This window comes from Equus quagga, chromosome 4 (genome assembly GCF_021613505.1).
Source record: "Equus quagga isolate Etosha38 chromosome 4, UCLA_HA_Equagga_1.0, whole genome shotgun sequence".
Lineage (NCBI taxonomy): Eukaryota > Metazoa > Chordata > Mammalia > Perissodactyla > Equidae > Equus > Equus quagga.
In genome coordinates, this window is record NC_060270.1 from 3,265,194 (window position 1) to 3,329,197 (window position 64,004).

General features: G+C 37.1%; 4 protein-coding genes and 1 pseudogene across 4 annotated transcripts; all 5 read left to right on the plus strand.

Annotated features, from left to right (window-relative positions):
* Positions 1-1,579: 1,579 nt before the first annotated feature.
* LOC124238120 (olfactory receptor 5K4-like) lies at positions 1,580-2,520 on the plus strand. Its single transcript, XM_046658706.1, is given in 2 exon segments — positions 1,580-2,288; positions 2,291-2,520. Coding segments are annotated over 2 exon segments (939 nt in total).
* A 2,078-nt stretch (positions 2,521-4,598) lies between these two features.
* LOC124238121 (olfactory receptor 5AC2-like) lies at positions 4,599-5,101 on the plus strand (annotated as a pseudogene).
* A 9,830-nt stretch (positions 5,102-14,931) lies between these two features.
* On the plus strand, positions 14,932-15,852 carry LOC124238462 (olfactory receptor 5AC1-like). The gene has a single exon (XM_046659435.1). It carries the CDS (start codon positions 14,932-14,934, stop codon positions 15,850-15,852), a length of 921 nt encoding a protein of 306 aa, XP_046515391.1.
* Positions 15,853-37,719: 21,867 nt separating this feature from the next.
* LOC124238478 (olfactory receptor 5H2-like) lies at positions 37,720-38,667 on the plus strand. The gene has a single exon (XM_046659465.1). It carries the CDS (start codon positions 37,738-37,740, stop codon positions 38,665-38,667), a length of 930 nt encoding a protein of 309 aa, XP_046515421.1. The 5' UTR covers positions 37,720-37,737.
* Positions 38,668-49,097: 10,430 nt separating this feature from the next.
* On the plus strand, positions 49,098-50,033 carry LOC124238460 (olfactory receptor 5H2-like). Its single transcript, XM_046659434.1, has one exon. The coding sequence runs from the start codon at positions 49,104-49,106 to the stop codon at positions 50,031-50,033; it is 930 nt and encodes a 309-aa protein (XP_046515390.1). The 5' UTR covers positions 49,098-49,103.
* The last annotated feature ends 13,971 nt before the right edge of the window (positions 50,034-64,004 follow it).

The window sequence follows — 64,004 nt, forward strand, 5'->3', positions numbered from 1 at the left end:
GTGAGGTAAAGGAAATTGATTTCTAATTCAGTTGAATAATTTATATTTCAAATTCAGGGAGAGAAAAATGAGTCTTCATTCATTCTTCCTCTGATCCAGTGTCTTTTGTATAAAATAGTGATTATTTTTAACTAAACCAGAGTCCACATAAGTATTTTCAGTTGATTTACCATTAGGTGTTACTAAAATAATGATAAAAAGCTATCTTTGAATAATTTGAGTAAGTTTTTCCAAAATACTATTATTCTGAAAGATTTTTCAAAAGTGTTATAGACTAAAATATAAAGGGCAAACTTATTTTATTCATTTGACTACAACCCTCTAGTGACAAAACTCCAGAAAACCTTACCATGCTATGTGAGAAAACAGGAAAAGAGCATATTAAATTAAGTGTAGACAAAGATAAGAAGCAGAAAAAAACTAACCAAAATATGTTTTTAAAACAATGTATGTGAAGAATCAATAGGCACTTCTCCAAACTAGTCTATGTGAAAAATGCTGAGGCCAAAGACCTTTAGCAATTTCCACAAGAGAAGAAAAGGCATTTTAGCAATATTTAAAACCTATGTTTCTTGTAACATTACTCTTGGTAAACTATAGTAAATACATAATAAATTTGAGTGATCATTGAATTCCAATAAATATATAGTGGATTAAGAGTAAATAGTGAGTTTATAAACATAAATAATCACATAATAACTGTAAATCCTCCACGGGATTCACTGAAAGTAAGGGCATTAGTTTCTGTAGAAGAAGTATGAAAGAGTGCAACATAGGTATTTATGAGGAGTATACACTGTGAATGGAGACTTAGTAACGAAATCTCATGTTAGGCATGCATGTAGACACTTGAAACTAGAGACAAAAAGTATTAGGATAAATGGATAACTAAGAATAATAACTTCTTTGGGGAAAGTGTCACACCAGCATAGGAGTAGAAGCCAGAATGTGTTGGATTAAATATAAAATGGTATCAAAATTAACTTATTAAGAAAATTTAAAGATGTTCTATATTCTTATCCTGTCTTAAAGGATGAATAGGTCTTTCTTTAAAATATCTCTTGGTGATCTTATCTGTAAAGGAATGCTAAGCCAGAGAAACCATTTTTAAAACCCACTGTGATTCAGTGGAGTTGTTAAAGTTAGACATTTAAAATGTCTAAAGTAATTTATTTTAAAAAAACACATCAATCCCATATTATAGTATTTAAAACTTGTTTATTTTCTTCCTGGAGAAAAAGACACCATAAGAAAATGTCTTCTAATTTTGGAAAAGCCAAATTGTACATACTGACTAGGAATTTGCACATCAGCATTAGATAATTTATGAAGAAAAAGCTTTTCTGTCCTGGGAATTCACACAGGCAGTTCTAGACAACCTTGTGTACGCAATTTGTGATACTTCTATTCTCACAGACTTGACCTACTGTGTGTGTGCTACTTTTCAGGAGACAGCATAGGATCATTGAAGAAGAGCTTCTTTCTTTTTGTCCATGGGGAAATTCGAGGGGAGAATTAGATACGTTCTAATTTAAATCTCATTTTCTCTACAATTTCTATCTCAACAGACAAAGTGGACATGATTGAGGATAACCATTCCTTGACAACTGAGTTTATCCTCACAGGATTTACAGATCACCCAGTGCTGAAGACCCTTCTGTTTGTGGTGTTCTTGGCCATCTATCTGATCACCATGGTGGGGAATCTTGGTTTGGTGGCACTGATTTTTAAGGAGCGGCATCTTCACACACCAATGTACGTCTTTCTGGGCAACCTGGCTCTGATGGATTCCTGTTGTTCCTGTGCCATTACCCCCAGGATGTTAGAGAACTTCTTTTCTGAGAACACAGTGATTTCCCTCAATGAATGCATGGCACAATTTTACTTTCTCTGCCTTGCAGAAACTGCAGCCTGCTTTCTCCTGGCGGCAATGGCTTATGATCGCTATGTGGCCATATGCAGCCCACTGCAGTACCACACCATGATGTCAAAGAAACTCTGCATTCAGATGACCACAGGGGCCTTCATAGCTGGAAACCTGCATTCCCTGATCCATGTAGGGTTTCTATTAAGGTTAACTTTCTGCAGGTCTAATCAAATTGACCACTTTTTCTGTGATATACTTCCACTCTATCGACTCTCCTGTACTGACCCTTTTATAAATGAACCAATGATATATATATTTTCAATGCCAATTCAAATCTTCACCATTGCCACTGTCTTAATCTCTTATATTTGCATATTTCTCACTGTTTTCAAAATGAAATCCAAAGAGGGGAGAGGCAAAGCGTTTCTACCTGTGCATCGCACTTTCTCTCTGTCTCAATGTTCTACATTTGTCTCCTCATGTATTTTCGACCATTTGAAGAAGGGAATAAAGACACAGCGGTGGCGATTTTTTATACAATAGTAATTCCCTTATTGAACCCTTTTATTTATAGCCTGAGAAATAAAGAGGTGATAAGTGTTCTGAAAAAAATTATGTGGAATCATAATATTCTTAAACATCATCCTCTATGAAAACCTGATTTTAATTTATTAAAATGTTTTTAGATAAGTGATATAAGAAACAAAAAATACTTTTTACATAAAATATCAATCTGTAAATTATTAGACTGTGCTTGTTAAAAGAGACATGAATAGAATCTCAAAATTGTCTGGCAAATCTTAATCCAAACTCCACCTTTATCAGAGTAAATCAGTGATAACTGATCAGTAAATCAATGATAATTTTCCTTATCAACTCTCATTACTCTCATGGAGTTGTGTCAGACTGTCGTTCCAAACCTCAGTAAATCAAGATGGCATCAAAATTAAATGTTTAAATGTGTAGAAGAGTCAGCCTTGATTAACCTTGTCTAGCTAATGTAAGACATTATATCTGATCCTATGCAGAGTGTTCGAAACATTTAAAATTTCCTGGTAGGAGATTGAAATGACCATTTTCGTTCCGAAAACTGACATGACAGACACACGTGGGTTAGTTTGTGAAGAGACAGACTAGAAGCAAACTAACTGCAATCATCTATATTTAAAGTAATGAAGTTTGATACGTACAAGACTCCAAGAAGGTGGAAAAAATGGAATGGGAAGGAATACACACACACACACACACACACATACACACACACAGAGTCACATGTACATTTTGTAGAATAATTAACAATGAATTATAACAAGTTGGCTACATTAGATTGAGATCTCCTTTAACCTGAAGTATGATGAACGTCCTTTACCTTTTGAAGGCATCCATCATGTTATGTATTATGGAATATAGAATGGTACCTTACATAGTGAACAATAAGCATTTAAACACATATTAATGAAGACATTTTATTTAGTATATTTTTGAGTAATAGTGAAATTAATATTTTGTGTGTTTATTGGCCATTTTACTTCTATGAATTGTCTGTTCATTTTTCCTTTGTCTTACTGTTATTTCCTAATTTATTTGTATCACTTTACAGAGAAAAGATATTAAAATGTTGCAACTATTTGTGGCAAATACTTCATCTGTGTCTTGATAGTATTTTAATATTTGTTTGTGTTATTTATAACTGGTAAACATTTTAATTTGATATGCTCATATTTATTAACCTTGTCTTATGTGATCTTTTATGCTTTTGTGTTTAAAATTTCTTTTCTTAATCTGAGGTCTATGATTAATGAACATTTCTTTTTCTCTTTTTCTTGTGTCTCCTCCTCCTCAGTTCCCCCCTCCTGTTTCTTTCTTTCCTGACTTTCTTTTCCTCCCTCCCTCCCTCCCTCCCTCCCTCCCTTCCTTCCTTTCTTTCTTTCTTTCATCAGTTTAAATTCCTGCACTTCACTCTTGATTCTGCCTGGAATTTATTTAGTATGTGGCATAAATTGAAGATGTAACTTTATTTGGCTTGTTCTCTAAAAACAATCAACAGGTTGTTTTAACTCAAATCAATATCCAAGGAAGATTTCCTTGGGAACCTGGCTAAATAATCCTAAAATTTTTCTAGGAAAAGGACAATCAATAAAACTAATGGACAATGTATTATATTTTAAAATATATGATGAAGTTTCAATAACTAAAACAATTTGGTTTAAAATCAAGAATCAGTAGATAGATTAATGGAAAAAAATCATCTTATCCAAAGTAAACTGCCATTTAAAATAGGAAGAAGATCACAAATCAATGAGGAAAAAAAGGATTGATTCGTGAATGCCCCAGATAAACTGGCTTACTGTTTATCTCGTCCACTTATGTTAAAATTCTTCAGTTACCTCTCATTCAGAGATATTTTATAAACATAATTTATATTTTTTCTTTTTTCATCACTTAAATTTATATACATAGCACTTTTACTTAACTGGGATTCATTTTAGAGTGTTGTGAAATGAGAAAATTTGCCTCTGTATTTCTTAGTATTAATTGTAGACATATTAATCAACTTCCAGTTATAGTAAATGAATATTTATTTATGCGTTTATTTAACACCTCCCCATTTCTCTCATCCTAGCTGGTATCTCACAATTTCCAATAATTCAATAATCAGTTTTTATTAGGGATGTGCAAATACTTTCCATTGCTGAGACAACTAGTGTAACATGATTATATTTCCTTTCTCTGTACTTGGTTGATAAGTATGTCATATGTAATTGGTTCTCTGCATCCCATACTTCATGTAGGATTATTATTTAGATTAACTTTCTGCAGGTCCAATGTAATACATTATTTCTACTGTGAAATCTTGCCACTATATTCTATTTCTTCCACGGACCCATTTGTTAATGAATTGGTGGTTTTAATTTTCACTGCTTTTATACAAATATCCACTTTAATGACCATCATAATCTCTTATACTAGTGTGTTCTTTGACATTCTAAATAAAGTCTGAAAAGGTCAGGAGCAAAGCCTTCTCCACGTGCAGTGCCCATCTGCTCTCTGTCTCATTGTACTATGACAGTCTCGTCTTCATGTGTGTATGTCCTGCACCTGGCCTAGCTGAAGACCAGGACAAAAATGTATACCCTATTTTATGCAATTATAATTCCTCTTCTAAACCCATTTATTTACTGCTTGAGAAATAAAGAGGTTATAGGTGCACTGAGAAAAGTTGCAAAGAAGTAAACAGTTCCCAAAGGAAATTTCAAATTGTTTCTCTTTTTACCTTTTGCATAAACAAGTGCCCAAGTCTTGCAGTTAAGCCTTGGCTCTACCCATTCCCAAGAAGCTAGTGGTCAGGGTGGTCAGTGAGCACTGGGTGAGGGAACCCAGCTTGACACAATGTTTACTTGGATGCGGGTCCAGTTGAAGTTACTACTTCAGTTGAAATGACTCACGTCATCCACAGTTGATTTACTTAACAATATTGTAATTACTTTATATATGAACATTTAGTCTTTGAAAATTTGCTCTCTGCAAGGGACTCCTCCCCCAAATTTCATTTAATAATTGATAGTAACTGAGGCTGGTGTGTAAGCGTGGAGTCGTTTATTTAGTTCATGACTGATCCTAACTCACTGTGCTAGGCCTGCATGTTTACAAGGCTTTGTGATACCCTACCACACCATGATAAAATGATAAAAACTTTGATTCTTGGCAGAAAAATGTTTCTGAAATAAAAGTGAGGAAAATTAAGAAAAATTAAAAGGTTTAAAAAACTGGTACATCTTAACAACAATTAAAAAAAGTGGTTGGCTTGAATTAAACAATACAACATCAAAATTTAAAACTTCCTTATCTAGAAGTCCACACACTATCCTTCATAAGGACATTATACAGCGGTATTCAGGAATTTGTACATGTGGAAATATCGCAAGATACAGCCTTCTCAAATATTACAGATCTCCTATACTCTATTTACATGAGTATTTTGTTTACAATAGTAAGCCTGGTCAAACATTTGCATAGAGAGTGCATTGCTATTTTATTTTATTACATCTAACTGCATTTGCTATTATGTAATCCATTGATTTCTCCTATTTTGAAATTTTTTTCCATCTGCTTCGTTTTCCTGTAATATTTTGTCGTTCTTCTAGTTTTTATACTTAAAGTTGAATTTTTTGTTTCTTCAATAATAAGTTAACTTTAGCTTACTGTAACTTATTTTACTTTATAAACTTTTAATTCTTTAAAACTTGTTGATTCTTTTGTAATAACAGCTTAAAACACAAATATATTGTACAGCTGTATAAAAATATTTTATTTCTTTATATCCTTATTCTATAAGCTTTTTTCTATTTTTAAAATTTTTTATTTTTTCTACTTTTTAAACTTTTTTATTAAAAATCAAGGCACAAACACACATTAGTGTAGGCCTGCACAGAGTCAGGATCATCAGTATCACTGTCTTCCACCTCCACATCTTGTCCCACTGGGACAATCACGTGCATGTTCATGCATAACAGGGGCAATAACATGCATGTTGCTATCGTCTCCTATGATAACAATGCCTTCTTCTGGAATACCTCCTGAAGGACCTGCCTGAGGCTCTTCTTGAGGTGGTGTCATTCTTTTCAGAAATATATCCATGATGGTTCCTTTTTCTCATCACAGATTTGCTTGTAAGCAGTTAATGCACCATTAACGTTCCTCTCTATTAATGAAAGCATTTTGGTGTTGGGGTTCATGTATTTAAACTTTTCAAGGAGATTGTTGAGGTCTGAAAAGCTTCTTCTACACCCTTCACTGTGATTTTTTGGGGGATTCTTCTTTTTTTTCTCCTACAGTTTCCTTTTCTCTTGCCACTTCTTCCACTATGTGTTCTTGATCCAGTTCCAACAACTCCTCATTAGTCAATTCCCCAGGAACCACCTCTATCAACTCCTCAACATCAGGCTCATCCATACCCAGGTTAAAGTTGTTTGCCATCTCAACCACAGCCTTCTTGGGTTTTGCAACCTCCTTATCCTTGGAAAATCCTTTGACGTCATGGATGAACCTCTTGAGTGTCTTTTTCCAGATGCCATTCATACACTCCCTGATGACATCACACCAAGCACACGTTAGATTCTTGATGCAGTCATAGATCTTGTAGTCCTTCCAGAATGGCATCAGTTTCTTCTTAGCATCTTCTTCAGTTGCAACAATAGCCTGGGAAAAGGTCCTCCTCAGGTAGTAGGCCTTAAAAGCTGCTATAACTCCTTGATCTATTTGTTGGATCAAAGAGGTGATGTTTGGAGGGGAAACACTGCTTTGATATTGGGAAGAAGATCACCAATAAAAGGAGGATGTCCAAGAACATTATCAAAAATAAGCGAAATCTTGAAAGATATGTTATTCTCCAAAGAGTACTTCTCCATCTCGCCAGCATAGCAATTCATGAGGGTGTCTTGGAAGAGGAGTTGTGGCTTCATGTTGCTTCTATAGTACACTGGCAGTGTGTGCTATTTCTACACTTGAAGGCCCTGGGGTCCTCACTGTGCCAGATCACAAATGGTTTCAATATGTAGCCTGCAACAGTCACCCTTAGCAAGACTATTATCCTGGCCTTAAAAGCCTTGAAACCAGGCATTGACTTGGCTTCCTTGTGGATGAAAGTCCTTTCAGGCATCTGTTTCCAGAACAGGGAGGTTTCATCCATATTGAGTATTTGCTCTGGCAAGAAATTTTTCTCCGCATTTGGAAAGTTTACCTAGAGTTTCCAAAAATTCTCCAGCTGCCTTCACATCAGCACTTGCAGACTCACCACTTGCTTTCACATAATGCAATGAATAACAATTCTTGAGTTGTTTAAACCTCAGAGCTAGCAGTAAGTTCAGCATTGTAGTTGGGTCCCATGTCTCTTTCGACATCAAAAACAAATTTTGCTCTGGCTGTGATCTGGCTGTGGTGCTGATAGTGATACACTTCTGTGCCTGGTCTTCAATCCAGATCATTAGAAGTTTCTCTGTGTCTCATATAGGCCTTTTTTTAATTTTTGTTAGTCTCATTGCCTTCAATGAAGCAGATCCCTTAACCGCTTCCATAACTTTTTCTTGTTCTTCAAGATTGTCTCTATGGTGGAATGGGACATGCCTGACTGGTGAGCATAACCATCACTGATTTTCCACCTTCGTAGTTGTTAATAACTTTTAATTTTGTTTCCAGGTCAATCAGTTTACATGGCCTCTTACTGGCAACCTTAGCAGTGGATTTTATATGCTTATGGGCCATGATGAACAAAACAACATGAGATTAAATCAAGCACAAGAGAAAATTATCCAATCAAGAGACACAGTAAACATGAGATTATATGAGGCTGCTGCCAGTGTAAATGGCATACTATTTTACAGTCAAGTTTTTGTATATAAGTGGAAAGAGTTTTCTATAAAATTACAGTCAAAAGTATAGTATAGTAAACAAATAAACCAGTAACATTGTTATTTCTTATTTATTTCTTACGTTATTTCATGTATATTTATTTCATGTTATTTCTTATCATTATCAAGTATATGTGCTATACATGACTGGCAGTGCAGTGGGTTTGTTTACACCAGCTTCACCACAAACACATGAGTAATGTGTTGCATTTTGACATTACGATGGCACCAGGTGATAGGAATTTTTCAGCTCCATTATAATCTTATGGGACCACCATGATGCATGTGGTTCATTGTGACCAAAACATCATTGTGTGGGGCATGACTACATGTTAAATATTAATTAATTAGCATTCTAGTTGATAGAACAAAAATCTTTAAGTTGCTGTTGTGTCACTGTCTTTCTCACTGATCCAAGATCTGAAGAAAAGCATTAAAATCTCTGAATACTAAACACTAGTGGGACATTCAGGAGGATAATTTCTTTCCTTTAGTACTTGGGAATAGGGCTGCTTCTTATATGGGAAAATGTGTCCCATAATTTCCACCTCCCTACACTCAGTGATATGATAAGAAAGGGAGCCTGAGTTGCAACCAAATCAAGAGAAGGAAAGGATATTTCCTTCCCCTCCCTGCATCTCTATTTCCGTGATCCTCCCAAATGCTCCTGTATCCCAACAAGCAAAAATTGTTTAGAATTCCAGGCCCAGTGGAGAGTAGATGTGTAAAGGATTAGGATCGTCCAGTCAAACATCTTCATTCTTTACAAGTGGGTGTTAATGTTACACCAGGCAGATTCAACAGAGGCAGTTCCTGATGACTCCAGTGCTCATTTTGACGTCTCTATTCAACAAGCTGCCACCTGGGAGGAAGAGACACATCAGGTACCAGAGTTCAAGTGTCTGTTGTAGTCATCAAGCTCAGGATTTGTGTTGTGAGAAGTGGTGAAACAAGTCAACTGCAGCAAAAGTCAGAAGGTGGAGTGAAGTCACCGAGTGCCAGTTGAGCCAGAGAGTATTAGGAGGGGGCCAGGCTGCTCTGAGGGAGTGTGGGGTGATGAAGCTTCCAGCAGGACTGGACAAGAAAGCCTCTATGCCCAAGAGTAAAACAATGCAATGTTTAAAAGTTAGTGCTCTGATAATGAAGCATGAGGCCTTTGGTATTGAATTTGCACAAACTACGGAGCTACCCACAGACAGCATATTTTCCCTTTTCACTGAGTGAATCTCACCCACAGTTCCTAGACCAAAAGTGTTTCTCAGAGGAAACCTTTGTAGCTCAAGAGAGTTGAGTCATAAATTGTCATATTTGTCAAAAATTTGGAGATTTACTATCTTGTACCTTGATCGATTTTTTTGTGTGTTCTACTATGTCCAAGGCAGTAAAAAGGACAGTTCATAATTCTTGTCATTTTGAGACTTGGAAACTTTTACAGCCTGCTTACGTTACAGAAGAAAACGTGTGCCTACGAGCTGGCACTTTCAGGACTTCTACTTGGTTCATGAGCTCTGTCAGCCTCACTCATAAATTGTTTCTGTTCCTCCTCTTACAAGGGCATGAGGTCAGGCAGAAATCTAATGAGTGGAGAGATACTGGGTAGCTAGGCCACTTTTCATTCTTGCAATAAGATTCTTATTAAGATTAGATTTTTATAATAAGATTAGAAAAACTAAGTGATAAACTAATTTTTTTCTCAGCAGCAATACACACATACATCACAAACGAAAATTGGATTTCTAATTTCAATCGTTAGATCAATTTTATTGTCAAAGAAATATCAGAATCATTCACCTGAAAAATCTATTAACTACATTGGACAAAAACTTTATATAGAGGATTATTGTATATGTTTTAGGATGGGAGAAGGGGTATTTAGCTTTAAGGATTTCAGTCCTCTTCTAAGAGCCTTTGGAGGTTATGTAAGGGTGAAAGTGGAGTTGCAGCCATGAGTGTGAGAGCAGTGGTGATGTTGGAAGTTTGGCTTTCTATACAGACAACATTGGCCCAAACATAGAGAATGGTAGGAGAAAATATTAGAAAATGTGTATAGCTTGTTAAAAGGCTATGTCAGTATTCCAGGCAGAAGACAGAGTTTTCTTGAATTTGGAGAGAAGTGGATGGTTTCAACAGACATTGAAGAGAGACAATTTGTGGGTTTGATAATGGTTTTGACATGGGTTTGAGGAGGAATTCAGTGCAAAGGAGGATTCTCAGGTTTGTTTCTTTAAAAACGGAGTAGATGGTGATGCCATTACTGAGAATGGGAAGACAGGATGAGGCCCATGTTTAATGATAGGGTGTGCAAAGACTCCAAATTTGGGTTTGGACGTGTTGAGCTTGATGAGTCTTTGAGATGTCTGAAGAAACTATTAGGTAGATGGAATGTGGCAACATCAAGATTAAAAAAATAAAGGAAATTAATATGTCCTAAAAACTGATCAGAAGCAGTTTGTCAAGTTGCCCTCACGGTGAACCCTGATGGTGCAGAGAGTGGTTCTAATTGTCACACTCGTGTGTGTCTGGGGTGATTGGCTGATTAGCTCACAATGCCCAGTAGAACAACTTTGCCTTCATCCTACAGGGAATCCATTGTTAACTTTCACTGCAGGAATCCCAAGGCTCTTTCTACTTTTTCATGAAATCATTTGAAAAAGTGCAAATAAATGTCCCTGCAGTTGAGGTTTCTAAGAAGACTTTGCACAATCAAACACTTGTTCATTCTGCACCTTCTTCTTTTCTTCATTTAGGGGCTTTAAGAGGAGATGCAGCCATGGATGTGAGAGCAGTGGCAGCCTCATCAGTTTGGAAATTTACAAAGATGACTCTGGCCCTAATGTAGAGTATGTTGTGGGGAAATATATATGTAATATAATATATACATTTCTTTGGAAACCCACCATATTTCCTCAAGAAAGTCACCACTTTGTCAATTTCCCAAAGACTTACAAGAACTGAGGACACAGAGATCTGTCTAGTTTTCATTATTTGTAGTTTTTCAATTTACCTATTTGATAATGAAATATCCAGGTAAGAGATGAAAATCCTGGCAGCTCTATGAGATTTTCTGTTTCCCTTCAAGACAGAAAATTCTAGATGTCTATCATAAATACTAGATATTCTCCTGTTGAGGAGACATGCATAATAAGATTTCTTTTTAATAGTAAACTTGGAATAATAGGAGAATGAGAGAAATGGAAAAAATAATGATAACGGTAAGTGTTGCAGAGATTATTTCATACTACAGAAAATTTTCTTTTTCAGAGTATGGACAACTAAACTATACTGTTCAAATTTCTTTAATTTATTTATGAAATCATGAGGAGATGAGATAAAGTCACCAATAATAACTTTATTAGGCAGCTTAATTCCAAATGGATGGGGAGATACATATGTATGTCTTTAAGGGAAAAGATCCCAGCACTTAACAGCTCTTGACTTAATTATGAAAATCGGGAACAATAATTATGGGCATAGAGTTGGCAGGAAAGCTAGGTAGACCCACTCAGGACAAACCTCCACTTTGGAAATGAAATGATCTGTCCCCAGTGTCCAGAAGGCCAATTTTCAGTGGAGATGTATGAGTCAGTCTTTCACTGCTATGTTGTGTTTCCAGGGCTCCTTGTAGGTATACACGTTAAAAAGTAAATTTTTAAAGCTATTTTTTTCTTGTTCTATACTCAGTGAAAATGGGAGATAACAACTCACCATTTTCCTAATGTTGAACCATTAAGAAAAATATTGCCTTGGACCTATTTTAAGGTTAAACAAACCAATTCTGGTTAATAGGTAAATTTTTCATGTATTTTAATCAACAAGAAGCATGCATATAAAATTGTTATTCATTTATCTTGAGAAACAACTGAACTTACACACCATATTATAGGTGGATTTTCTCCTTCTAGGTAATCTAAGAGTCTCTGCCTTCACCTCCGAATTCCTTGGGATCTCTCCTTTTGGGTTAACTTTTAGATAAAATTTACAAGTTATAGAGCAAAGGCAAATAAATTATTTAAAGATCATACCAACTATCCCATCTGTAATATTGACAAAATTATAAAATATTTAGCAATATATCAAAAGAAAGGTAGTTGGATACAAAGAAAACTGTAAGAAAAACTTGTACTTGTACACCTAACTTTATTCATTTACAAGATGCCTTTTGATTATCCACCACACAAAGAAAGATAGATAAAGGAAGAAATCACTCTAATGGTTGAAGTCAGATACTGAAAATATTCAAAAGCATACATTACATAATCCAAAACAATTTATGAACTTAAGATAGATTTTTACAAAGCAATTACTTATGATTAATGCCTATTTTTCATTAAATTTTTATTGCCATCTATTAAATGCAATAATATCATTGTTATTCTTGTTCATCTCTTTTTCTCTTTCTCACTATCAACACACTTATTACTAGCCTTAAACATTTGTCTTTTTACATATAGAAATATCTATAATTGTATAAAAGGATGATAACATATTGTGTTTTTATCACAAAAATTTTTAAATTCTGTTTATGCTGTTTACCTCTCTTCTCCTCTCCTTTATTCTCTCCTCTCACCTACACAAAGACAGTAAATATTAGCAACCTGGGGTCTATCATTTCATACAATCTTTATGTTCATATGGCTATTTGCAAATATATATGTGTGCATGTGTTCACAGATAGACATACAGTAAGAATTGTAAGACTTTATTGCTTGTTTGTTTAATGTGATCATCTCATATACATTTCTCTGCATCTCACTTTTCTCACTTTTCTGACATTTGTGGAAATTTCCTTGAGTCAACTGGTAGATCAATAATTCACTCTTAAATGACTGCCATAATACTCACTATTATGATTACACCAGGATTTGTTTGACCATTGCTTCATCTCGACTGGTTTTCATATTATTTACAGTCTTTTGCCACCATGAACAGTGCTGCAGGAGACTTCTCTCCCTATGGAGTACAAATCTGAGGAGTGAAAAGTGATGTCTTATTGTTATTTTATTTGCACATCTTGAGTACTGGAGAAGGTGAGCATCTTCTCCCACATTTGTTGAATGTGTTGACATGTTTTTCTGTGACTTACTTATTCAATTCCATTTTTCTATTGAATTCTTTGACTTTTCTTACCAACTAGAAAGATTTCTTTGTATGTGATAAGCACTAATATTTTACTATCTTATTATACATATCTCTTTCAAAGTTTTATTCGTCTTTAGTCTTGTTATAGATTTTGATACACACTCCATTTTCATACAATTAAAATTATTAATTAAATATTCCGTATCTTTCTTCATAATTTATGAGTTTCTTACATTAGTCAAATGTTTTTGTAATATATTTAAATTATATTTGTTTCATGAAATTTTTTTAGAATGTTTTAATTTCTTTTTGTCTTTTTACTTTTAAGTCCTTGATCTGGCAGCAGTTTTAAAATAGGAAATCATTCTTACTTTTTGCCAGGTATATTGGTAAATATAGCCATACTATTTATCAAATAAGTCATCACTTTTCTTAATTAAAAAATCATCCATGTAAAATATTAAATTCCACTTATAGACGTGAATCTTTATTTGGTTTCACTATTAAATTTTCCTATTTCCATACCATATCATAGTCTATGGAATGGCTTCATGTTTTAATACTTAATCCTCCACACTTGACTTTTTTACTGTTCATATTTTCCAGTCTCTTCAAAATAATTTTATTTTATATAAATTTTATGCTTATGCTGTTAATTAAAAATTAATTGAAATTCTAATTGAAATTAATTTCAAGTTTACTGATATATTTATAATACTAAATGTTATTATCTAAGATTGTATTTTGGCTATTTCTTCAGAAACTGTACAATGTCCTTTGGTAAGTTTTGCAATTTTCTTCACATAGGTCTTACATATTTTAAAAGTTATCTCAATGTATTTTAAAGTGTTATGGATGTTATAATTGAAATATTTCTCTTTCATTTCTCTTTCTTGCTGGTTATTGTTTGCATAGAAAAAAATCTAGTGATTATGTTTTCATCCTGTAAATGGTATTTATTAAAGTCATAAAGTTATTTTTTAATTATAACAATATAACATCAGGAATAAATATGAATTGATCTCCGACAATTTTTATGATATTTTATTATATCTTTATCATGTTACTTTATTTAATTTTCATATCTTAGATGCATTGTAATTTCTAAGATAGTACCTCATAATAGTGGGCAGAGTAAACATTTCAATCTGTTCTCAATTTGAAGGGACATGCTGTATTATTTAGAATGTGTGCTATTAGTTTTGATACTAATTTTTAGCATATTTAAACATCTTAATTTTATTTCTATTTTTAAAGATTTTTAAACTAGAAGATGGTTATTAAATTCCAATCAATTTTTCCAAATTAAAAAATAAGCTCACTTGTTTTATACAAGCAATGAAGCCTTTTTGTATAATAAATATTGATGTATTTTTTATAATTTTTAGGACAGTTTCCGAAATACTTATTGTTTGCAAACAATACTTACTCAAGGGTAAAAGGTAAGTTCTAATTAAAGGGGGTACATATACAATGAAGATTTTTTTTTTTCAAGTAAAATGTGATTATTTTCATGGTCTTTTGTGACCGTGGCCTTCATCTGTTCTCTCACTGCAGTGATCAGCCTGAGGGGATACGATGGATGCAAACAAGACGCTGGTGACTGAGTTTGTTCTCACAGGACTGACAGAGCGTCCAGGGCTGCAGGTGCCTCTGTTCCTGGTGTTCCTGCTCACCTACCTCACCACCATGGTGGGCAACCTTGGACTGGCTGCTCTCATCTGGAAGGATCCACGTCCGCACAGCCCCGTGTACTTACTCCTCGGCAGCTTGGCCTTTGCAGATGCTTGTTCTTCATCCTCCGTGACCCCCAGGATGCTAAGGACTTTTTTATCTAAGAATCACGTGATATCCCTAGTTGGGTGCATCACTCAATTTTACACTTTTGCTTCCAGTGCAAACACAGAATGTTTCCTCCTGGTGGTGATGGCCTATGACCGCTACGTGGCCATATGCAACCCCTTGCTTTATCCAGTGGTGATGTCCAATATCTTTTGCATTCAATTACTAGTTGTTTCATATATTATTGGGTTTCTTCATCCCATGATGCATGTGGGTTTGTTATTTAGATTAACTTTCTGCAAGTCCAATGTAATACATTATTTCTACTGTGAAATTTTACAACTGTTGAAGATTTCCTGTACTGACCCTAGAGTTAATATGCTCCTGATTTTTATATTTTCAGTCTTTATACAATCTTTTACTTTTCTGACCATCATAGTGTCTTATATGCGTGTCCTGTTTGCCATCCTGAAAAAGAAGTCTGCAAAGGGCAGGAGCAAAGCCTTCTCCACGTGCAGCGCCCACCTGCTCTCTGTCTCCTTGTTCTATGGCACTCTCTTCCTCATGTACGTGCGTCCTGGGTCTGGACCAGCTGAAGATCAGGATAAAATGTATTCTTTGTTTTACACAGTCATAATTCCCCTGATAAATCCTTTTATCTACAGTCTGAGGAACAAAGAGGTTATAGGTGCCTTGAGGAGAATAATAAGTAAATAAACAGTTCTCAAGGCAAATTTCAAACTTGTTCTTTTCAAACTTTGCAGAATACAGGGGGTCTGAGTTGTGCAAGTTAACCTTAGCTTTTTAAGTTTTAACAGAGGGCTGTGTCTAGGGCAGGTTCTGAGGACTGTGTGATGAAAGTCGGCTTCAGCAGATACTTGCTTCAATGGAAGATCTTCATATCACATAAAACTGAACTCTTTATGAAAAATAGAACATCCCTTTTTAAATTAAGCATTTAGAATTTTCAATTTTTGACTCTTTGTAAACTCCCACTAAATTAGATCTAGTAGTTTGTAATTTTACTACGGCAGACGAGCAAGTTTCTTTGTTTGAGGCTGATACGACTGAGCGAAGACAATTGCACAGAGCTTGCATGTCAAAATTCTTTCTGCTTCTCAATTGTTCAAAGACTCAGGTGAAGTGACTTCTTGGAGGAAATTGGCCCTGAAGAGAAAATTTTCTTTGTAGTGAAGAAAATGTTTAAAAATGTAGAATATAAGAGATTGGTGGCTTTCACTGAGAATAATGAACATTGGGAAAAATAAGAGTGGATTATTGAATAAAAGTATTGCTCAAATATATGAAAATATATAGTACATTTTAGCAGGGACAATAGAGGTAATATTGGTATTCAAGAATTTGCAGATTTTGGAAGATTTCAGTATATATCCACTCAGATATTTGAAGTCTACTGTATTGATGCATGCTTAATAAAGCAGAAACTCAGAAATTTGTGTAGTTATCACTCTTCTTACAATCTCTTTCATGTTTATTATTAAGTGAAAACAATTTACTTTTGCAATTACATGATGCAACATCTTAATTTGGTTGCCACTATGTAATGGTTCTAATTTCTGAAACGATTGCAAAAACCTTCAGTCATAATCATTTTTCTTTTGTTGACTGCTTTGTAAGGAAAGTGTAGCGACTGTCTTTGTTGGCCATCTCCCAAAGTTAACTTGTTTGAATCTGTAGTATCTTTGGGTGCTGATTACTGCTGCAAAATCCCAGTCGATGGCCTGATAGTGTTGAGCAGTAAGGAAGAATTAAGAGGAAGATTCATGTATACAGAAAATCTGATGTGTGGACATAACAGAATGCAGAGTAGCAGGATGCAAGGCTGAGCTCTCAAGGCAGCAGTGCTCTGTACACATTGAAGCCAACAAATTCAAATTTCCACAGATCCGATCAGTACCGGGGGAAATGGTCCTTGTCGCATAATTGGATGGACCTCACAGAGATATCTTTGGTGCTAATGGAGATTCAAGTGTCTAAACCATCCAAGCTTCTGTAAGGTCCTCTGTCTGTCTTCTCTTCAGCCAGGTAGAGGAAAGGTTTAGATGGTGAATAAGGACACAGTTATTTCAAAACACCAGCATTGTGAAGCCATGTAATATTAAAACTCATCATAAAATCTCATACGTTGTAGTATTTTTATCTTTAAGCGTATTTTGGGATGCATCTCCTACTGGAGGGAATCTATAGAGCATCTACACCCTTTAAACTGGTGATTACAGAGTTGGCAATCCAGGCTCATTCAGTCCAAAATATGGCTCATCAAAGCATTTCCTACAAACAATGGATAGCACTTATAGTATCCCAACCACAAGGAGAATATGCTCCTGGCAAACAGCCCCAGACTCCAGGGATAAAGAGAAGACCTACAAGCTTATAGACAGAGAGACTGGGTTTCTAACAAAGGAAAGATAAGTACAGTAACATCTGACTTCCTGTCTATTGCACTGAAAGTACAAAGACAATGGGACAACATTTATAAACCATTGATGGAAAACTAATGGGTTCCAAGCACAGTGTTGAGACAAAGTGTACGCAGAGGGGTTGTGAATGGCTGTGCAGGTTGGGTGCACTACTCAACTCAGGGCACTATTCATGACACCATATTGTGAGGCTGGCTGCCCTGTGTATAAGACACCAGAACACTGAACCAATGGATAATGATAACGTGACTGGGAACTGTTTGTAAGTGTGTATTTAGATTTTAAAGAGTATAGAATAAATTAAATGACATTAATCATCCTTTTAGGGGAATTTTGGCAAATATCAGAGGAGACTCTCTTCCAGTTAAGAGGCCCTCTGTTAAATGTTACGTAGTATAAATTGTATGCTATGACTCACTTTGAGACACTTTTCCACTTTTTTAAGCTTATAAAAGTAAGTTTCATCATTTCTTTGATTATTTGTGAACAAACCACAAGTTTAGTTTTTTGCAAATGGGTTCCTTGAGGGGGTACTCTGACCCACCATAATAGCTAGTGTTGAATGGCTCATTCAGTGTGAGTCGTAGATCACACTGCCCATTGAGTCCTATAGATTCCCTGTCAAAGACACTGTTGGTGACTGCCCATATCTTCTCTAACTGTACATCTGCATCTAAGGGCTTTCTCTGGTGGCCAGAGCTGTTCTACCCTCACTTAAAGCAGACAATAAGAATTGGGAAGTGAATTCTATTCATAGGTTCTCCCCCAGATCATTCATCAACCAATGACTGATGAGAGTTGGTGAATAAATACCCCCAATCCTTTGCTTTTTGGTTGATATAAACTTGAAATTCCTGCTCTACACTGTCTCATGGTGTTTCCAAAAATGATAAAGCTTGGTTTCCCACAACTGTAACTTGTTTCATAAATTACACTTTATTTGGTACACTCCTTTTCCTGTCTCACTTCCTCATTCATCAACTATTCATATATAAATTACTTCACTTGAATCATGTCTCAGAGTCTGGCAGAACACAAACTAACATACCTCTTTCCCCCTAAGGTAGAATTGAATGTTTTATACAGGAACCAGGCATAATGTACCATCTTATTTCAATAGGATGCAATTATTACTTCTACAGAAATATGAATGTTTGGGGGGCCTCTCACTACTTCAGAAATATCCTTTCCATCTAGATGTTATTCCTATCCAAATAGAATCTTAAAGTGGTTCATTCTTCTGCTTCAAACCCCTAAGAATCTAGCCCACCAAACACTCCATATATTCCACCAGTTGAAAGTCAATGTCTGTTTTAACTTGGTATCTCAAATATACACTTTAGCTATTTAAAGGAATTTTAGATTTTCATAATTCAGGATATTTCATTTGTCTGGCCTTTACACACTATTGACTTCCAATTTTACTTCCCTACACATGAATACTAGATTTCAATTAATAGCTGTGAGGCAAACAAAAAAAGCAAGAAAGAAACAACTCAATGTCAAAAGACAAAACAATCAAAAGAACCAGTCTCAGATGTGACTCAGAGGTTGGGACTCTCAGTTAAGAAATTTAAAATGATCATGGTTAATATGTTAAAATTTCCATGCATGAACAGATGGGGGATTTCAGATAGAGAGATAGTAAGCATTTTTAAAAAATCAAGTGAAAATTCTAGAAGTGATTTTTTTTCTCCCCGAATTCCCCCCGTACATAGTTGTATATTTTAGCTGTGGGTTCTTCTAGTTATGGCATGTGGGGTGCCACCTCAACATGGCCTGATGAGTGGTGCCATGTCCATGCCCAGGATCCGAACCCTGGGCTGCCGAAGCGGAGCACGTGAACTTAACCACTTGGCCATGGCGCCGGCCCCAGAAGTGATTTTTTAAAAATATGAGAACAGAGGTCAAGAATGCCTTTGGTGAGCTCATCAGTAAATTAGACACAGTAGAGGAAAGAACAGTGAACTTGAATATAGGTTGAAAGGTGTTATCAAAATTAAACAAAAATAAAAGAGTAAAAATAAAACATTCAAGTACTGTGAAAAAATTTCAAGTTATCTGACATATATGTAATTGGAATCTGAGAGGAAAAGAGAGAGTGAGGCGGAAGAAATATTTGGAAAGATAATGGTCAAGAATTTTTCAAAAACAAAAAAAAGCATCAAACTAAAAGTCCAACAAGCACATAGAACTTGAAACAGGATAAGCACCAAACAAACAGAAGCCAAATCACAAACAAAATAAAAATACAAAAACACTTCAACATATTGTATTGACGTGGCTAAAAACCAAAGATACAAAGAAAAGTTTAAAGGTAGGCAGAGGGAGAAAAAAAAGGACAGAGCCAGAAGATAATTGAGTGACATAGTTTGAATTGTGGAGGGAAATCTGCCGACTCAGAATTCTATACCCAATAAAAAATAACTTCCAAAAATGAAGGTGGTCGAGGTCCCTAGCTTGGGCCTTTCTTCCCCATGGCTCGATATCTGGGCTTGAATTTTGCCTTTTCACCCCCAGAGAATGGTGTGGGTAATGGGTTAGGAAGGCTGGAGCTGGGTGGGGTTGACTCTCTGACCTGACTGGGCTTCCAACATGCCCCTTGTGCACTCCCGTGCACATGTGACAGGAATTGGACAGGGGTTGGGGCATCACTGAGGTGTGGGGGTTCTAGGTGCTCTGTTCTGTGTGAGTGGTGGCAGACAGATGGGTATTGTGGCCCTTAAGTTGTAGTGGGGTTGGTGCCCCAAAGTGACTGCAGACTCTCAGCCTCAGGGCCAGGCTGGGGCTGGGGCTGAAAGAAAGTCTGAACGAGCCTCCCCCAAGCCTCATGCTGTCCCCTTGTTCTGTGAAGCTTGACAAGGCAAAGCTGGAGCAGAACCTGAAGGACTTCCAGGGCATCAGAACTCTACAAAGGACCTTAAGCCATCTGTCAATTCCCAAAGCAGAAGAGGCTTTCCCTGTGGGAAGGTGTTCAGCCAAACGAGCATCTGTCGTATTGAGGCTCTGCAGCTTAGTGTTAAGAACACATGTAACCTGCAGCCTCTGCTTCAGAAGTTGGGTGGAGGAAGCTGACAACAACGGGAATCTTCAAGGGAAAGACAAAGCGGACACCCTCTTGCAGCAGGCCCAAAATAGAAAACATGCGCATGGAGAAGCAGGCAGCTTGGAGTCTTATCTAAAGTTTCTTCTCTGAACTTGGTGCCAATCCAATTATTCTATAATAAGAATAGTCTTGGGTGAAAAGGAAAACCAGCTTTATTTTCTTTCCCGCTAGGTAGATTCCCTGGTAGCTGGAGGTCCTAACGGCTGTCAATGGAAGGGAGCAGGAGAGAAGCCCTCCAAAGCAAAACTGGCTTTGGCAGCTGCTAGGGCATTCTCCCCAACCATCCCAGGCACTCCACAGAGTCTGGCCAAGGGAGCAGACCTGGATTCAACCTGGGGTGGAGTCCAGCCAATCAAGCACTTGTTCTCAGCAATCTGGCCTCCCTGAACTTTCCTCCAATCCTCCATTTCCCCAATTGGGGCAGGCATGGAGAATGACTCAGGAGCATCCAATCAAGCTGAGGGGGTCTCAGTGGGGACCAACCGTGGGTCCCATCTGGGTTGCCAAGTTTGGGTCAAAAGTTTGGTCTCTGAACTCAATGCCAATCCAAATAATGAGAATAGAGTTTTAGGTGAAAAGGAAAACCAGCTTTATATTCTTTGCCAGACAAAGGGAGCATGCAGCCGGCTAGTGCCTTAGGAACTGTTGGCTCCCCATTAAGAAGTGGGTAAGGGGTTTTAAAGGTTGTAAGGAAGGCAGTTGCTTGTAGGGAGGGGGAGCATATGGCCTTTCTGCTTTCCACTTTCCCATCAGCTTGTGTTTGGCTTCTAGAGGCTGCTTGCAGAGAGGAGGATGGTAAGATAGGGGAATTTGCAGGTGGGTGTCCTTGGTTGTTTGCCTCCATGATGGATGGTGGATTCTGGCGCCGGGAAGCTGAGGGCTTGGGTCCTGGGAAGCTTCAGTTTCTTTTTATTCTCTGAACATTGGTTTCCCTGTAATAAACTTCAAGGACCCATAATTTGCCAAAACTTTAGTGTGAGCCCAGTGTGAGGCCACGTGGGCTTTAACAATTTGTAATTTCTATTTGATTGTGAAGCTCAGGGGTTCAAAGTTTAAAGAAGCAGATATTTACCTATGAATGTAATTAAAGAAACAAGGAAAGGGGATGATGCTTTTGGTTTTAGCCACATATATGCTGGGTTTAATATAGGGGAACTGATATGGGGGACAGTATTAATTAAAAGCCTATAACGATAGTCTGAGTGTGACCCCATACCTGACACCAGAAGGGCAGTCCATCAAGCAGTGACTACCCCCAGTGAGAGGATTTTGAGGCTGCTAGGTCTCTTTTCACAAGGCACTAATGTGCTTTCATCTGACACCAGGGCCCCTTTTGGTAGCCCAGACTGTGGGGGCTCTCTCTTCACTCTTTGGTCCCTTTGACCTCTGAGGGTGAAGCATTTCCCCTCTGTCCAGGTCATCACTCTAGGCTTCCCCATGCCTTCAAACTGAGGTGCCTGCCCTTCTCAGGAATGGGGGGCAGAGGAAAGGGAGAAAAGCTGTGGAAACAGGACCCTTGGATTTGTATCAGAGCTTTTGGAGTTAAGTTCTTCATTCAAAAAAGTGGGAAATTAGGAACACAAAGAATTTGGGGGGAGGGAGTAGTGAGTGACATGGTTGGAAGGAAAATGAAGTTCAATGATGTTCTTGATTTTAATCCCCATGTCACTCATCACTTTCCTCTTAAATAAAGAAGCCTGAGACACAATGAAAAAGAAAGAGAACATGAAATAAAACTTTTAAGACAAAAAGTGAAGAAATTCTTATCAGCAGATCTAGAGAAAAAAATATGAGAGGAAGTTCTTCAGGCAGAATGAATGTGATACCAAAGAGAAACTTGGTACTACACAAAGATTTGAATATAGGAGAAAGCTCTAAGATGGCGCTGTGAGCAGACGTTGAACTCGCCTCCTCCCACGAACACAACCAGGTTACAACAATTTTGGGAAGAACCACCCTGGATTGAAAACTGGATAAAAAGAACCCCCACGACAAGGGAAAGACCTGACGAAGGCAGAAGAGGCAGTAACTCCGGCCAGAGAGGAAAAAAGCCACCTTTGGGAGCAGCGGAGCTTCTCAGCTGGCCAGGTGGGAGCCACTCTAAGGTACGAGCCCTCCCAGGAGGAGTGAGGTCTGGAGTGGGGGCAATACTGGTATAACCATCCTTCGGACTCAGCCTAACAGGGATAGAGGTCTTACTGTCTGGCTTTGCTGGCTATTCGCTGCAGAGAGGACACCCCCAGAAAAGCTATCGGCCGAAAGCCGAAAAGATTTGGGTCTTAAAGGGCCCCCACACAAACTCACTCATTGCAGCAACCTAAAATCACCAGAGAGAAGGCTGACTGTCCTTTGGTGAAACAAGACTCACCTGGTGGGCTCTGGGGGCATCTTGGTGAGAGGAGGATCCTCTCTGGAGTCCGACACATTGGTGGGGGTCATTGTTCTGAGCTGGTCCGGGGGTGCTGATATGGACACTGGTGGGAGCTATTGAGGTGCATCCCTTGGGCTGTTAGCCCAGGGGTCTGCCACACCCACTAGAGCACAGATTTAATCCAGTTCAGCCAGGGCAGGCAACCCGCCCTAGGGACTGGCCCCACCTAACAGCAAGCCCTCAGGCTACTTTTCTGCCTGCATTGACTGGGTGCCTTGATCCTCTACAGGCAGGCAAGGGTGTCTGCCTCTGTGGGGCAGGGCTTGTGTGAAGACCAGGTGAACCGTGGGGGCATTGGGGCAGAGGTGGGGGCCTCTGCAGTGCTGCATTGGGGTACACTCCAGGGGGTTGAGAAGTGTGCACAGACCAGGACTGTGTTGACAGTGTATGTGGTCCAGTGACGGGTGAGGCTTCTCAGTGGCAGAAGACTTGTGCTTCACAAATAGCAATAAAGAGGATCAGCCCCACCTTCCAAAGCCTGAATCAACTGAGTGCCCCCATGCCAAGGGTTAGCCCCACTCAGCTGCGCTCCTAAGAGAACTGACATCAGCCTTGTTGGCCTCAGGCCTATCACAGCTGTACACCCCTGAGCCTAGCAACCAGTTACACTGGGTTCCAACCCAATTAAGAGGACAATTGCAATAAGAGTGTGCTGATTGACTTTGTAGCCAACAGTGCTGAGGCCCCTCCAAACCGGATTTACAAACAGCTGGCCAGGGAAGGAAAGATCAGACTCCCTGCGTACCTGCAGTGGGAGCAACCCTGCCACAGCAGAAGAGCACAAGTAGCTCACAAAGGGGTCACTCCTGGTTCTTAAGGTCTGGTGACGAGAGGGAAGCACACTGCTGGGCCTCATAAGGCATCTCATACATAAGGCCACTTCTCTAAGATCAGGAGACATAGCCGACTCACCTAGTACAAAGAAAATAGCACAGAGAAAGAGGCACAATGAGGAAGCAAAGGAATACTTTCCAAGCAAGGGAACAGTACAAAACCCCAGAAAAAGAACTAAGTGAAACAGAAACTAGCGACCTCCTCGACAAAGAATTCAAACAAAATATAATGAGGATTCTCACAGACATGCAGAAAAGAATGGATGAACACAGTGAGCACATCAGCAAAGAACTGGAAGATATTAAAAAAAACCAATCAGAAATGAAGAATACAATACTCGAAATGAGAAATTCACTAGAGGGACTCGATAGTAGAGTAGAGGAAGCAGGAGAACGGATCAGTGAGCTAGACAAAAGATTAGAGGAAATCACCCAAGCAGAACAGAAAAGAGAAAAAAGAATTAGACAGAATGAGAACAGTGTAAGGGAACTCTGGGACAATATCAATTGTGCTAACATTCGGATTATAGGGATCCCAGAAGGAGAAGAGAGAGACAAAGGGGCAGAAAATTTATTTGTTGAAATAATAGAGGAAAATTTTCCTCACCTGAGGAAGGAAACAGACATCCAAGTCCAGGAAGCACAGAGAGCTCCAAACAAGAGAAGCCCAAAGAGGGCCACACCAAGACATATTATAATCAAAATGTCTAAAATTAAAGACAAAGAGAGAATCCTAAAAGCAGCAAGAGAAAGGCCACAAGTGACATATAAAGGGAAGCCCATCAGGCTGTCAGCGGACTTCTCAGTCGAGACCCTACAGGCGAGAAGAGAATGGCACGACATATTTAAAGTGCTAAAAGGAAAAAACGTACAACCAAGAATACTCTATCCACCAAGGCTGTCATTCAGAATGGAAGGAGAGATAAAGAGCTTCCCAGACAAGAAAAAATTAAAGGGGTTCATCACCAAGAGACCAGTTCTTCAAGAAATGCTGAAGGGATTTATTTAAGTGGGAAAGCAATGAGCACAAATAGAGATAAAAAAATTATCAAAAAAACCCAAAACAACAACAACAACAAAATCAGGCAATAAAATCACTTGTAAGGTAAAAGTATAGTAAGGGCATCAGATCAACTACCTGTGAAAATAATATGAAGGTTAAAAGACAAATGTACTAAAATCACCTATTTCAATGATAAGAGGGTAATGGATAGACACACACTAAACAAAGACTATATATGATGTGAAAAACATATAATGTGGGAGGAGGGGAGTGAAAAACTAGAGCTTTTAGAAAGAGGTCAAGCTAAAGTGTCTATCTACTCAATATAGACTGTTACATGCATAGTATATTAAATAGGATCCTCATGGTAACCACAAACCAGAAACCTATGAGAAGCAGGAAAAAAAGTAAGACAAAAGAAATCAAACATATTACTAAAGATAGCCATCAAACCACAAGGGAAGAGAGCAAGAGAAAAAGAAAGGAACTGAGAAGAACTACTAAAACACCCCAAAAAAGAAAAAGTGACAAAATGGCAATAAATACATATTTATCAATAGCTACTTTAAATGTCAATGGATAAAATGCTCCAATCAAGTTCCACAGGGTGGCCAACTGGATAAAAAAACAAGATCCATGTATATGCTGCATACAAGAGACACACTTCAGACCTAAAGACACTCACAAACTGAAAGTGAAACGATGGAAAAAGATATTCCACGCAAATGGCAAAGAAAAGAAAGTGGGGGTAGCCATACTTATATCAGACAAAATAGACTTTAAAGCAAAAACTGTAATAAGAGTCAAAGACGGGCACTACATAATGATAAAGGGAACAATCCAACAAGAAAGTATAACACTTATAAATATCTACACACCCAACATAGGAGCACCTAAATATATAAAGCAATTATTAACAGACATAAGAGGAGAAATAGACAGTAACACAATAATAGTAGGGGACTTTAACACTCCACATGCACCAATGAATAGATCATCCAAACAGAAGATCAATAAGGAAACACTCGCCTTAAAGGACACATTAGAGCAGATGGACTTAGTAGATAAATACAGAACATTCCATCCAAAAACCACAGAATACACATTGCTTTCAAACGCCCGTGGAACATTCTCCAGGATTGATTACATATTAGGCCACAAATCAAGTCTCAATAAATTTAAGAAGATTGAAATAATACCATGCATCTTTTCTGACCACAAAGGTATGAAACTGGAAATCAACTATGGAGAGAAAACCAGAAAAGCCACAAAAATGTGGAGATTGAACAAAATGCTACTGAACAATGATTGGGTCAATGAAGAAATCAAAGAAGAAATTAAAAAATTCCTGGAGACAAATGAAAATGAAAACACGACATGTCAAAGTCTGTGGGATACAGCAAAAGCAGTTCTACGAGGGAAGTTTATAGCAATTCAGGCCTACCTCAACAAAGAAGAAAAATCCCAAATAGACAATCTAAAAGTGCATCTAAAGGTACTGGAAAAAGAACAACAAACAAAGCCCAAAAACAGCAGAAGGAAGGAAATAATAAAAATCAGAGCAGAAATAAACGAAATAGAGACTAAAAAAAAATAGAAAAAATTAATGAAACCAAGAGCTGGTTCTTTGAAAAGATAAACAAAATTGACAAAACCTTAGCTAGAGTCACCAAGAAAAAAGAGAGAAGACTCAAATAAATCAAATCAGAAACGAAAGAGGAGAGATTACAACGGACACCTCAGAACTACAAAAGACAATAAAAGAATACTATGAAAAGCTATATGCCAACAAATTGGATAATCTAGAAGAAACGGATAAATTCTTAGAAACATACAACCTTCCAAAACTGGACCAAGAAGACATAGAAAATTTGAATAGACCGATCACCAGTAAGGAGATCGAAACAGCAATCAAAAACCTCCCAAAAAATAAAAGTCCAGGACCGGATGGCTTCCATGGTGAATTCTACCAAACATTCAAAGAAGACTTAATACCTATCCTTCTCAAAATCTTCCAAAAAATTGAAGAGGAGGGGAGGCTTCCTAACTCTTTCTACAAAGCAAACATTATCCTGATACCAAAACCAGACAAGGACAACACAAAAAAAGAAAATTACAGGCCAATATCTCTCATGAACATCGATGGAAAAATCCTCAACAAAATACTAGCAAATCAAATACAACAATACATTAAAAAGATCATACATCATGGTCAAGTGGGTTTCATTCTGGGGATGCAGGGATGGTTCAACATCCGCAAATCTATCAACATGATACACCACATTAACAAAATGAAGAATAAAAATCACATGATCATCTCAATAGATGCAGAGAAAGCATTTGACAAGATACAGCATCCATTTATGATAAAAACTATGAATAAAATGGGTATAGAAGGAAAATATTTCAACATAATAAAGGCCATGTATGACAAACCCACAGCAAATATCATTCTCAATGGAGAAAAACTGAAAGCTATCCCTCTAAGAACAGGAACCAGACAAGGATGCCCACTGTCACCACTCTTATTTGACATAGTATTGGAAGTCCTAGCCAGAGCAATCAGGCAAGAAAAAGAAATAAAAGGGATCCACATTGGAAAAGAAGAAGTGAAACTGTCAGTCTTTGCAGACGACATGATTTTATATCTAGAAAACCCTAAAGAGTCCACTAAAAAACTTTTAGAAATAATAAAGGAGTACAGTCAAGTTGCGGGATACAAAATCAATGTACAAAAATCGGTTGCGTATCTATACACCAACAACGAAGTAGCAGAAAGAGAAATTAAGAATACAGTCCCATTTACAATTGCAACCAAAAGAATAAAATACCTAGGAATAAACTTAACGAAAGAGGTGAAAGATCTGTACACTGAAAACTATAAAACATTGTTGAAAGAAATCGAAGAAGACACAAAGAAATGGAAAGATATTCCGTGCTCTTGGATTGGAAGAATTAACATTGTTAAAGTGTCCATACTTCCTAAAGCAATCTATAGATTCAATGCAATCCCTATCAAAGTTCCAACAACATTTTTTACAGAAATAGAACAAAGAATCCTAAAATTTATATGGAACAACAAAAGACCCTGAATAGCCAAAGGATTCCTGAGAAAAAAAGAACAAAGCTGGAGGTATCACACTCCCTGATTTCAAATTAGATTACAAAGTCATAGTAACCCAAACAGCATATAGATCAATGGAACAAAATTGAGAGCCCAGAAGTAAACCCACACGTATATGGACAGCTAATATTCGACAAGGGAGCCAAGAGCATAGGATGGAGAATGGAGAGTCTCTTCAATAAATGGTTTTGGCAAAACTGGACAGCCACATGCAAAAGAATGAAAGTAGACCATTCCCTTACACCATGCACAAAAATCAACTCAAAATGGATTAAAGACTTGGATGTAAGACCCGAAACCATGAAACTTCTAGAAGAAAACATAAGCAGTACGCTCTATGACATTGGTCTGAGCAGCATATTTTCAAGTCCCATGTCTGACCCATATCAACAAATGGGACTACATCAAACTAAAAAGCTTCTGCACAGCAAAGGAAACCATCCACAAAACGAAAAGACAACCTAACAATTGGGAGAAGATATTTGCAAACCACATATCAGATAAGGGGTTAATATCCAAAATATACAAAGAACTCATACAGCTCAACAACAAAAAAACCAACAATCCAATTAGAAAATGGGCAAAAGATCTGAACAGAGATTTCTCCAAAGAAGAAATACAGATGGCCAACAGGCATATGAAAAGATGCTCAACATCATTAGCTATCAGGGAAATGCAAATCAAAACTACAATGAGGTATCACCTCACTCCGGTCAGAATGGCTATAATTAACAAGACAGGAAACAACAAATGTTGGAGAGGATGTGGAGAGAAGGGAACACTTGTTCACTGCTGGCGGCAGTGCAAACTGATGCAGCCACTATGGAAAACAGTTTGGAGTATCCTCAGAAAATTAAGGATAGATCTACCATATGATCCAGCTATTCCACTGCTGGGTATTTATCCAAAGAACTTGAAAACACAAAGGCATAAAGATGCCTGCACCCCTATGTTCATTGCGGCATTATACACAACAGCCAAGACATGGAAGCAGCCTCGGTGCCAGTCAAGGACCGAATGGATAAAGAAGATGTGGTATTTATACACGATGGACTATTACTCAGCCATAAGAAATGACAAAATCTGGCCATTTGTGACAACATGGATGGACCTTGAGGGTATTATGCTGAGTGAAATAAGTCAGAGGGAGAAAGTCAAACACCATATGATCTTACTCATAAGTAGAAGATAAAAACCACACACACAAAAAAACCCACATAGCATTGGAGATTGGACTGGTGGTTACCATTGGGGAAGGGGGGAGAGGTGAGGGCAAAAGGGGTGATTAGGCTCACATGTGAGGAGATGCACTATAATTAGTGTCCGGGTGGTGAACATGATGTAATGTATACAGAATTCGAAATATGATGTACATCCGAAAAAAATAAAAAATTCAAAAAAAGGATCTTGAATATAGTTAAAACTAAAGTTCATATAAAGTAGAATCTCTCTTATTTTGAATTAATCTAAAAGACCATTAAATGTCAAAAAGAGTAGCAATATATTGTGTCTTTATAACATAGATAAAAGTAAAATATATGACAACATACTAGAAAAGATTGGAGGGAGGAATTGCAAGTAGACTTTTGTCCGATTATTACACTATGTATGTAGTGGTATATTATTATTCAAAGATAGACTGTGGTTAATTAAAGGGAATTACCAGAAAATAGACAGTGTATAAATAATATTGCAAATGTGGATACAGAATGGAATCACGAAAAATCTCTATTAATCCAAAAGCAGATGAAAAAAGAGGAAAAGGATAACAACAAATAGATGAAATGGATATAAAAATGTGTATAAAGTGATAGCCTTTAATCCATCCACATCGATAATTTCATTAAATACAAGTGGTATAAAATACCAAATAAAGGAAAATTTGTCAGATTGGATTCCAAAGCAAGATCTAACTATATATTCTTGAGAAGAAACACATAAAATATAGAGACAGATAAATTAGAAGTAAAATGATGGAAAACAGATATATTAGCAAGCACTAACCAAAAGAAAGCTGGAGGATGATAAAACAAAACATGGACCTCAGATCTGGGAATATCGCCAGAGATAGAGAAGAACACTGCAAAGAGGGAAAGGGTTCAATTCTTTAAGAACACAAAATAATACTAAGTATGTAAGCACTGAGCAATGGAGCTTCAAACTACTTGAGGCAAAAACTGATAGAATGGAAAAGAGAAATAGACAAATCCACAATTATAGATTAAGACTTCAATGTTCCTTTTTTAATAATTGACAGAAGAAGTAGAATATCACTAAAAGTAGAGAAGACCTGAAAAGTACTAACAACCAACATGATATGTATAGAATACCCCTTCAAACAGTAGCAGGGTATACAGTATTTTTATGTACACATAGAACATTCACCAAAATAAACCCTATTCTGGGTGATATTTAAAATAATTGAATTAATAAAAAGTTAGCCCATAACAGAATTGAACTAGAAATCAATAAGAGAAAAGTATGTGTAAAATCTCTACATATTTGGCAATTAAAAACCATCATTCTAAACACCTATGGGTCAAAGAGATAGTCACGGAGGAAAGAGTAAGATATTTTAAATTCAATGAATTGAATTTAAATGAAAATAGAAGTATTTAAATGCATAGGGTAAGCTAAAATTTTCTTTAAAGATAAATTTATAGCATTAAACGCTTATAGTAGAAAAGAAGAAAGGATTAAATCAATGTTCTTTTTCCAAATTAAGACACCATAAGCAGAGGAGCGAATTAAACTCAAAGCAAGCAGAAAGCAATATGTAAATATGAGTAAAAATCAATTAAATTGAAACAAAAGTAATAGAGAAAATCAATGAAATGAAAAGCTAGGTCTTTGAAATAAAAAGCTGGTTCTCTGAAAAGATCAATAAAATTGATCAACTTCTAGACAAGCTGACCAAGAAAAAAAACACTTAAATTGCTAAATGACAGAAAATACAAATATTGGAAGAGAAATAAGGAACATCTTTACAGATGCTGTATGTTTAAAAGACAAAGGAATACCCTGAACAAGTTTATGTCCCAAAATTTGTCAACCTAGATGAAATGAACAAATTCCCTGAAAAAAAACCAAAGTATCAAAAGCTTATTTAAGAAGAAATAGACAATCTGAATACTCGTGTGCTTTTTAAAATTCAGATTTTTAGTTAAAAATCTTCAAACAAAGAACGTCCAAGTCCATATATTTTATATAAAACAAATAAGCAGAAGTAGCTAAATCATCTTCCAGGAGTTTTTGGGAGAAGTACCTAAATTTTCTCTCTTCTAGAGACGGACTTAAGTGCAGGGAAAAGAAAGCAAAGTAAAATATATTGTTATCTGAGCTGTCAAAATAAGACAGGAAATTGTGGCCTGGTCAAGAGGTCTGAGGGGCTTTTTCCCTGTAAGTGCAATCTGAATCCCGACTCTGGTGCTAGAAGAGATGGAGCCAGAGGAGAACATGTTACCCATGGTGCACAAGGCTGGCCCGGGCTGGCCAGACCAAAGCCTGGTGGCCAGCTAGAAGAAGAAAAAGTGAAGTGGGGGTGGCCATGTCTGGAAGGAAGTCCATGCATGAGCTTACTTCTCTGGTCAGAAAGAAGAGAGAGATGATAGCCTGGTTCAAGGGAGCATGCCTGGGGAGCTACTTAGCATTTCTGGTAAAAGAAGAGAAAAGCAATGGTTAAGTAAGAGCCACAGGCTGATCTTTGGATGCCCCCAAAACCCACCCATATGGTCCCACCAGAATCTCATCATTTCACATATCATTTTAATATCTCCTTAAATTGGGAGAAGGAAAAAGGGAAGTGCTAAAGGGATCAGAGTAGGGACTTGAACCCCTTTCTCTAGAGATACCACTCTAAATATATTAAGCAGGAATAGCAGATTGCAGAACTGTGTGTGCAGTGCATAATTTTCTTATCTGCAAACAGGCAGATGTATGTACGTGTCTACACTATGTACAATCATATGAAATCATAGGATTACATCATATGAAAACTTAGTGGTAAATCTGACAAATGATGGGCAAGACCTAGACACAGAACATGAAAAATTTTTTATGACAGAAATCACAGAATAACTAAATAAAAGAAAAGATAGGTGTGGAATATTCAATATTGAAAAAAAACCAATCTCCCCAAATGCATCTATAGATTTAATAGAATACTAATCAAAATCCCAGCAGGATTTCTTATAGAAATTGACAAGCTGATTCCAATATTTACATGGAAATGCGAAGGATGTAGAATAGCCAAGATAACTTTGAAAAAGAAGAACAAAGTTAGAGGTCTAACACTATCTGGTTCCAAGACTTAAGGTAGAACTTCAGTATCAAGACAGTGTAGCATCATTGTCAAGATAGACGAATATGTGAGTGGAACAGAGCAGAATCCAGAAGCAAACCCATAAATATATGGACAACTGATTTTGGACAAAGGTGCAGAGGTAATTCAGTGGAGAAAGGACAGTTTTCTCAGCAAACGATGTTGGGAAAATTTGCTATCTATGTGCAAAAGAAAAATGAGCTCTCATCCAGATAATACACAAAAATTAACTCAAAATGGATCCTAAACCTATTGCGCAACCAAGAAATACAATACCAAAGCACAATCCATGAAAGAAAAAAATTGATGAATTAACTTCATTAAAATAAAAGAATTGCTGTTCAAAAACCATTGCTAAAATGAAATGACTAACCAAAGATTTTCAGAAAATATGTGTTAATCATATATCCGATAAAAGATATCTAGGATATACGAAGAACTCTCAGAGCTCAAAAATTAGAAAACAAATAATTCAATTAAAAAATGGGCAAAAGAGGGGCCAGCCTGGTGGCACAGTAGTTAAGTTCACAAGCTCTGCTTTGGTGGCCCGGGGTTTGCCAGTTCGGATCCTGGATGCAGACGTACACACTGCTTATCAAGCCATGCTGTGGCAGGCGTCCCACATATAAAGAGGAACATGGGCATGGATGTTAGCTCAGGGCCAATCTTCCTCAAAAAAATAAAAAAAAAAAGAGCAAAAGATTTGAATGGACACTTCACTGAAGATAGCATACAGATGTCAAATGAGGTTACGAAAAGATGCTAATCATCATTATTCATCAGGGAAATGCAAATGAAGACCACAGTGAGATACCACAACCCACCTATTGAAATAACTAAAATTGAAAGCACAATCCATACTGGAAGGAGTTATGCAGATCTCTATACTCACAGATAGGCAACAAAATGAGTTGGGAGGTGATTTCACAACAGTGAAGGGGGCAGTAAATTTAAGTCAAGTTTGGGTTATGGCGAAGCTGCCTGTGCACATCACACTGCTCACCCAACCCTTCTGCAGAGTTTCCCAGTCAATGCTATTTTATCTACATTATTTTTTCACCACTTCTTTCTCTTTCACTAGCAAGATTTTAAGGAAGCAGGAAAATAGATTAATGAGCATTAAAAAAATACGTTCTTTTTCCCAAACATTGCCATGATTCCACTGGAGGTTATTCTTTTTTTTTTTTACGCTTTAGATAACACATCAAAATGTTATAAATAAGTAAATTGTTTTATTTTCCTGAATGAATGTTGATTGACAATATTCTCTCTTAAGGCGTGAAAGGCATACCTGAACACATTACCACCATGTTCACAATCTCTCAGTAGCCTCCCCCTAATTTGGGGTAAAGAACAAAAGCCCTGACCTGGCCTCCAGAACCCCTGTGATCCCACCCAGGCAGGCGTCACTGGCCCCATCTGACTCTCCCTGCTTTTCTCTTGGCATGCTTGCTCCATTGACCATGTTGAGCTTCTCCGGTGACCCAGCTCCCTGATAATCTAGGTCCCCCAGTGAAGAAGGCCCTGTGGACACCATGTGTCCACAGGCATCACCTTGTTAGAAATGAAGAACCTCAGGCCCCAGCCAGACCTCTGACACAGAATCTGTGTTTTAACAAATCTTAGGAGATCCACAGGCATTAAAGTTTGGGAAACTCATATCCAGGCCTCCTCCCACTGTGGTCCTTTGCTCTCTTTTCCTCTGCTCTCCTGTGACCTTTGCATAGTACGATTTGTCATCAGATTTCAGTTTATAGTGCGGAGATAGGTCGAGGTCTGGATGTGAGCTGCGGTTTGCATGAGGAGGACAACCGTATTGGGGTCGGCTCCTGAAGGGAATGTAGAACTCTGACCTCATTAAAATCATGTCTGATTAGCTCAGACAAGACCATACTGATCAAAGCACTCAGAGCATCAAAATTTCTAGATAAACTGGAGTTTGCATAAACACGTCAGAAATGTGATCTGTGGGGAAAAATAGTGGCATGAAATGCAATTTCAATCGATAAAACTAGCACTGTGTACAGTGACTTGCTGTGTATGATTTCATAGTCTGTAACGCCCTGAGGGACAGCCTGGACTTCTCATGCATGTCCAAGTCCACAGTGCCCAGAAGAACTGCTTGGCTTTGTCCTAAAGGGAATCCAGGGGTGCTGTCAGGGGAATTTCAGTTCTTCTCTCTGTCATCTTTTGGCAAAAGCACACAGTTGTATAATTAGTTGACTCTTCTTTCAAAACAAATTAATATAAACAATATCTTACTGAGCTTGGGAAATGAAGCCTCCAAAATGAATCAGTGTGCAAAGAACTGCTAGCTATGTTATTGTCATTCCTGTGCTACTGTATATTTTTCTACTCTAGGAAACCTGACGTGTTGAAAGGATCTCCATAATTTCTGTTAAGATATGGGTAAGAGAGAAATCATTTGTATAATATTCATTATTATGTATACAGAAAATTTAATACACAGTTTAATTTATAATAGTTTTAGATTGGGTTCATACGATGTCAAATAGCCAGGTGGAAATTGGGATAAAATAGTGACTAGATTGTGTATTTTATTTTATGACTAAAGTTGGGGTATGAAAAATAGCTGTAGACTGATTTCTTCCCTTTAATGATATTTCGTATTTTGTTAACGTAAGTATAAGGATCTGATGAAGTAAATTTTGGTGAACTAGTGAGTTAAGTAATTTAGAAGTAGGTTTCAGTTTCGGGTCATATGATTCTCATCGAAGAAATCATGCTGATGATTCTGACAGAAAGACCCATTCTGCTTAACTAACCAGTGGTTAAAACTTTTGAGATAAATCACTAAAATATTAACTCCTCTATCCCTTCAACAACTTCTGACAATAATTTTATCGATTATTTTCTATATAGAACAGAAATGTATATGTATTATAGAATATAAATGGAAATATATAGAGATCATTAAGGATACATACATAGATATATATATAGATATATATCATGAAATGTGTACAAAATATCCCTCCACTATGCTTTCCAGCATTATGATCTAATAACTACAAACACGGAAAGTCAATTTGAGAGTTTTCAATTATTTAGTTATTGGGATTGCAGGGAAATAAGGCCATTCCAGATAAAAATCTACTTGACAACTGGAGTTATGGACTTTCATTACCCTTTCATTAGCCTTTCTCTCCCTCTTCCTGGTTTTTCCTACACTCGCCATCTCCCTCTGTTATTTTCCATCTTTACTCACCTCCACATTATTTTCTTACATATTTCCTTCCCACTTCTCCTGTTCCCTCTCTGCTCTCCATGCCTCATTTTCTTCTCCTCTCCTTTGAAAACTTTTACTAAAAATGTATCAGAGGAAAAAACCCCTCCAGGTGTCTAGGAGAAGTAGAGAAATGCCAACTGTCCTTCACATTTCTTGAAGTTCTCTGTATCATTCCGCTTACTGGTTTTCCTTTCAGTTCCCATCATGCTCTGGCCTCAACTCTATCACAAAATAGAAAGCGCTCTCACTAAAGCCACCACCAATCTCTTAATGTTCACACTCAGTGAACTCTGGTCACTCTTTGTCTTACTAGAGCATTTATTTTGGCATTTGACGTATATTCCCTTTTTTCTTCTTGAGCATCTTTCTCTGTAAGTTCACAACACTCAGCTGTCCAGTCTTCTTCCTGTTTCTCTGATCACTCTGCCCAGTATCCTTATCTGGTCTCTCCCTAGTCTTTTCAAGAGCCAGGCATCTTGGTTGCAACAAAAAAATGACTCAATTGAAAGGAAATTTGCTCTAACATGGAAATGCAAGAAAGATTGGAGGAATCAGCTGAAAAAATGGGCAGAACAGAAGGAAGCAAAGAGGCCAAATAGCAGCCCAAATTGTGTCCCAGCACTAACTCAATGAGAGCTGCTGTCACTGCTGCTGAACCTGGAAAGCAGCTCACACTGACAGTGCCATCTTTGTGGGTGCAGGATGCATTTGCTGCACTCTTCCTATTGCTGCCTTTGCAACCAATATTCTCTATGTCCTTGTACCTTCCCCCCCCCGCCCCCATATTCCAAATGTAATTTATGTAGGTTTGATTTGCCATATCTAGGTCAAGTCCCCTCACTCCAGGCACAGAGGGGGATGGGAAAGTCAGTTCTGGCTCTTTTGATTCTTGACTGGTGGTAATCTCTGCCAGCCACCAAGACAATGTAGTAGAAAAGGGGATGAGATGTTGGCCATCTAATAAAAGCTGTGTATTCACTTTAGAACCTCTTTGATGAATTTCCTCAAGTTTACTTCCATGCTTTTCTCTACACTTTATGTACATTCTCCAATGGATAGGTCATCCATAAATATAAATTCTGCTAGCCCAGTGACTCGAAGACATTATTTCTATTAAACTCTGGTAGACTCATGTGTCTAAGCTATCTCACTGGGATATTCAGAGGACACTTTCTCCACAAACTGGCCACTGCATCTGAGTTCTCAATCTCAATTGTTGAAGACCATCTACTGGTGACCAAGTGAATGTTCTCACCTTCACTGACAACCCACTTCCCGTCTAATATGTCACCAAGGGCCAATGATTCTACATTCTGAATTCCTTGCATCTCTGTCTCATTCCTCCTCATCATTCCCAATGTCATATCACTCATTGACGAGGTGGTTGACATGCGTTTGAATCACTTGGAGAACGTTTGTAAATTCAGATATTAGACCCCATTCTCGATCCACTGAATCATTTTCTGCAGTGATACCTCACAATCTATATTTTGCACAAAAAATTTCTCGGACACTCTGATATGTAGTCCAGCTTGGGAACCATGGGGCGACACTATTGGCTTCCTGACTAGTATCCCTGAGTCCAGTTTCCCCACCAGCAGCCTACTTTCTACACTGCCATGTATTTATTTTAAAAAATACCTTACAGCAGTCCACATCTCTCAAGTTTTCAGTACTTGTTTATTGGCAGAGGAATAAATTCCAGGACCTTCATATGCCATTGTATTCATTTCATTACCTGGGCCTTTTAAACTGCTTTTCCCTTGACCTGACATCCATGTTCTACACACAGAATTTCCCTGTCACAATCCATGATATCCCCCCAAATTTCATAATACTTAGAAGGTATTTCTTTTTTCTAACTATGTTCATTGCTGAACATTTCTTGAACTGAAATTATTGAATTCTTTCCATTTGCTCAATTCCCCCAAAATAGGTTCATCTATTGTAGAGCTAATAAACAAAATTAAGGGGAAATTCTGATGTGTATAATCTTATTTCAACTCTCCTCCTTGTATTTTCAGATTATAAATCTTCAGTGATAGATTTTTTTCATTTACTCCATTTCATTTCAGGCAACACCTAGTGAGGACATGGAAAGGGAAAACGCAACGTTGCTGACAGAGTTTATTCTCACAGGACTTACATATCAACCAGAGTGGCACATCCCCCTGTTCCTGGTGTTCTTGCTTGTATATTTCATCACCATCGTGGGGAACCTTGTTCTGATTGTTCTCATATGGAATGACCCTCAACTTCACATCCCTATATACTTCTTCCTTGGGAGTTTGGCTTTTGTGGACGCCTGGATATCATCCACAGTGACCCCCAAGATGCTGGTCAACTTCTTTGCCATGCATAAGATAATCTCTCTCTCTGAATGCAGGATACAATTTTTTTCCTTTGCAGTCAGTGTAACCACAGAATGTTTTCTCTTGGCAACAATGGCATATGATCGCTTTGTGGCCATATGCAAACCATTGCTTTATCCGGTGATTATGACCAGTAGACTATGCCTCAGGCTTTTAGTTTTATCATTTTTAGGTGGCTTTCTTCATGCCTTTATCCATATAGGTTTTTTATTTAGATTAACCTTCTGTAAATATAACATAATACATCACTTTTACTGTGATATTATGCCATTATGTAGAATTTCCTGTACTGACTCTTCAATTAATGTTCTGATGGTATTTATTTTCTCTGGATCAATACAAGTGTTCACCATTCTGACTGTTCTTGTCTCTTATACACTTGTTCTCTTTACAATCTTAAAAAGGAAGTCTGCACAAGGCACCAGGAAAGCCTTCTCCACCTGTGGAGCCCATCTCTTCTCTGTCTCTTTATACTATGGCCCTCTTCTCTTCATGTATCTGCGCCCTGGATCTGCACAAGCAGATGACCAAGATATGGCGGACTCTCTATTTTACAATGTCTTCATTCCTTTGTTAAATCCAATTATCTACAGCCTGAGAAATAAGAAAGTCATAGATTCACTGGCAAAAATGCTAAAGAGAAATGGTTAGATCTCATACTAATATCTGTTCGCTTTTTATTAAAATGGTCACACAATTTGCAGATGAGATGTGGCTCTGTTTGGGTTAGTGTGCAAAGATTTTGCAGTTATAATTGCCCTAGTTTTTTAATGATTTAAGTTGTTAGTACCTAAAAAAATCTTTATTTATGTGTATATGATATTCAAAAACATTGAAAAAATTTTAATCAGGTGTTCATGTCATACTAAAATAATTAAAGAGGAAAAAAATTAAATATTTTATATGCATGCATGTTTCCAATGTGGCTTCATGAATGCATTAATCACTAAAATAATGTAGTTCCTTTACAGGGCTCGATTACAGCATCTTTGATATTAATACAGTTGGGCAGTCTGGAGACTCATATCACATTAACTCAACAGTGGAGGTAGTTTTGTTTGTGAGTGAACAGGGAGAAATCCCAGGAATCCTGCTAGCCATCAAAGGTCTTTCATTATACTTTATTTGGCAAATGGTGAATTTCACCTGTGTGGATTCAACTCACAGATCACAGAATGAAATACAAAGAAATGGGAAAACCTCTGAAGAAAAAAATGTGAAGAGAGTTAAGATAGTGAAGTTTGTGCCAAACTGTAAGAGGATGCTCTTAGCCCACTCTGTCTCCATGAGTAATAAGAAGGAGGAGTTGTCTTACAGTGTCTATGATGCCTTGAAATTTACTTTCCAGCTGTTTATATTTTGTAGGATAATCAGAAATGATTCATAATTCAGAGCTAAGAGATAAGATTGCAGAATTTAATAGGGATGGGCAGAGGAGGAAAAAGAAGTGGTAGGACAGGAAGGAAATGATCTCAATATTGCCAGAATTAAAAAAAAAAGGAAACTAAAAGATAAAGAAATTAGTAAATTATAAAGGGTATGTGAATGTGTTATTGACAATGAGAGGCTTCGAGTGCATGCTACTAAAGTTCAAATAATGTTGAGGCCGGCCCAGTGGCGCAGCGGTTAAGTTCGCACGTTCTGCTTCTCAGTGGCCTGGGCTTCGCTGGTTTGGATTCCAGGTGCGGACATGGCACTGCTTGGCAAAAGCCACGCTGTTGTAGGCGTCCCACATATAAAATAGAGGAAGATGGGCATGGATGTTAGCTCAGAGTCAGTCTTCCTCAGCAAAAAGAGGAAGATTGGCAGTAGTTAGCTCAGGGCTAATCTTACTCAAAAAAAAATTAAATAATGTTAAGAGGATATGATGTCATAGTGCACAGTGGCTTTCTGGGGAAGATATGAAAATGAGCAAGAATTTGGGTGTTTTGTGCCTCAAAAGTCCTTATTCGTTAATTTTCATCTCACTCCATACTCTTAATATAATGAGTGACCACCTTCAGGTCCACTCTTGCCCTTCTCCATCATCACTGTTTCCACACACATTCCTGCTGATACTACTCAGGTCCTCACCTGAGAACTAATAGCTTCCGTGAACTGCAAAACTTTAGTAACTTATGTCCTACATCTTGCAGACACTCTCTTACTTCCCAAACATTGCTGCCAGATTATTCTTCATAAAGAGAACTCTGATTAAATCATATTCCTCACATACCTCACTCTGCATTTGCCACCTGGCATTATTTTTAAGTCCTTTCCAATAAAAACTTGGATAAACTCTGAAGTCTCTTCCTCTATAATTCTCCTAATGGACCCTGTGTTATACCCAATGAGTTACTGGAAGCCTTCTGGACACACCCCCCTCTCAGGTACATGCTTTTGTTAATATAGGTCTCTCCTCAAAATGCACCCCCCCCCCCAAATATCCTATCTTGTTTTACAGTTGAAATGCTATGCTTTCTTCAAGGTCTATCTCAAATATTACAGCTTTCATGATGCATTTCTAGATTACCTCGGAGAGGACAGGAATGCTCCTTCAGCTGAAACTTTTAAGACATAAACAGCCTTGTGTAATACCTATTTTTGGCAACAGACTTTTTTAGATTACAACTTAGAAGTCTTAGTACACTTTTTATCTTTTTCAGTAAGAGTGCATCACTCTTTTTTAGTCTTGCAATGAGCCCTGCCAGATTATTGTGCCTGAGATGGCTGCTCCCTGCCAGCTCATCTTCTTAAGTTTATTTCATGACAATCACAAGTATTATACACCTAAAGTGAATAATTATTTGATTGAATTATTTCATGATTGATAGTGATGATAGCCAATTAAGCCCCATTGCCTTATGTCAATAAAGTGAATGAGAGGAACATCTGCCATTAGAAAATTTGAATGTCAAGGCACATCAACTTTTGGACCATTGCTCTCAAAGAAGTTTCATATACAAGATAACACTCATGCTGTCATAATATGATGATGGGTCTTCTGAGAAGGTACCTTCTAAGTTAGACTTATCTGAGGTCAATAGCTAACAGTTGCATCATGATACTTCCCTCTGTTTTTCAAGATGAAGAATGAAGTTCACCAAATACACGGCTAGTGTTTGTATTAGTCAAGGCTGTCTAGAGTACAGAACCAATATGATATATATAAATACAAATGTATAGTTAAATCTATATCAATCTTTATCTACATCTTATCTATATCAAAAGACATTTATTATAAGTTATTGACTCACATGATTATGGATAATGAGTAATCCTATGATCTACTGTCTTCACAGTAGAGACCCAGGAAAGACCATGGGGTAGTTCTAAGGCCTGAGAATAGGAGAGCTGATAGTATACAGTCCATCAATTCTGAAGGCCTAAGAACCACAAGAGCCCAAGGCAGGAGAAGATCAATGTCACAGATCAACCAGTCAGGCAGAGAGCAAATTCAACCTCCTCTGCCTTTTTGATCCATTCAGGCCTTCAACGGATTAAATGATGCTCACCAGCCTTAGGGAGGACCAACTACTTTACTAAGTCTACTAATTTAATACTAATATTTTCCAGAACACCCTCAAAACACAACCAGAAGTAATGATTAACAGATATCTGGACAATCCATAGTCGAGTCAGGTTGACAGACAAAATGAACCATCACAAGTCAACCAGTTATCAATGTGGAACCTACACAGAATTCCTTAAACCATACTTAAACTCAAAATAAGACAATAAAGAGGTTGTAATTCCATCTAACATGATACAACTATACTGTATACAACAGAAAATACACTGACTCCTTTGACAGAGCAGAAGCCAGAACACTTGAGTGATGTTTACTCTTCTCCTTGATATCTGGAAAATTAAATACTATGATGTCAAATTAGCAATACTTAATTACTATAATATAAAATCAATACATTTTATGTTACATGATAAGAGAATAAGAGTAGAAAGGAAAAAAAATTTGCTATGCATTATGTATACATATAAATATACATATATACAAACACGTGTACATATGTACACGCACACAAACGAAACCTACCCTTTCAAACCGAGGAGCAACATAATCATGACAATTACAGCCCTCATTTCTGTGACTGGGCATATGGTTGTAACTTGTATTTATATCTATCTCCTTCAGCCATCAATTCCATATTCCCTTTGCCTTCAGCAAGTACCGAAGTTATGTTTTGTTTACCTGGTCATTTTTCTTTACTTTCATTCCTGAAAGTGTCTAGGCCATTAGAAATCTTTCCTAGATTGGTTTGTTGAGGTTTCCATTCATCTTAATGACAAGGAATGGTATTACTGAGACATCCGAAGTGATCTGAATTTCAGACATACTTGTTCTTATCTCCATTGTGTAGGAGTAATCCAAGTTCTCCCTGAGAGTCAGGATCAGTCACACCAGCCAGCACAGTAACTTTCTTCTTTACGTGGTGATTCAATACTAGGTATTGGACACAGAGTTAGAAAATATACAGCCTTCTGGAGAACCTTGCCTTGCCCTGCATGGTAATGCCATCTAGGTGGTGCTGTGACTGAGTTTCAGAAGACTGTTCCATCGTTCCATCAAACTACCTGTATCAGTATCATGGGAAAAATGGTAAGACAAGTGAACTTTATAATCATGGAGCCATTGATGCACTTAATTTGCTATGAAGCAAGTTCCTTGATTGGAAGCAATGCTGTGTGGTGTACCATGACAGTGGACAAAGAATTCTGTAAGAACATGGATAGAGTTTTGGCAGGAGTATTGCATGCAGGATTGCAAATCAATATCCAGAATAAGCGTCCATTCTAGTAAGAACAAACACTGTTCCTTCCATTATACTGGAGTCTGTCCAATGTAATCAAACTGCCACCAGGTAGCTGGCTGAGAACCCTGATGATTGGTGCCGTACTGAGGAGTCAGTGTTGGTCTCTGTTGCTGGTAGATAAGGCATTCAGCAAAGGTCTTAGCCAAGCTGGACAATGAGAGTGAAAGTCTAGGTTGCTGAACCCAGGCATGACCTCCATTCCTGCCTCCATAGCTCCTTTCTTCATGAGCCCATTTGGCGATGTCAGGGGTGGCTGGAGAAAGAGGTTGACGTGATTTCATATTTGGGTCATCCTATTCACTTGATTGTTAAAATCCTCCACTGCTGAGGTCACGTGGTGAGCATACACGTGGGAAACAAATATCTTCACATTTTTTGCCTGTTTAGAGGGATCTATCCACATACCTATCCTAAAAATTTCCTTGTCATCAAATTTCCAGTATTATTGCTTCAAAGTCCCAGACCTTCCTGCTAATTTATTGTCCAAAGCCCAAGAATCAGTATATAATCACAAATCTGGTCATATATTTTTTTAGGCAAGTGAACAATCATGTGCACGGCTCTAAGTTCTGCCCAGTGTGAGGATTTCCTTCACCACTGTCCTTCAGGGATGTCCCAGAGTGTGGTAGTAGTGCTGTAGTTATCTACTTTCACATTGTCTCTCCATAACTTGCAGAACCATTGGTAAACCAAGCTGGAGTCCTCTCTTCCTCTGTATACTGATTATAGACAACTCTTCACAAGGCTATAAGTGCAGGCTGGGATAGAGAAGCCAGTGGAGCAAACATGGGGACCATGGGCATTTGGGCCACTTCTTCATGTAACTTGCTGGTGCCTCAGGGCCTGCTCAGGGTAGATCATATATATACCACTTCCATTTGACGATGGTGAGGCTATGCACTCTCAACTTCAGGGATTGGTAGGTCAGATAACACCCGATTCATGAAAGGCACCTCTGGTCCAATGGGAAATTGGTGGCTGTGGTTAAGCATTCAGTCTTTACTATGGTCCAGTAGCAGGCCAACAGCTGTTTCTAAAATGTAGAGCAGTTATTGGCACTGGAAGGCAGGGCTTGCAGTGAACCCAAGTGTCTGCACTATCATTACCTATAGATATCTGCCAAAAGCTCCAAACAGCATCCCTATCAGCCACTACTACTTCAAGCCTCCTTGTTTCTGCTAGATCATATGGCCCAAGGGGCAGAGCAGCTTGCTCAGCAGCCTATGCATTTGCAAATCCTCCTGTTTTGGGCCGCATTCAAAACTAGCAGGTTTTCTGCAGCTCATTAAATGAGCTGGAGTAGTACACCCAAATGAGGATGATGCTGCTTCCAAAAACCACAGGAGTCACAAGGTTTTGTGCCTCTTTTTTGGTTGAAGGAGGGTCCAGATGCAACAACTTGTCCTTTACCTTAGAAGGGATATCTCCACATGACTCACACAACTGAACCTCTAGAAATTTCACCGAGATCAATGGGCCCTGAATTTTCCTCGATTTATTTCACATATTCTGGTATGCAAATGTCTACTAATACCTCTTTGGTAGTTGCTGTTTCTTGCTCACTGGGTCCACGCAGTATAATGGATGAGTGTGATATCTTGTGGGATGGAAGGAAGATCAAGATCTTTCTGAAAATATTTGCAAATCATATATCTGATGAAAGCCTTGTATCCAGGATATATGGAGAATCCTCAAAACTCATTAATAAGAAATTACATAACAATTAAAAAATGGGGAATAGATTTGAACAGAAACCTCACTAAATAAGATATATAGATGTCTTTGTAAAGATACAAAAATTTGCTTATTACAATTAATCATTTTGAAGTGCAAATGACGATGACAATGAGACATCATGACCCACCTATTAAAATGACTAAAATTGAAAAGACTGCTCATACGGGAAGCAGCAATGCCGACCTCTGGACTCACAGATAGGAAACAAAATGAGTTTGGAGATAATGACCCAAATTTGAAGGAGGCAGTAAATTTAAGTTGTTTGGTTACAATGAAGCTACTTCTGGACATAATACCACTTACTCCACTCATCTGCTGAGGTTTCACAGTGACTTCTCTTTTATCTATGTTGTTTTTCTCCTCCTCTTTTTTGACTTTCACTAGCAAAATTCTACGGACACAATAAAATTGTTTAATGAGTCTACCAAAAATATACCCTTTGCTTCCCCCCTAGCTGCCATACAAGTTCCAAGCAGATTTCTAGTTTTCATCCACCAAATCAAATATCACTATTTCCATATTACACTATTTTCATACATATAAAATCAATATTTTCTGAATTAGCATTCCCTGTCAACTCTCTGTTAATGCTTAAAGGCAAATATGAACACCTTAACAGCATGTGCATAATCTCTCAAGAGTTTTCCTTTAATTTGAGTCAAGAACAAAGACCCTACCTGGCCTCCAGACCCCATGTGATCCCACCCAGGCTGGCGTCCCTGGCCCCATCTGGCTCCTCCTGCTCCTCTCTTGGCATTGTAGCTACATTTCCCAGGTTGAGCTCTTCCAGGGATCTAGCTCTGATAACCTAGGCCCTTCAATGAAGAAGGCCCTGTGGATGGCATGTGTCCACAGGCATCACTTTGTTAAAAATGAAGACGCTCTGGCCCCACCCAAGCCTCTGAAACAGAATCTGCATTTTCTAAAGATCTCCTGGAGATTCAAGGCATGAAAGTTTAGGATGCCCTGATCTAGGCCCCCTCCCACTGTGCTCCTTTGCTCATTTTTCCTTTGATCCTTCTTGAGCTTTGCCTAGTAAGATGTTCTCATCAGATTGCAGCGTAAAGGGGGCAGTTAGGTCCATGTCTGAATGTGAGCTGCAGTTTGCATGAGGAGGACAACTTTCTTAGCATTGGGAATCTAGAACTCTGGCCTCATTAAAATCATGTATGATTAGCTCAGACAAGACCATACTAATGAAAGCACTCAGAGAATCAAAATTTATAGATAAACTGGGGTTGGCATAAACACGTCAGAAGTGTCATCTGCGGTGGAAAATAGTGGCATAAAGCGCACTTTCAATTGTTAAAACTAGCACTGTCTCCAGTGACTTGAGGTTTATGATTTCAGAGTCAGTAAGGCCCTGTGGGACAACCTGGACTTCTCACGCATGTTCTAGTCACAATGCCCAGAAGAACAGCTTAATTTTATCCTAAAGGGAATCCTTGGGCACTAGCAAGGGTATTGTAGTTTTTTTACTCCTTCCTCTTCTGGCAAAAGCACACAGTTGTACAATTGGTTTACTCATATTCAAAGCAAATTAATATAAACCATATTTTCCTGAGCCGAGAAATGAAATCTCCAAAATGAATCAGTGTGAAGAGTTGCTACCTATCTTATTGTCATTCCTGTGCTATTGTATACTTTTCTGCTTTAGGAAGTCTAACTCTTTGAAAGGAGCTCCACAATTTCTTACAAGATATGGGTAAGAGAGAAATGAATTCTGTAGCATTCAGTATTCTTTATGCAAAATGTCAAAATACCCTATAATTTACAATAAAATTAAATTTATTTCCAAGATGCAAGAAAAGTCAGGTGAAAAATATAAAATAGTTAACAAATTATCTGTATAACTTATTTTTGTAACTAAATCTGGAGAAGCAAAATATCTATAAGACTAAATTGTTCCCCTTAAGGATTTATTGTACTTATAACACAACTATAATGACTTCCTAAGATACATTTTCAAGAACTACAATGTTGGACAATTGAAATTGGATTTAAGTATCAGGTCATATGTTTCCTATGTAAGAAATTCTTATTCTGATTAAACGATCCATTCTTTTTACTTAATCACATTCTCTAGTTAAACTTTTGGGGTAAGTCACTTACATATTAACTCCTCTATCCATTCACCCACTTCCAACAATAATTTCATTGAGTATTTTAAATACATATAAAGCAGGAAATATACAGAAAATTTCCCTCCATTGCTCTTTCCAGATTTAGGACTTAATAAGTATCCACCCATATATTGAATTTGAGAATTTTTGATTATTTACCGATTTGGGATTACATGGATGAAAGCACATTCTAATACAAATACGGTTAACAACTACAATTATTCACATTTGGTATTTATATTGCCTGAGTTAGGTTCCAGTCTTTGGTTCAGTTTTATTTTACTACAAACACTGGTGGAGAAGAAAGTGCTGTAAAGTAAAACTAGCTGGATTTCTAGAGAAAGACAGTTCTAATGACAGTAATAATACAGATAATACAACGTTTAATTATGGAAAGAACTTTCAGGTGGTACAAGTATATTTATGAACAGTACAAAGTTTCTAAGGTAAAAGTTAAAATGAAAATCTCTTTCATACATAAAGTCAATAGTAAAATAAACTTGGAATTTTGACTAAAAGAAAAAGAAAGGATTCCCAGAGTTGACAACTTAATGAAAGTATGGTTAAGACAAATATTCACCCCCAAACTCTGAGCCTCCCCTTCCTTCCCTCAGCCTTTCTCAGATACTTCCACTGTCTTCACTGGCTTGTCTTTCCCACACTGATCTATCCATTTCTCTGTTACTTTTTTCCCATTTCTCTTCCTTTTTTTCTTTTTTCACCCACCTAAATTTCCCATTCCACTTTTCCTGTCCCTTTTCTTTTCTTGATGCTTTCCTCTCCTCCCTTCTCTTTTGAAAACTTTTCTTAAAATGTTCTACAGGAAGAAAAATTAATTATGTCTACAGGCAGTGGACAAATGCCAACAATTCTCGACATTTCTGGGAGAACTGAAATACATTCTCCTCATGTCATCTACCATGTTTCCCATTCACTTCTCATTGTTCTCTGGCCTCAACTCCATCATAAAATGGAAACTGCTTTCACTAAAGACACTAAAAATCTGTTCTTTCCCACCCTCAATGATCTCTGCTCATTACTTATTTTACCAAAGCATTCATTTTGGCAATCGGCACTGTACTTCACTATATCCTTGAGCATCGTTTCTGTCTCCAAGTCCAAAACACTCAGCTGCCCAGCCCCCTTCCTGCTCCTCTGGTCCTTCTTTTCAGTATCCTTTACTGGTCTCTCTCATATGTATCTTTGATTGGAGCTAAGGCACTTGGTTGCAACACAAAATCAGTTAGTTGAATGGTAATTGACTAACAGAAATTCCGGGGAGATTGGAGGAATGAGCTAAAAAATGAGCAGGAACAGAAGGAAGCAATACAGTCAGTTAACAGCCAAAATTAAATCCCTACATTAGCTTGATAGGAGCTGCTGTCACTGCTCCTGAAGTATGCCCTCAGCTACCAAAATGACTACTAAGTCATGGCTTCTGTTAAGCACTAGTAGCCTCATACTACTAAGCTATCACATCTGGATGTTAATAGGATGCTTTCTCCACAAACTGGCTAATGCCTCTAAATCCTCAAACTCAATTTTTGATGACCACCTACCGGTCACCAAGGGTCTCCTCTACCTTCAGTGATCATCCATTTCACATTGAATATGATACCAAGTTCCAGTGACTCTACTTTCTGATTTATTTTGATCTATCTCTTTATCCTCTTCATGACTCCCAGTATCAAAGCACACATGGATTAAGAAGTTCACATGCCTTTGAATAAGGGAGGGCAATTTGGAAATGCAGATTATTAGACTTTATTCTTGTCCCACTAAGTCGATTTCTATAGTAATAGCTGACCATCTACATTTTGTACAAAAGGTCCTCCAGACAATTCTGATGTGTAATCTGGCTTGGGAACCAGGACAAGAGTAACAGCTTCCTAATTAGTATCCCTGACTCTAGTTTCCATTCCCTGTAGAGTATTTTCTACACTACCAAATATTTAATTTAAAGAATATATTACCATGCCACTCCTTGTCTTAAGGTTTTCAGTGCTTTCCTATTACCTTAGGAATAAAGTTCAAGATCCTTCACACAGCATTCAATTCATTTCCTAATAATTTAGACTTCATTTTCCTCTACCCTCATCTATGTCCAAGACACAGAATTTCCCTAACACACTCACGTATCCACATAAATTTAGCTCATGTTTAGAATGTCTTTCCTTTTTTTTTAATAAATCTGTTAATTCCTTCACATTTTTACAATGGAAATACTGAATTTCCATTACACCAACTCCCCAAATTAGTTTCCATATATTACAGTAGTAGTAAATAAAATTAAGGACATTCTAATTAGTGAATGATTTTATTTCAACCACTTTCCTCCAATTTTATTTTTATACACTATTAGTGAATGGTCTTTTACATTTACTGTATTTCATTTCAGGAGCCAGCCAGCGAAGACATGGACACTAAAAATGCAACACTGCTGACAAAGTTTGTTCTCACAGGACTTACACATCAACAGGAGTGGCAAATCCCCCTGTTTCTGGTGTTCTTGGTGATATATCTCATCACCATTGTGGGAAACCTTGGACTGACTGCACTCATCTGCAATGAGCCTCACCTTCACACTCCCATGTACTTGTTCCTTGGGAGTTTAGCCTTCACGGATGCTTGGATATCATCCACAGTGACCCCAAAGATGCTGGTCAACTTCTTTATCAAGAGCAAGAGGATATCTCTCTCTGAATGCATGATGCAATTTTTTTCTTTTTCATTCAGTGCAAGCACAGAATGTTTCCTTTTGGCAGCAATGGCATATGATCGCTATGTGGCCATATGCAACCCTTTAATTTATCAAATGACTATGACCAATAGACTATGCATCCAACTGTTAGTCTCATCATTTGTGTGTGGCCTTATTCATTCTGCATTTCATACACTTTTTTTATTCAGATTAACCTTCTGTAATTCTTACATAATACATCACTTTTATTGTGACATCATGCCATTGTTTAAGATTTCCTGTACTGACCCTTCGGTTAATGTTCTGATGGTTTTTATCTCCTCTGGGTCAATACAGGTGTTCACCATCCTGATAGTTCTTGTATCGTATACACTTGTTCTCTTTACAATCTTAAAAAGGAAGTCTGTACAAGGCATCAGGAAAGCCTTCTCCACCTGTGGAGCCCATCTCTTATCTGTCTCTTTATACTATGGCCCTCTTCTCTTCATGTATGTGCGCCCTGGATCAACACAAGCAGATGACCAAGATATGATGGACTCTCTATTTTACACTGTCATCATTCCTTTGTTAAATCCAATTATCTACAGCCTGAGAAATAAGAAAGTCATAGATTCACTGGTCAAAATGTTAAAGAGAAATGTTTAGATCTCATACTAATATCTGTACTTTTCTTATTAAAACAGTCACAGAATTGTGCAGATTAGATGCAGCTTTGTTTGGTTGGTTAGTGTGCAAAGTTTTTGAGTTATAATTCCCGAAGTGTTTTAATGACTTAAGTTGGGAGTACCTAATACATTCCTAATATTTGAATATGTCCCTCATAGAAAACAAAGAATTTTAAACAAATGCTCATGCCATACTAGAATAATTGAAGCAGAAAATAAATGAAATGATTGTAGCTTCTTCAATGTAGCTTTACAAAATGATTAAGTGCTAAAATAGTGCAGTTCCTTTGAACAGGACTGAAGTAGGACATCATTGATGTGAGTACAACTGGGCAGCCTGGAGACTCATATCACTTTTAACTACACAGTGGAGGCAGGTTTGTGTTCAAGTGAGCAGACACAAATTCCATGAATTCTGCTAGCCAGTCCACTTTATTTGGACATGGTGAATTTCATTTCCCTCATCTCATGTCACACAGAGAGAAATAAACAGAAATGGGAAAACAATGGTGAAAAAATGAGAAGGGAGTAAAGACAGTGAAGATTGGGCCAAATTATAAGAGGATACTCTTAGCCCACTCTGTGTCCTGAGTAATGAGAAGGGGTGTTTTCTCTTACTGTCTGTGATGCCTTGAAAGGCACATTCCAGCTGTGTTTGTTTGTTGTAGGACAATCTGAAATGCTTCACTAATTTGAAAAGTTAAGAGATGAGATTGAATAGTTTATTTGGCTTAGAGAGGAAAAGAGAAATGGTGGAAGAGGAAGGAAGTGGTCAATATTCCAAGAGTTTTAAAAAACTGAAACTAGTGAGTTAAAATCAGTAATGTATAAATTTTTTTGGAATGTATGATTTACATAAGATCTTTGAATGCATATTACCAAAGGTCAAATAATGTTAAGGTGATATGATGTTGTAGTGCCTAGTGGGTAGCTGTGAAAGACATGAAAATGAGCAAGAGTTTGGGTGTTTTGTGCCCTTGCAGTACTTCAATGTCGTCTTTCATCTCACTCCAGATCCTGAGTGTAACGAGCGAGCGACCTCAGGTCTTCCCCTGTCCTCCCTCTCTCAACACTGAAAGTCCTTACATTTCCCTATTGATACAACTGAGGCCCTCGCTCTACAAACCACCCACCTCTGTGACTGGTAAAACTCTCATTACTCATCTCCTACACCCCACTGATACTCTTACTTTCTAAACAGAGCTACCAGGTTATTCTTCATAAACAGAATTCGGATTAAATAATATTCCTTTTCAACAGCTTTTAATAGATTGTCATTGCTACTAGATTATGTGCAAACATGGTATAAGTATCTAGGTCAGCATATGTACACATGTAGATGTTTATTTGTTCACGTGTATATCCAGATTATATGATACACATATTTACATATACCTACATTTAGATCTCCATCCATACATCTCTCTCTCTCTGTCTCTATCTCTATCTCTGTCTCTATCTTTTTCATCCTGATTTGCTCACCCTGGCATTATATGAGGTCCTTTCAAATAAAACCTTGGTTTAACTCTGAAGTCTCTTCCTCCACAATTCTCCTGTTAGAACCCTGTGTTATACCCAAAAAGGGTTGCAGAAAGCTTCCTGCACACTGTTTACCCTCTCATGTACATGCTTTTGCTAATACAGGTCTCTCCACAGGGAAAGGAAACACAGAAATGGTGTCCTTTCTTCAAAGTCTGTCTCCAATGTCACAGCTTCTAGATGCATTTCCAGATTATCTTGAAGGGGATAGTAAGGCTCACTTGAAACACTGAGCTCACTCATTTGAACCACTTACAGTTTATTCTTCTTAGACTATACTTGGCATTGTATAATTGTTATTTTGGGGCTGCAAGTATTTTTATTATTATAAATAACTTGTCCTAGTCTCTTTTTATCTTTTGCAGTGATTAACACAATAGCCTACACACATAATGTCTTAAATAATTATTCATGAAATAGTTCTAAAATTAAATTAGTCTGATAGCACAAATACACTGAATGCAGTAAGAGTTCATCACTCTCTTTCAATCTTGTAATGAGCCTGGGATATTAGTGGGCCTGAGATGGCCACTACATGCCACCTCAACTTCTCAAGTTTTTTTCATGACAATCACAAGTATTACACACCTAAGTGAATTATTCTTATTCTTCTTGTCGTTAGGATTGGCTCCTGGGATAGAGCATGACAGAATATCAGGGAGAAGCTATTCAAGCAAATGTTTGGTTTAAATGTCTGTTTGGTTTACAAGATGTTTTGTTTAAAATAGTTAAGCATTCAAAAAACATAATTATTCGATATTGCGGAGGTCCATTTCACACGTCAGACCAGGTCATCTGCCCTCCTTTTGTTACCCTGAGGAATACTCCTCAAGCCCTAGGACAGGGAAAAATGGATCATAGCCAAGCTGCTTTTATGCTTTTTTTCCCATAAAACCCACGTTACTGCATATGTCTGTATTTTTTTCTGTTGCCATTGCTGCATAATGTTCTCAGTGTATAGATGGTCTCCTGTCAATAGTCTTGATTTTGATTTGCTTCTGATTCAAGAATGTTAATACTGTTGGTTTGGGATCATATTTATTAGACCACTGTTTTGGAGTGAATTTTCCCCCCTTCCCTATTCATTCATTGAAGTCCTAACCCCTAATGTTGTGGTATTTGTAGTAGGGCCTTTGGGAAGTAATTAGGTTATGTGATCATAAGGTGAGGCCTCAGTGATGAGATTAGTGCCCTTACAAGAAGAAGAAGAGACGGGAGAGCTCTCTCTCTCTCTATATCAGTACTCACCCAAGAAAGGTCATGTAAGCCCAGTGAGAAGGCAGCTGTCTATAAGCCAGGAAGCGGGCTCTCCCCTGTACTGTATTGCTGACACCTTGATCTTGAACTTCCCATCCTCCAGAACTGTAAAAAATAAATGTCTGCTGTTAAAGCCACGGAGTGTATAATATTTTGTTAGAGCAGCTGAGCAGACTAAGAAAGCCACTGTTTTAAAATAATCAGTGGAGAAAAATTATTATAATATCAACATATTTGGAGACCAGTCAAATGGAGTTTCTACCTAAACATCAGCATGCAAATATTCCAAAAGTTTCCATGGTCTGTATTCCATTTTCTTCCCTGTTTTGGGCAGGTGGATGCATATTTCAATAGGGCATTTGTTTAAAAGGATTAAGAATTGTGGGCCACAGTATAACTTTATCTTGGGAACCATGATTGGAAGTGATGATAGCCAATCAAAACCCCATTGCTTCATTTCAATGAGGTTAATGGGAAATCTTCCCATTAGAAAAGAATTGTCAAGCTGGATCAACTTTTGTTTTGCTGAGGAAGACTAGCCTTGAGCTAACATCTGTAACCAAACTTCCTCTATTTTTGCTTGAGGAAGATTAGCTCTGAGCTAACATCAGTGATAATCATCCTCCACTTTATGTGTGCGTCACTGCCACAGCATGGCTGATGAATGGTGTAGGTCTGTGCCCAAGATCCTAACCCACAAACCCAAGCCACTGAAGTGGAGCATGCAGAACTTAACCCCTACACCACAGGGCCAGCCCCTCGGTCAACTATTGCACCATCATTCTCAAAAAAATTCATATACAATATGTTCCACTAACTATAATAATGCGATGTTTACCCCTTCTAAGGAGGTACCACCTAAGTGAGACTTAAGACTTTGATGGAAATAACCAACAATCTTATCATGATATTTCATGTATTTTTCAAGAAAAAGAAAGAAATTCATTAAGTATATAGTGAGTGTTAGAGATTTCAAAATGTCCGAGATTGTAAGGTTGAACCAAAAAGCAAGGCCCACCTACACACTGCTTACAAGAAGCCCACTTTAAATATAAAGACAAATATGTTGTAAGTAAAAGGAAGGGAAAAACATATCATTAAAAAAGTAGAAAAAATAACTGAAGTGGTTATATTGCTATCAACCAACTTGACGTTAATAACACTATTGAGCACTTCACCCGACAGCAGCAGAAACACAGTATTTTAAAGCACATGAGAAACATCTGTTGAGGCTGACAAGTTATGGAGGTGGCTGTGTTACTCATGTGTGCCTTTTTTGTTTGAAATACTCTACTGTACTCCCCTCTCTTCGTGGAACAAATTAAATTGGGGAGATATTTTAAAGCATGTAAGGATGTTTTTAGTTTATTATGCCAATTGTTTTTCAGGAAAGAATCTCAAACTCATTATCCTCACTGAAGAAAGGATTACTGACAAAAATCAAATGATGGATACCTCCTCAAAGAATTTACCTTTTAGTAGAGACCAATGCTTTATCACAAAGGAGTAAAGTTCTTACACTACTTTTCTGATTTCTTTCTTTTCTCTTTATTTTATTTTCCTTTCCTACCTCCCTTCCTTCTTTTCTCTCTCTTTCTATTTTCCTATAGTGAGTTGCTACAAAATTCACAAAATTCTTTATATAGACTCATTGATAACTATTATCTTATACATTAGTGAGAGTCTTTCAATTCGACAAACTCAGGTAGCATTTGGAGAGCAAAATAGAGAAGATATCTCCTTTCTATCACAATGTGCGTGACTAAGCAGGCTCAGGACAACCTGAATGGGTGGGGCAGCAGGTACCCTCCACGTCCACTGTCTAGTAACCAGCTTTGTTGGAGCAGGAGGCAGGGGCTGCAGCAGCAGGGGTGGCGGTGGTAGCAGCAGTTTCCTGACCTCTCGATGGGACAATAGAGCAGTGATCTTGAAAATAAGCCTAATGGTCAAACCTCAACTTTTGTTCCTCCGGCCTTTCCAGTGATTTTTTTAAAAGAACCTAATTCCCTGGATTTCTCCATGACATTTGGATAGCAGTTTCTGTTTTCCTGCATCAAAATGTGACAGTTTCTCTTAGAATACATTTCTATAATTTATAATGTTAAAAGACTTTACAAGGGTCTCCTGTTATTGAAACTATTAAAATATCTAAATGAGTTCTTGTTAGGATGTATAAATATAGAAATATTTATGTGTGTGTACATATATATGTATATAATACTACATATATATATAAATCACAAAAAGATTATATATAGATATATAAAATTACAAATTTAGCTATCTAAACAGCTGCCTTGATTCAACAAAATAGAGAGATATCTGAAAAAGAACAGAATAGCTCATAGTGAAGAAAACTTGCAGTGGAAAATCAAGCTTCCTATTGTTCAAGCACAAACTAGAGCAGGAAGGGATTGTAAGCTGCCCCATGGGAATTAGACTAGTCTATAATTTGTACTGTTGGAAGCAGGCAGTCTTCAGGAACCTCCGCTGGACTGAGACTAACACCACCAGATAAGTACCACAGGCTCCAGAGAGCAGTCAGTCAACCAACAAATTATAGCAGCTTAAAATTGACTTTTATTGTATAAATTTTTTAAAAGTTTATAAAATGGTAGAAAGCAAAGGATATTTAGAATGTGACTACCTAGATAAAATAAGTTGTATGATTTGGGGAAAGTCTAAACATGAATTTATTCCATTTGCTAAATGAGGAAAATAACAGTATCCTTCAAGAGCTGTTGTGAGGGTTAAAGGAAGTAATACAAGAGAAAGTGCTTTTAAACAGAAAAATACTCCACACTATTACATTTTATCTCTAGTCACTCTTCAGCAAAATTTTTAAAATCCACCAATTTCACAACTCCTATGCAATGATCTTTTTTGGTCTTTGAGCCCATGGTTTAATTCATTCCATGTTTGGCCCAGCTAATCAGTGGAAGATGAAATTTCTTTTACATGAACATGAATCTCCTTGTGAGATATGAAACTTGGGTAAATTCTTCCATTTTATTTTTTGTACAAAATAATATTGCAGAATAGTGTATATCAAAATAAGCAAAAGGAAATAACATTCTGTATGTTTAATTATATCCTGGTAAATTTCATGACAATAAAGGCACATTTAATAGAAACTTGTTTCATTTCAATCATGTATATAAGGAATTATAAATAAATTTTTCTTCTTGGTGAACACATTGGTGGCTCCCATTAGTTCTCCTGAGGTTGTTATTATGATTTCTGCTGTATTATTACTGATTATTACATAAAAACATTTAGGTAAGATTTATTACAATATTAGACATCTTAATAAATTGTTTAGAAAATTTAACCAAAAAATTATGTAACTCAAAACTAAAATATGCTGATGTGGAAGATATGAGAAACTTTGAGTTGTATTCTATGACAATGGTGCCTATAATGGAACTAAGATATAAATGATCACTAAAAAAAACCTGAAACAACAAAAAACAAAAACAAAATGTTCACTGACTTCTCATAAGAAACAATGGAGCTCAAAAGAAAGACAGTCGAACATCTTTAAAGTGATGACAGGAAATAAAATAAATCAACTGAGAATTCTATATCTGGTGAAAATATACTTCATGATTAAAATAAAAGTAAAGGTATTTTTATATAGTAAAAATTAAGAGAATCTACCAGTAGTATCACTGTGATAAAGGAGCTTCTGTAAAATGAAGGGAAATGAGTTGAGATGGAAACAGATCTTCAGGAAGAAATGAAGAACCTTTTTTTAAAAAAAAAAAAAAAAACCTAAAATAGGTAAACCATAGAGAAAACTGACAAAACTAAAAATTGGCTAATTGAAACTATCTAGAGACATGATAAAGCTTTAGTGAGAATTAAACAGATGTAGTGACTGAATACAAATCACCAACATAAGGAATGAAAGAGACTGTTTCTACAGGTTGTATAGTATTAAAAGAATAGGAAAATTATGAACAACTTTATGTAAAAAAACTAGACTACTTAGATTAATGGATAAATTTTTTGAAGAGCACAGCTTCCCAAAACTGTCACAAGAAGAAATAGAAAAGCTAAATACTCCATATCTATTACATAAATTGAATAAATATCATATTTTTCCTAAAAAGGAAATTCTAGGCTCAAGTGAAACCATCTGAAACCACTGGAAAATTTAATCAAACATTTAGGGAATACATAATACCAATCCACAAAAAACTCTTTTGGTAAATAGAAGAGGATGGAAATCTTCCCACCTCATTTGATGGGGCCAGCATAATCTTGATACCAACACAGGACCAATACATTTTTTTAAAGAGTATATATCAACAACCCTCTGAACATAGAGACAAAAAATACTTAGCAAAAGTTACCAAATCCAGTAAAGATATAGAAAAGATATCATATTCTGACTAAGGTGATTTTATTCCAGAAATGCAAGATTGGTTTAATAATTAAAAATCAATCATTTTAATTCATCACATAAACAGAGCAAAGAAAAAGTATCATTATTTCAATGGAAGTAAAAAGGCATGTGACAAAATCTAACATTTATTCTTGATTAAAAACAATCAGCAGATAATGAATACAATTTCTTCAACTTGATAAAGGTCATCAACATAAAACCTACAGCTATTACACATAATGTGAAATACTGAACACTTTATCTCAAAATTGAGGAAAATATGAGAATATTTACTCTCACCACTTCTATTCAATATTTTACTGGAGGTCCTAGTCATTGCAATAAGGCAACATAAAGAAACAAAAGGCATAAACATAAGAAAAAAAGAAGCAAAATTCTCTCTTTTCAAAGAGGACATGATGGTTTAGATAATTCTAAGGAATCCATGAAATAAAGATTGTATCTACTAGGTTGATTCAGTAAGATGGCAGTATAAAATGATATTATATATATCAATTGTGTTTTTATACACTCTAGCAAAAAAGATTCACAAAATAAAATAAAAAGTAAACACCATTTACAATATTCTAAAAATCCTAAACTACTAAGGAATAAATTTAACAAAAGGTGCGAAAGACCTGTATTCTGAGTACTAGAAAACATTGCTGTGAGACATTAAGAGAAACCTGAATAAGTGGAAATTATACCATGTTCATGGATTGAAACATTCAATATCATTAGAATGTTAATTCTTCCCAAATTTGTCTATAGGTTTAACGGAATTCCAGCCAAAATATTATGATCCTGTCTAGAAATTACCAAGCTAATACTAAAATTTAAATCAATATTATGAATTAAATTTAAATGCAAAAAACCAAGAACAGCCAAAGTAAGTTTGAAAAAAAGATTAGAGGATTTACTGATTGATTTCAATACTAACTATAAAGCAGTAATAATACAGTGTGATATGGGAATCAGGTTATACAAGCAGATCTGTGGAAGAGAAGAGAAATCCCAGAAGTAGCCCTATACATATGAATAAAATGATTTCAACACTCAAAAGAATTCCAACGGAGGAAGAAAAGTCTTGTCAACATGTTATGCTTGAAAAACTAGATACGTGAAAAAAAATAAGCCTTGAGCATTACCTCTTATCATACACAATAATTCAACATTAATCATAGACCTAACGCTAAAAGCTAAAATCATAAATTTTCCAGAAGAAAATGGAAGACTATCTTCAAGGATTGTGGGTGGGGAAAATTGTTTAGGCAGGACATGGAAAGCAATGCCATTAAAAAATGGTGAATTAGACCATCAAAAATAAAATTTCTGTCCAGCAAAAGATACCACTAAGAAAATTAATAGGCAGGTCACAAACTGGGAGAGAGTATTTGCAAAACTGTATTTGACAAATGAGAAGTAAACAAAATATGTAAAAAAGCTACTACAATACAATTAGAAAAAAAACCAGATCTCCCAATGAAAAATAGGCAGGATCTTATAAGGACTTTGGCTTTTACATTAAGTGAAAGAGGGATCCACTGAGCTGTTTTGAGCAGAGTGACATTACATGACTTATAACTCTGGCTGCTTTCTTGAGACAAGACTGTAGGTGCACGACTGGAAGCAGGGAAATTCCGTAGACGATTTTTGCATGAATAGGTAAGAAGTGGTAGTTTGCACCAGGATGAGAAAAGTGATTGGACTTTGAACACATTTTCGTAGTAGTGCTGACATTTATTTGATGACTGATCATATTTTTTTCTGGAGTAACTGGAAAAATGGAGTCACCATTTTCTAAAGTGAGGAAGACACAGGAGAAATAGAATTAAAGGTTGACAGCAGCAGAGAAGTTCAGATTTGGCCACGATAAAGTTGAGATGTTTCCTAGACATTTACAAAGAGATGTCCAGTAGGCAGCTGGACACCCAACATGACAAATTTGCCAGTTTATAATTGAAGAACCAGCTTCAGTTTTCCTTGATACAGAACTTTGTTTAGAAAAAAATGAGTTCCCTACTCTTCTCCCTTCAATTAGATCAACCTCCCTTTGGAGACGATCTGATCTGGTCCAAGGCAAATTCAGATTAGCTAGTTCTCTCCTTGAAAAAACCCAGCACAGACCTCAATATATAAGTTGAAAGAGTTGAGCAGAATACTAAGATTGAAGGTGGAGCCTTCCTAGTTCCATTCCCACACCTGGAGACAAGTCAGGAGCTCAGAGAAAAGAAAAAGATGAAGGAGAGAGGCAGAGAAGATGGTTCAGCATAAGAGATTGAGGTGGAGCTAGAGAGTGGGAAAGGGAAGAAGAAGGGATTTAAAAGGGAAGCAAGAGACATGGAAGTCACTCCATAATGCTTTCTACCCGTTACAATCATCTACACCATTACAAATGGATGAAATTAAGGCTTTCTAAAAGAAAGTGGAATTTGTTCCTGTTTATTTGTTATCTCAAAGTTTACTGCTAGACTAGTCTCTAATATTTATCTGCTCTTTCATGTATTACAAATTTAAATCATAGCTTTAACAAAGCTAGCCCTTGTGGTCTATTGGTTAAGATCTGGCACTTATCATCAAGGCCCAGGTTCATGTTCTGGTCAAGGAACCACACCACCTGGCTGTTGGTTTTCATACTGTGGTGGCTGCATGTTGCTGTGATGCCGAAAGCTATGCCACTGGGATTTCAAATACCAGCAGGGTCACCCGTGGTGGACAGGTTTCAGTGGAGCTTTCAGACTCAGACTAGGAATTAGGACCTGTCCACCCCCGTCTGAAAAAACTGGCCATGAAAACCCTATGAAGAGCAGTGGAGGCTTATCTGATAGAGCCCTGGACGGGGAGAGGATAGGGCAAAAAGACCAGGCAGGGTTCCCTCTGCTGTACGCAGGGGCACTAGGGGTCAGAATCCACTCCATGGCACTACAACAAAGTTTCAGCAAATCTGCTACAGAAGACTCAGAGACTCTTCTCTCATTTTATTATGAAAGGAAGGGGAGGGATTCTTCATTTGTTTGTCAGAACAGAAATAACCAAAATATTTCCCTTTTAGGAACTATTATTAGTCTTTGAAAAATAACCCATCAACTGAGAATCATCGAGGACAGTACCATGGCTAATACTTGTGTTCACTTGTCAACTGAAGACAGACATAGACAATTAACACTCTCCATTGAAAATACAATAGTGAATCTGAGAGTCTTCTCTAGAGACCCTATTAAAAGTTTAGTGCTCAGAGACTGGGAATAGGGAAACTTCTGTAATTGTAAACATGTGTCTGTAATTTATGTGCAATGCTCAGTGGACATTACTAGGGAATCAACAGGGATTTCCTAGGAAAAGTAATGTTGATGTCACCAAATTAGAATAATGTTTACACAATATTGATAAAACCCAAAAGTCAACCTTGGCATTAAGGGTAGAGGACTTTTTCTCTGCTCTAGCCCTAAGCCATGCTGACTGTACATCCTCCCACCCCTCACCTGCTGTCAAGCTGAGGCTGACTCATTACAGCGAGATGATGGTGGTAATGGCTGCTCTCTGAAATTTCTCATAATCCTTCTCTCTATTCATTCTGACTCATTAGCTCTTATTCTTTACCCTCTAATATCTAACACCATTCTCCATCTCCTACCTTCCTGGGGATTTCCCAGATTTGGTAGTCCTGAGTCCTACGTACTCCAAAGGAGTGGTCTCATTTTCCTAATCTGAATTCCAAGCTGACCCTACACTACATTAATAGAAATTGGAATCAGGAGTTCATTAGTACCTCCAATTCCACCCAAAATCTCCCTGGACTAATTATGGATAAGAAATGTGATATTGGCGTGGTCCAGGGCAGCAAAATCCTCAATTATTAGTGATGGCAAAATATAGTGGTGAAGGCATGTACTCTAGGTTTAGAACGCTGGGTTTTGAAATCTTCCCCAACCATTTTCTAGCCCTTGCCCCTGGCAAGGTCACAAAATCTCTGTGCCTCTGTTTCCTTATTTGTAATTTGAGGAAGGGAAGGTGGGAATATGATTGACTGCAGAGATTTGTTGTGAAGATTTACAAGAGTAATCATTGTAAAATATTTAACACAGAACCTGGCACATAGATGGAGCCTAGCAAATGCTGCCTAGAATGTTATAATCTTGGCAAAACCGAAGTCTTCTTGGAATTACATGTACATGACTATTCCAGATCAGAGAAGATGTTAGCGACAGATGTACCTGAACACGTGAAATCTTTCATTACATTTAGATATTGAATTTTCTGGTCATTTTCCAAATGTGAATGAACAGGTTCTATCACAGCTTCTTTGTCCTTTTATCCATTGATGGACATTTAGGTTGTTTCCATGTCTTGGCTATTGTAAATAATGCTGCAATGAACATGGGGTGCAATTATCTCTATGAGATAGTGATTCATTTCCCTTGGATGTATATAGTCATGCATCCTTAATGATGGGAATACATTCTGGGAAATGCATTGTTGGGCAATTTAGTTGTATGAGCATGATAGAGTGTACTCACACAAAACTATATGGTAAAACTTACTACACACCTAGGCTATATGGTACTAATCTTATAAGCCAACATAATGTAAGTTGTCCATTGTTGACCAAAACATTATGCACATGAATGTAGTAATGAAGGGGTCAATTCATCAAGAGGCTATAGTAGTTGTAAATATATATCCACCCAATGTTGGAGCACCTAAATATTTAAAACAAATATTAACAAAACTGAAAGGAGACATAGACAGCATTATGAAAAAGTAGAGTTCTTCAATACCTCACATTCATCTCTGGCTAGATCATCCAGACAGATAATAAGGAAACAGCAGACATGAATAACACTATAGACCAAATGAACGTAAGAGACATATACAAAATATTCCACCAACTATCACTAGAATACACCTGCTTCTCAAGCACACATGGAACACTCTACATAATAGATCATATGTGGGGGAACAAAGCAAGCCTTAGTAAATTTAAGAATATTGGATTCATATCAAGTAGCTTTTCCAACCACAACAGCTTAAAACTAAAAATCAATAACAGGAATAAAACTGAAAAGTTCACATATATGTGGAAATTAAAGAACACACTACTGAACAACTAATGGGTCAAAGAAGAAATCAAAATGGAAATCAGAAAGTATCTTGAGACAAATGAAAATGAAACACAGCATACCAAAACTTATGGGATGCAGCAAAAGCAATTCTGAGGAAAATTTATACTGATAAATGTGTACACTAAAAGCGAAATATCTCAAATGAACAACCTGACACTAAATCTCAAGGAATTAGAAAAACAAGAGAAAACTAAGCTGAAAGTTAACAGAAGGAAGAAAATAAAGATTACAGCAGAAATAATTAAAAGAGACTAGAAAGACAATAGAAAAGATCAATGAAACTACAAGTTGGTTTTTTGAAAGATAAACAAGATGGAAAAACCTTTAGCTAGCCCAGCCAAGAAACAAAGAGAAGACTCAAATAAACAAAGCCATAAATGAAAGAGGAGACATTACAACCAACAACACAGAAATAGAAAGGATCATATGAGGCTACTATGAAGAACCATAAGCCAATAAATTGGATAACTTAGACTGATGGACAAATTCCTAGAAATATACGATCTACCAAGGCTGAATCATGAAGAAACGGATAATCTGAACAGACCAATAACAAGTAAGGAGATTGACTCAGTAATCAAAAACCTCCCAGCAAAGAAAAGCCCAGGACTAGGTGGTTTCACTAGTGATATTAACAAAACATTTAAAAAAGAATTAATGTCAATTCTTCTCAAACTCTTCCAAATAATAGAAGAGGAAAAAACACTTTCAAAGACATTTTATGAGGCCAGCATCACCCTGATACAAAACCAGATAAGAAAAAAAACACTACAGGTCAATATCTCTGATAAATGTAGTTGCAAAAATACTCAGTAAAATTCTAGGAAACTGAATTCAACAGCACATTAAAAATTATTCACCATGATCAAGTGGGATATATCCCTGGGATACAAGGATGGTTCCACATAAGTAAGTCAATAAATGTGATACACCACATTAATAGAATGAAAGATAAAGACCATACAATCATTCACCAAATGAAGAAAAACATTGGACAAAATTCAACATCCTTTCGTCATCCCAGGTCTCAGAAAATTGAATATAGAAGTAACATATCTCAACATATTCAAGATTGTATATGACAGGCTGGCAGCTAACATCATACTTAACAGTGAAGAGATGAAATTTTTCCTCAAAAATCAGGAACAACATAAGGATGCCCACTCTCGCTACTTCTATACAATGCAGTACTAGAAATCCTTGCCAGAGTAATTTGTCAAAAAAAAAAAAAAGGAAATAGTAAAGGAAAAATAAGTGTCTTTGTTTGCAGATGACATAATTTTATGTATAGAAAAACATAAAGACTATACCAAAAAATTGTTAGAACTAATCAACAAACTAAGTAAAGTTGCTGGATAGAAAATCAGCATACCAAAATCAGTTACATTTCTGTTCATGAACAACAAAATATCTGAAAGAGAAATGAAAAAAAAATAATCCCATTTACAATAGCATCAAAAACAATAAAATACCTAGGACTAAACTGAAACAAGGAAGTGAAAGAATTGTACACTGAAAACTATAAGACATTGATGAAAGAAATTGGCAAAGAGGCAAATAAGTGAAATAATATCCCATGTTCATGGATTGGAAGAATTACTATTGTTAATATGTCCATACCCAAAGCCATATATAGATTCAG

Bases quoted from the DNA above. Each gene is read 5' to 3' on its own strand.
- LOC124238462 (XM_046659435.1), top strand. From the start codon at position 14,932: ATGGATGCAAACAAGACGCTGGTGACTGAGTTTGTTCTCACAGGACTG.
- LOC124238478 (XM_046659465.1), top strand. From the start codon at position 37,738: ATGGAAAGGGAAAACGCAACGTTGCTGACAGAGTTTATTCTCACAGGA.
- LOC124238460 (XM_046659434.1), top strand. From the start codon at position 49,104: ATGGACACTAAAAATGCAACACTGCTGACAAAGTTTGTTCTCACAGGA.